Below are 72,089 nucleotides of genomic sequence, written 5' to 3' on the forward strand. Positions count from 1 at the left end.
CCTCACTGTGGTCACACTTCCTGCTCAACACGGACTTTGTTATAGTAGTTTCTTACTGTTGACAGAAATGTCGTTGGCGACCTCAGGCAGCCTGCAGATGGACAGTGAGCCAAAACAAACACACCCCCAGGTTATCCTAGCTCCAGATGATTGTAGTTTTTGCATATGTGCCCTGGCAGCGTCCACTTCTATCAGTGCTATTGTTTCAGTTTATGGTTAAACTTTTTATCTAATAAAGATATATGTTCCATCATAGGACAAGGGTTAGCTGAGTTCACTGAAACAGGAGAAAATGCAGAGAGAGGTGTAAAGCTGCCTGGGGCAGCGTTCTTTACCAACAAGGGGATTCATGACCCCCGAGATCACCTTTCAAGCGTCCTGCAGCCAGAGTTGTTTTTCAGATTATATGGGCCACACGAGCCACTGAGTGTGAAATGTGCCAACATGACCCTGAATGTAATAGTTATTTTTTTTCCACCTGGTTTTAATTTTGGTCACCAACAACTCAAGAAAATTAATAAAAATAAATAGGGCTTCTTTTTTTTCTTTATTCCATTATTTATTATTTCTGTTCCTATTTTTGTTTTGGTACTTCTTTGCATCAGCTATCCATTTGAACCCCCGAGACTGTGGCAAAAAGAGTGCCCAACAGACCATTTTATTTTTTCTGCCTACTGGCAGTCTGCCTACTCAGTTATTTTCTCTTTCTCCTTCTTTGATTGTTTTCCTGACTCTCATAGGCCAGAAGTTTAGCAGATGTGTATGTGCTAGAGACTTCCGTGGAGGCTCATCCACCGGGTCTTACGTCCCACTTTCCACAGCATGGCTTCCTCATCCTTTGCCCATTTCCGGCAGATATTTGTATAACTTTCATTTAACACTTGTCATCTGGCTCAGGTTTTTAAGCTGCTAGCTTCTCTGATCAAAAGGCATTGTCACTTTTTAATCTTTCTCATTTGCATCTTCATTTGAACATTCTTTTGAGCTAAGCAGCTGTGAAGACAAATTTATGAAATTATTTAATTCTATCATATCCTGCTCTGGGTCACTAACAGGGATGATTAGAGAACTTCATAATCTCTAAATTTCCCAAATGCTAAAGAAGTAATCAAACTCATGATATCTAAAAACCTTAATTAAAGTTAATGGAGACATTGTTAAGCAACCAGTTTGTTCCCTATGACCCTTCAGGCTGGTTGCTCCCTTTTCACTCTGTTTTAACCTAAATGACTTAATTTAGATAAGAAGCAACAATTCCTTCCCTGTACCCCTTCTCCCACCTATGACACTGGTCAACACTGTCAGGACATATGTAAGTTGGGTTTTTCCTTCTGAGTTCAGGATGAAGAGCAGCAAATAGATGACCTTTCTTCACTAACTAGGGTCCCAGCTGGAGGAGAGCCTCTGTGGACCATCAAACTGGCCCCTACATATAACTAACTCATCTATGAAGTTGCCAAAAATGCATCCGTAAGAGAAATCTTCCAAAGAACTCAGGATTGTTTATTCCCTACCCCTCCTTGGGATTTCTGTGACATTGTCACAATAACCTGCCTTTTTTTTAAAGTGCCAGTCCATGGGCACTTAAAGAACAAAAGGACTGGGACTTCCCCTGGTGGTCCAGGGATTAAGAATCTGCCTGCCAATGCAGGGGACACGGGTTCAGTCCCTTGCCTAGGAAGATTCCACATGCCACAAGACAACTAAACCCCTGTGCCACAGCTACTGAAGCCTGCATGCCCGAGAGCCTGTGGTCTGCAACGAGAGAAGCCACTGCAATGAGAAGCCCATGCACCACATCTAGAGAGGACCTGCGGGCAGCCACGAAGACCCAGTGCCACTAAGAATAAATAAATAAGTAAATGAACAAAGGGCTTGACTGGCCCTTTTTTTTTTTTTTTAATCTGGAAGAAATACAATCTTGTTAGTTGATAGTACCTAGGGGGGGCCTCAAGTATAAGGAGGGCAAAAATCCATAATGGAAGCCATCATTGGGTTTGACGGTTCTTTGAGGGAGGCTGAAAAATATTGGCAATTACAGCATAGTATTACAAGTGCTAGAGTAAAGTGATATGTGAGATGCTATGCGTGTATGTTTTATTGAGGCTTTTTTGACCTTCCTCAAAGGTCTAGACCTTCGAGAACATTTGAAATCTGTATAGTGTGATTGAAGAACTAAAAATTTTCCTTTTAAATTTTAATAAATATACACAGAAATTTAAATAATCACACACACTATCAGCTTGTGTATTGGACAGTGCAGTTCCAGACTGTCCATTGCATCAAACATTCTCGGTAGCCCATGTTTGCATCTCATTTCCTGCGATATGCAAACCAAATTAAGGACACTAGCATCACCAAGGTCATCAGTGAGAAGCCTTTAGGCATGAAACTTATCTTCCCTTTAGGAAATCTTCCTACAACTGAATGCTTTCATAGAAAGTTTGTTCAGGTTTTTCCTTTTTTTTTTTTTTCAAATTGGATGATAATTACTTTACAATAATGTGGTCCCTGCTGTACATCAATGCAAATTCAATGCGAATAAATCATAATTATATATATGTTGCCTCCCTCCCTCTCCTCTATCCCACCCTTCTAGGTTTTCACAGAGCACCAGGCTGGGCTCCCTAACATCTTACAGAAAACCCAAAGAAACGTTTTGGCCAACCCAATGCTTATCCCCTCTTGGCATTTAAATTACCTATTTGTTTACATATTCCCCACTTAACTGTATACTCTGGGGGAAAAGGAAAGAGGGGTTGATTTCTCTTATGCACCAGTATGTACGGAGTACAGACTGCAATTTCTTATCAAGTACTTGAAAAATGTCTGTTGAAAAACAGTTTTCCATATGGATTATCTTCAGGGTGAAAAAATACCAAAGCCAAAAGGGTTTTTGTTACTGCAGCATCCCCCCGTTGCCTACCCTAAATCATTTTTTTAGCTCTTAACTCTGGCTGGCAAAAGCCAGTGATATCAGGGTGTTCATGCCTTGTCACCATTACTCAGTGAAATGTGGCCCTTTCTTCCCAACTCTATGGGTAAATCCTGATTGATATAAACAAGTCATGCCTGTCTGGTTCAATTCCCTTGGCAATAATCCATTCAAGGGTGAACATGTAACCTAGATCTGACCAGTAATTTGTGCGAGTTTTCTTCCAGGAATTTTCTGAGGAAAGCTTGACTCTTAAAAGGAATATAAGAAACAGTTGGCCTATCTTTTTACTTCAAGTTATTCCTATGTCCCTTGGACTGCAAGGAGATCCAACTAGTCCATCCTAAAGGAAATCAGTCCTGAATATTCTTTGGAAGGACTGATGCTAAAGCTGAAACTCCAATACTTTGGCCACCTGATGCGAAGAACTGACTCATTTGAAAAGACCCTGATGCCGGGAAAGGTTGAAGGCAGGAGGAGAAGGGGATGTCAGAGGATGAGATGTTGGATGGCATCACTGGCTCAATGGACATAAGTTTGAGTAAACTCCAGGAGTTGGCGATGGACAGGGAGGCCTGGCATTCTGCAGCCCATGGGCTCACAGACTCGGACACGACTGAGCGACTGAACTGAACTGATTCCTATGTCTGGATATGAAGTCTAGAGCTTCTATAGCCATTTTGGAAACACTGAGGGTAGAGAGTTGGGACAGATATATAGTCTTTGATGTTGAGCTTCTTAACTGACCGACCCTGAAATCTGCCCCATATCTACATATTTTGGTTATGGGCACTAATACATTTCCTTTTTTTTTTTTTTTTTTGCTGTGCTGGGTCTTCACTGTGCACCTGGGCTTTCTCTAGTTGTGGTGAGCAGAGGCTACTCTTCATTGCGGTGCACGGCTTCTCATTGTGGTGGCTTCTCCTGTTGAGGAGCATGGACTCTAGGCACATGGGCTTAATTGCTCCCTGGCACATGGAATCTTCCCAGACTGGGGGATGAACCTGTATCCCCTTCATTGGCAGGTGGCTTCCTAACTAATGGACCACCAGGGAAGTCCACATTTGCTTAGTTTTAAAGCCAACCAAATTAGGAGTTTCACATGACTTGACTGGGTCCTCTGCAAAGCTATAATCAGGGGGTAAGCTGAGGCTGGGTTCTGAGCTGGAAGCCCCTGAGGAAGGATCCAATTCCATACTCATGATTGTTGGTAGCATTCAGTTCTTTGTAGTCTACCTGGGGTCTTCACTTTTTTGCTATCTGTTGGCCAGAGGCTGTACTCAGCTCCTCACTACATGGCCTTTTCTATGTGTCAGCCCACATCTCAGTTTGCTTCTTCAAAACCATCAAGAAAGAGTCTCTTCAAAGATGGCTGTTATGGTCCTATGTAATGTATCATGTCCTCCTTGTTACCTGTGCTGCGTTCTGTTGGTTAGAAGTAAGTCTCAGATCCTGCCCACACTCTAGGGCAGAGGATCACATGAGAGCTTGATCATGGGGCAACTCCAGAGTCTGTTTGCCAAACCTCCTTATTTTAAGGATGAAGAAACAGGCCCAGAGGGATGACTTGGCTTTCCGAAGATATAGCTGCTTGGTTGAAGAACTAAGAGTAGATGCTCCACCCTTTAATTTCAAGCCAGTACTTGAGCCAGAATCTGGTTCTGTGAAATTATCCATGTTACTCAATTTCTTTGAGCTCAGTTTTCTTAATTTCTAAAACAATATCTATCTTTAAGAGGTTATTTTAGAGAGTTTCATATGGTAACATTTGTATATACCTGTCTGTGTTTCTGCAGATATTAGATGTTAGAAAGCTACTTTATGGTTTTTTCCTTTTGTTACTGTATCATGTAGTCCTGTTCTCTTATCTCCTTAGTGCCGATGACTAGAAGATTTGGCTTTCTATGTTTCCATTTTGAGTTTTAGAATGTAATCTGTAAGGTTGAAGAGAATAGTAAGTGAGGTTTATTGAACCATCTTGGGAGTGAAGGTCTGGGTCCAGAGTCAAATAGGGATCCTTTATTTAAAACATGCTAACATAACTGTGTCTCTGCTTTGGCCACAATCTCTGAACTCCAAGTCAAATCAATTGTATTGCTGAATTGAACTCTGGGGACTTTCTCCCTAGCATTTTGGCTTTAGCTTTTTAAATCAAGGTCAACCAGCTCCAATGGAGGGCAGTTTTTGATGCCAGCTGATCATCATAAATAATACACCAATAACTGCTTTAAAAGGAGGATACAGGCTGAATGGTTAATGAAAATTCTTAAAGTGATGCTGTTATGCTGTGATTCTTGAAATGAAATTCAGAAATTTCCATGGGTTCAAGATAAGTTCACTCCATAAAGTCTGCATGAAAATTCTATGCCTTTTTTCCTGACCCACGCTGAATTGTTTTATAGCAGGTCAATGGGGTTTGCGTTCTTTTTCACTACACTATCAGCCTGCTGTCCTTTGGGGACCAGAGTTTTTATACACTGGTGAACTGTCACGAGTGATGTGAAAGTAATGTCTCATGATAGACTTTGATGGAGTTAAGAGCCAGACTGTTGTCCCCTTATTTATCGTTAGTCTCCTGAGTGAGAAATGTATATTAAAAATGTTTCAACGTTTCAAATGGACATTTCTTTGTACCGTGGTGCCATTTTGGTCTTTACTGGAAATCTGAATTGCTTTAGGTAAAATGATTTTGTAGCCTCTGTCTTGTAATTATAATAAAATCAGCTTATATTTATTGAGATCTAACTATGAACAAGCCAAGCTTTGTTCTAAATGCTTTGCAAGTCTTAAGTCACTTAGTTCTCTCCAATACTTTTACTTTAGGTGCTGCATTTCCATGAAGCATGAATTTTTGTTTTTGTTTTGTTTTTAAACAGATACAGATACAACATAGGCCCCAAATTACATTTGTCTCTTATTTTTTCTTCAAATTGCAAAATATAATTCATGGTATTGTAGGATGGAGGCAAATCTAGTCTTTTTATCTGTATTTGTCCAATGCAACATCTAACAAGTTGATTTACACTGGCTTTTGCCAAAGTAGGAGAGCCAAAGTATTCAGAATCTTGTAGTTTATTTTGGAGACTACTCTAGGTTTTTGAGGATAAGAACTGTCTTGAAAACAAACAAACAAACTGTTAGTCGCTTAGTAGTGTCCAACTCTTTGTGACCCCATGGACTATATAGCCTGCCAGGCTCATCTGTCCATGAAATTCTCCAGGCAAGAATACTGGAGTGGGTTGCCATTCCCTTCTCCAGGGCATCTTCCTGACCCAGGGATCGTACCTGGGTCTCCCACATTGCAGGCAGATTCTTTACCATCTGAGCCACCAGGGAAGCCCAACTTGTTATTTTCTTGCCTAAGCTATTATTCATTAAATATTCTAAAACTGGAGTTGGAGTTGCTATAAATATGCCTTATGGATTATAAGTGATTGTATGCTTGTTTACTCATGTACAAATGTTTCATGTTAAGTAGAAGAAAAGGGCACTTCTTAACTAAGATTTACTTCAATACAGTAATGAAAACAATAGTGTACAATGTTCACTTCCAATGGCCTATGACTATGTGTGTGTGTGCTAAGTCACTTTAGTCATGTCCAACTCTTTTCGACCCTATGGACTATAGCCCACCAGGCTCCTCTGTCCATGGGATTCTCCAGGCAAGAATACAGAAGTGAGTTGCCATGTTCTTTTCCAATGACTGTGTATCAATAATTAATATATGTAGGCATCCTTACTTAGTTTCATGAGCTTTTAAAAAGGGTGAGTAGTTTGTGCTGGCACGAATAGCACTGTGCCTCCTTTTCTCAACTGACTTTTGTCATAGGAGAGATACTTACTCATGTTTCTGTATTATACACAACTGCGCCGTCACCTCTTTTTATTGGATTATCACTAATTAAAGCAGAATTGTAATTCTTCCCCTTGAGGGGTAAAAGAGGATCACATGCCTCTAATTTTGACTCTGGAACAACTACCAAATTTTATAGTCTGAGAAATCGCATTTTAGTGGTGGGCTGTAATGAATTAATCATCTTCAGGATGGAAAAAAAAAATTCTACTTTAATATTCTGTGGCCAGCAGATATTTCGAATAAAGAAGTTGTTCAATGATGAGGGTTTTTTAAGCTAATAGCTATGACTGATACTTCAAAGCTACCCAACATTTTTAAGCTGATGCCAAGACCTTTCTGATGTAATACTCTGCCGAATTACACTTGGTTTAACTTATCTTAGCATCCTCTAGAGGCCATATAGAAACTAAAATCCAGTGTGAGAAATCCTTTCAATGATATACTATGCATGTTATTTTGAGATGTATTAAAAGAAGCTAGACCCAGCAGAGCCTCAGAATTACATATCAGTAACTTGATAAGTTCCTTTATGCTTCTCACTGCCAGAATAACTGGGTAACAAGAACAATGGATTCAGTTGGAAAGTTTTATTTCTCTCATATGCATGAGCATTATAAACACAAAAATGGACACGATTATTTGTGTGGCATCTTCATAGCCAATAGACAGCTGACATTTTAACTGAACAGATAGGTTCATAAGGAGCTTGGGTGCTAACATATGGTGACATTTCCAATTATAGGCCCCTACTGTACTGTAAAACTGCTGATTTTTTAAAAAATTTACTAACACAGAACAAATATCTCTTAATGTCCATTTCTTAAAATGTCTGAAAGAAGTTGCAAAATAGTTGGTGTGCAATGTAACTAAAGGAAAAACATGTACTGCCTGAGATAATCACAAAAATATGTTATGTTTAGAAAAATCAAGGAATATGTGTTGTGGGAGAGGTTTGCTGTCTTTCCAAGCCTTATACCTGGCTTTGCTTAGATCTTAGATGCCTGGATCAAATTAGTATATCCCAGGAGAAATCAGCAGGACTGATTATATTCAAGATTGAAAACCCCTGGCAGAGGCTTTTTGTCATGGAGTCTAGTTTGTCTGGAGTGGGGCAGCTGGTTACCCAACTCTAAGGATTTGCTTAATCAGGAGGAGGGAGGGGGGGTTCAGGATGGGGAACACGTGTATAAATTTTAATTTAGATAAAAAAAGAAAAAAAAGAGAAAATAAAAAGAATCTGGGGAGAATTTAATTCCAAATTTCTAAGCATAGTTTTAATTTTTAATGTGTAGCAGTTCCATATTTGTGTATGTGTGCATATGTATAAGCCTTTTAAGAACCAGATTGAGGAGGAACTCTTAACAGTTTTAACAGTAAGCTACTTACATTTGTATCTATATGGAACATTATGGTCATTAACCCTATTTCAATATTTCTTCCTTCTAAGTCTAATTTAGTTTTCATTTCTTTACGTTATATTTTGCTTTGAGTTAATACCTATGGGTGTAACTATTTGGCATGCTTGTTTTAATTCTATTGATAATAGTTAATTAATAAAGTGAAAAAGATAGGTGTTTATATCAATAAATGAATTAGAATTTTGGCCCCAAAATGATCCATTTCTTTGATTTTAACCAATTTTTGTCTTTTTTATTTCTTGAAGTTTTCCCAGAGAAAATTTCCTACTTAACTAATTAACCTATTGACATTTTAAATTAATTTTTCACCTAAAACATGCTATTATGATTAGAGAAATAAGATTGATTAGAATTAAGCATTAACCTTCACATTCTCTGATAATAAAGCTGTTAGAAATATGGCATCCATTATTTGTTACCCTAATTCTCTGTGTGTACACACTGAGAGAGTCAGTTCAGGGTGTATGTTACCTAAGTTAAGCAGACACAGAAATATATTCACAATCAACTAATCAACATTTGTGTGTGGAAGCTCTGTGTTGGTTTTTATACAATGGAATCAATTTCCACTGGCAATTGCTAAATTTTCAGCATGAAATTGCCAAGGGTATATATTCCCTAACATTACAAATTGCTGATCCCCCCACAACTTATCATTTCTCAAGTTCAGCCTTTTTTTTTTTAATGAAAGCAGATTTACAAACTTTAGACACCATTCCACTTATGGTTTGAAGTTTAGCAGCATTAGAATTGCTGGGAAAATCAGTTTTTATTATGAAATTAAATCTACTTTCTTTCATACAGAAATTAGACTTGCTTCTGATTTGTGGGCTAACATCTAAGTAGTAAAAATGGTCTGAAGCATGGTCTTTAATTTGACAAATATGCAGATCTTTTGAATAAATCCCTACTAGATAACACTCTAAGTAGGATTAACTTCAAGTTTCTCCATGGACATAAGGCAAGGAATTCATTAAAATAAATACTTCAAACTCCTTGCCTGACAAATGAGAGTAGAATTAGATCAGCAGTCAAGGCCTTAAGCTCTAATAGATTCATGAATGTATTTCTTTATAAAGTTCAGAGATTTACAAGAAGGCACAACATAAGAAGGCAATTTCTATCTTTGATGTTGGAAGACAAAGAAAGAAAGGAAGGGAAGAAAGAGATACAGGAAAGAGAAAATGGTGGCTCTTTCTCCTTTCCTGCATAACTCTATTTCCCAAAAAAAATTAATTTCACTTACCATGGCTTGCTGATTTGAGGTTACCTTCAAAAGTCTCATTATTTTCCTACCATGGGCATGGTAGAGTGGGAAATGAGACAAACAATAAAAAATGGTTTCCTGCCTTCCTGGCATTTCAGTAGGTTGGGAGATCAATAGACCTAAAAATAATAATTTTATTTTCCATAGTTCTCATATTTCAAGATAAAACATTTTTTATGAAAAAGAACACAAAGATGGAAAAAAATGGTTTTGGAAAAAAATGGGGAGAAAAGCAAATACTGCATGAAAATGGATCCATGTTTGAATGAGTGAGAGAAGATGAAATTATCTACCCTTCTTGAGGTTATCCCAAAGGAAGCTGGAAGCTCATAGTGTCCAAGACTCACCAAGTCTATTTTAATAGAATGAGATGGGCTACAGGCCTGTAAGGTGACCAGGCCTTTCTCTAGGAACTCTGGGAAGCCTTAGCACTGCGACAAAGAAAAACTTCAGTTTAGCTTTCAAAAGGACTACGGCAAATTTATTTATGGCAAATAAATTCTTTCTGGCAAACTTTTCCATTTCATTACTTAAGCTCACTAAAATGTTACTTTTTTTCTAAGCTTGGTATACACAGGCAACCTTTACACTTACTACAAATTCAAACAAAATTGTCCAGATTCTGAAATATGGTAGTTTGTCGAATTATCTTTAATTTTTCTCTGTATGATTTTTTCACTGCCCAGTGTTTTAAAATAGTACATGTCTGTTCATCTCTTTTAAAGGTTAATCTCTGTCTCTGGCAAGGGCTTGCATATGTGTGTGTATATTACTTTTTCTTAAGGATAAATGAACAGGCATCCTTGATCATATGTTAATAAATATATAGTAGTTTATATCCTATAAATAGTGAAGATCATTTGTATACTCGAGAATCTGAGAATTTCTTCTGATGAGAAAATGAGAGATTTTGTGTATTGGATTAATCTAAGTGATGCTGAGGCACTTATTTATTGGGGAAAAAATTTCATAGAGTTGGATGAATCCAGATGTACTTTGAGATTGTGAAACAGCTCAGGCTATTATGTAAATGTTTGGGTTGTGGTAGAAAGCATAATATATTTTTCCAAAAGCCTTGCTCCTTCCATTCTTTGAGGGAAATTTAGTCCGTGTGTTTGTGATTCATTTACACTTAACTCATCAAAATAATGTTTGCTAAGCGCTATTGGGTATCCAACAGGCTTCTTAATCTATGTGGATTTATTTTTAAAGTTTTTTTTACTCCTTAGAACCAGGAAGATGCTTTTGGTCAAACCACTTGAATTTTTGCTTTTTTAAAATTTTCTAAAACTTGAAAACATAAAAGATACAGTAGATTTAAAGCCGTAAGATACCTGATCTCTCTTATTAAGCAATTACTCTTTTAAGACAGGGATGATAAAAGAAATCAACTTCTAAGAAGTGAACTTTCTAGTGTTAAAACAATTAGGTTACTACAGAATGACTAATACTTGATGTCTTGAGTGGCAGTGATTAAAGAACATAGTAGCGAGACTTGATCATTAAAAGTAATATTTCCTTTGCTTTTAACAAAAATGTTTTAAAAATAGTCTAGTATGATGACATAAAAGAAGTAGTTCAGTATGGTGACTATAGTTAATAATACTATGTTGTATACTTGAAATTTTCCAAGAGTGTAGATTTGAATTGTTCTCATCAAAAACCAAACAAACAAAATATTTTGTGAGGTGGTCCATGTGTTAATTAAACTTACTGTGTTAATCATTCCACAATATATGTATATCATCACCTAATACACTTTAAACTTATATAGTGTTATCTGTTACTTATTTTTAATAAAACTGGACAAGAAAAGAAAAAATAGGGAACAAGAAACAGACTTTTTAAAAAAGGAGGCTTGATAAAGCAACAGAGACATTATTACTCTACTTAGAGTGATAAAAACTCAAGGAATATGTAAAATATAGTGTTGGCCAAGAGCATTCTCTAGGGAAAAACAAGTGCTTTTAAAGTACTTGACTCAGAGAAAAAAGATATCTGTGTAGCTCTTTGGTTCACAAGCAAATTCTCCATTTTTAGGTTTTTTATTTTTATGAGATTGGAAAATTATAGATAGGTGGAAGAATTTTGCCTTTTCTGCAGAGATGGAAACTTTTATGATAGCAAAATTCAGATTTTACTGTTGTTTCTCAAAAGGAGTGGGGGGAACATGTTATTAAGCAAAAGGGAAAGGGAATATCTACCATGAAATCAAGAAGGTAGGCAGGAATCAGTCCATGCTGTCCACTTTAGGCTGTGAGAAGGAGTTTAGATTTGGTTTAGCTATGATGGGAAACTGCTTATGGATTTTAGGCAGAGGAGTGAAGCATTCAATTGATGCTTCCAAGATCACTTGGGTTGCTCTATGGAGAATGGATCACAGAAAAGCAATGGCATAAAAAGTAAGACCAGTTAGGTGGTTCCTGGAGAAGTTTAGAAAGAGATGATGGTGATTTGGCCAATGGTGCTAGGAGCTAAGTTAAGGAAAAGAAAAATGAACAGATTCCTATTGTATTCTGAAGACAGAATCCACTGGACCTGGTGACAGACTTCATGGTGGAGAAACAATACAGCCAGGTGACTCCTTGTCTGCCTTTAGCAACTTGGAATATGGTGGTGTCATATTCTGGAGAAATGGGTGTGCTCACAGGGGTCATTTGTTTTGGTTTTGCTTATTAAAAAGCAGAGACATTACTTTGCCAACAAAGGTCTGTCTAGTCAAGGCTATGGTTTTTCCAGTGGTCATGTATGGATGTGAGATTGGACTGTAAAGGAAGCTGAGTGCTGAAGAATTGATACTTTTGAACTGTGGTGAAGAATCCTGAGAGTCCTTTGGACTGCAAGGAGATCCAACCAGTCCATTCTGAAGGAGACCAGTCCTGGGTGTTCATTGGAAGGACTGATGCTAAAGCTGAAACTCCAATACTTTGGCCACCTCATGTGAAGAGTTGACTCATCGGAAAATATTCTGATGCTGGGAGGGATTGGGGGCAGGAGGAGAAGGGGACGACAGAGGATGAGATGGCTGGATGGCATCACTGACTCGATGGACATGAGTTTGGGTAAACTCCGGGAGTTGGTGATGAACAGGGAGGCCTGGTGTGCTGCAAATCATGGGGTTGCAAAGAGCCGGACACGGCTGAGTGACTGAACTGAACTGAACTAGGTTACTATGTGGCCTATTAAAATGCCAGGCAAAGTGTAGGTAGTGATAATGTATACTAGGTATTCTCACTAAATATGATTGCTGTCAAAAGGTTCTTAGATAAAAGTATTCCTACCTGTACTCTCTACATGGACTTTTCAGATTGTTTTAATGAAAACCAGGATGTCAAAGTGGTCAACATGGGTAATCCTATTTGAATATTTCTTTAAAATACATCTACTTAAGTATTTTCCTAAACCTAGGAGAAGAAGAATTAAAATCATCTACCTGGTGTATATTATTTATGGAGTACTGTTAATTATTTTATACTTAAATTAACCTGGTGACTTCCCTGGTGGCTCAGACAGTAAAGTGTCTGCCTACAATGTGGGAGACCCAGGTTCGAACCCTGGGTCGGGAAGATCCTCTGGAGAAGGAAATGGCAACCCACTTCAGTACTCTTACCTGGAAAATGCCATGGATGGAGGAGCGTGGTAGGCTATAGTCTGTGGGGTTGCAAAGTGTTGGATACCACTGTGCGATTTCACATTCACTTTCTTTCACTTAAATTAACCATTTGCTGTTTGCATTAACTCATTCTAAAATCCCATATTCAGTTAATCCTTTTGTTATAGAAAGTTCTCTGGGTGTTACTGAAGATAAGTCTCTCTTTAACATTACCACACACCAGATGGATTTATTACAATGGTATATGTTCTAAAACCCTTACATGTACATTTATATGTAGAATATAAATTTTATATATAGCATAAATATACATGTATAAACACATTTATGTTTAGATATGTATGTATTATATCATAGCTATTGCTCCTCGCCAAAAAAAAATCTCTAAGGTTTGTTTGTATATTCTCAGCCAGTCAATACTTAACAGGATTTTCTGAGTTAAGTATATTTTGTAGAAAAAAAAGTTTTCCTGCTGTGATCTCTCTTTCTGCCAATGATTTGTGCTCTGGCAGTTTTGATCCATTAATTGGATAAACGCAACAGTGCTGAACCTACAACAAAGAGATTATTAGCACTGTAGTTGCTAATATGCAATTTACTTAGTACCTTGAAATACCTTTAAGAAATGGCCCATTATGCAGAGGGAACAATCAGTAGCCAATAAGGGACTGCTAGAACTTCACTGACATTCCAATGTGCTTCATTCTTATCACTGCAGCATAGAAAAATTTGCCTGGAGTTATACGAACTATATCTGGGAATATCTATGCCTGGACATAGTGTGTTCTTTTAGGGAATATACTATCATGACACCACATAGAGCTGGGCCAGTTAGTGATGCCATTTCCAGAAACATATGCCTCATGCAAAACGAGGTGCTGATTTGTATGTGTATATTCCGAATTGAGTGAATACCAAATCCAAAGTAAGCACACCTGGTAAGCATCTGCCTCATAGAATGAGCCTGAGCATATCTTGTTATATATAAAACCTCTCTCCTGTTAAAGAAGTTAATGCAGGATAATGTATCGAAACAACAGCACTCTTTTTTTTTTTTTCCCATCATGATACACAAATTGAATGGTATTCATTAGGTGACACTTTTTGATGTGAAGTTCCCAGTGTTGTAGCTGAAACTCTCCCACATTTTTCCTGCTCAAAAAAGTTATGCATATAAGAATGCAAGTTTATGATAATAAAAATATACAGATACTCTCATCATTGCACTAATTTGTATTCAAACCTGTAATCATCCACATTCTGATTCAGTTATTAATAATTAATTGTATTGAGCACATCTGAGAGCTAATGGATGTACTGATGAGCGGTTCTGAGATTCTAAGTATGGCAAATCTAAACCCTTTAATGATCTAAATGTGACATCCCTCTTCAGAATTAAACCAACACTAAGCCTGAGCTTTCCACAGTCCAATCTTAGGAAGCAGATTTGTTCGTGTTATAAATTTTGACCACTTTCCTTTTATGTCTTTTGAGTTGTATGCCACACATAGAAATGTTTTCTCTTTTCCAGGATCCTATTTTTAGAAATAATGCATGTTTTCTTCTAGTACTTTCATGGTTTACTTTTTTTAATGTCAGTACTTGGCACCTGTGCCCCAGTTGAGCTGTGGAGAAATCCTATCACAGCTAGCTAATTTGCTGAAAATAGCTTGAGGACTTTTACCATATATTAAATCTGGAAATAAGAATTTGCAGACTACAGAGATAATAATTAGGTTTTAGAGGAAGAATAGGCTGTGAAGATCATCTAGTCAGATGTTTTCCTTTTCAAGGTGGGGAAGGGGACATGAATGTAAAGAATGCCAGCAGAGTAAAATATCTTACTTAGGGGCCTGCAGTGTCAGGTGCCAAAAGGAAGATCTCTTTCCATGCTCATGAGGTGGCTTCTTATTGCATTCATTCCTCCACTTTGCCAGCATTTAATGAGCAAATCATGATCTGAGCATCACATGATTTTAGTTGGCCACATTTATTGATCAGTTTGTTCAGTTTAAGAGGATAAAATGTACTCCAGGTAAGCTTTTTGGAGGAGAGGTTTGGGAACCTAGTACATCTCAAGTGTCAAATTGCACATATTTTACTTCTTGTTCAGATTTAGAATATTGTCACTGGTTATTATGAAGTCTATGTGAAACAAATCTGATTTTATTTGGCACTTGTAATAAGGTTGAGAAGAGGAGAGTGAAGAGTTGCTGCTGCTGCTAAGTTGCTTCAATCATGTCCGACTCTGTGCGACCCCATAGATGGCAGCCCACCAGGCTCCCCCATCCCTGGTATTCTCCAGGCAAGAACGCTGGAGTGGGTTGCCATTTCCTTCTCCAATGCATGAAAGTGAAAAGTCAAAGTGAAGTCGCTCAGTCATGTCCACGCTTAGTGACCCCATGGACTGCAGCCTACCAGGCTCCTCCATCCATGGGATTTTCCAGGCAAGAGTACTGGGGTTGGTTGCCATTGCCTTCTCTGAGTAAAGAGTTGAGAATCCATTAACTGCCTTCAGCAATATCACAGTATCCTAAATCAGCAGAATGTTGTTCGCCTGTGTCATTCTGTAGTCTTACTGGACCACCAAGTTAGCCAAAGGATGCTTTCAGAGGGGACTGAGATTTAGTGAGATGGAGATTGCAGAACTCAGTTTTCTATGACACAGACATTCTCTAGTCTCATCGATTAATATGGTCCATTTTCAAGAAACCCATGAAAAGACTAGATCTGTTTCTTTGGGGAATACACTTGCTTTGTAGAGACTGAGGATTCATGGAGCCATTTCTCTGAAAGATTGTCCTTGGGACCCAGTATTTAAACTCACAAAGCTGCATGCAGATAATTCTTAATAATGGTTACTGTTTTAAAGAAACCATATTGCCCACCAGACACCACAGTGCTCCTTCCCCTCCCCCCCAAAGAAATACCTTTACCTTTCTTACTTCCTAGTAGCATCTCAGACTGTTTTAAAAAATGACAATGGGTGTAAATATTAATCTAATTATAGTTAGAAGAGATTTACAGCTCTAATTACAACTGCTGTTAAACTTCAAAGGGACTGACATAAGCAATCAACACAGCCCATACAAGAATCCATCTTGCTGTTAAAAAAGGTACCTGCCAATTGTTTGTCAGTTGAATGACATGCAACACTGCACACATTATCTCCAGAATTAGTGATACTGACAGTTTTGCCATGTTTGAAGTATGTAGGCAGCATGATGCAAAGGCATGGAACTTAGGAATTACTTACTTAGGGATTACTGTGTTACTAATATGTGCAAGTTCATCAAGTATGTTATCATCAAAGCAATGTTTTAAAATTTAGGTCAACCAACTACATGTTTAGAACTTTTGTATGGTAAAAATGAGCATTCTGAGAAATACATACACATACACTTGCAATCTAATTATTAGATGTCTAGACATACATATATGTATGACAAGTATATTACATATTATATAACAATTATGTATATTATATAACAATTACAAGATATATGATACCTGTCAGCATTGAAATTATATAACAGTATCATTTGAGGCTCAGAATAATCCTTTCATGTTTGTATTGCTATATTTATTCTTTTGGATAATTTCTGTTATGAAATAAATATTTGTAAACCTGCTGGGGTAAGGCAGACATATATGCTTTTACAAAAACTTGCTGATAACTTCCACAGGCTGAGGAAAAATTGATCAAACCATATCTGTTCTGGCTGTGTACACTGACCTCCATATCTGAGGCTTCAGCCTTACCTGGGATTCCTGAACCACCTGGACGAGGCACATTTAATTCATTCTAGACCAGTTGTCTATTGAGACTTCACATTAGTCATGCTCTGCTCTCTGGAATTTGGGGATCCCAATGCAAACCTTCTGGCATCCTGTAATGTTGTCTAACTCAGTGTTTCCTGCTTCCCTGTTAGAGACCTTCTTACCCTGGAGATCTTGATTGGGACGGGGACTGTGCTTATAAATTTCAGCCCAGGGATAAGGTTCTGTCCTGTATTCAGACCCAATGATGATAACTTCTTACTAACATGTTACTCACATACCACTCTCCAGAGAAATGTTACCAAAACATTCTTCTAGCTCCTTAGAACCTGCTGTTTTCTGGTCTGGAACTCCTGGTCTGACTGTAAGACCAGGGTTTGTCTTACGATTGCTATTCAGAGAGTATGAAGCAGTGAGGACATATCAGTTGCTCAAGGAGTGAGATGCTTCCCAGCAGTTGGTAATGAGCTCTAGATGCCAGGACCTCCTCTCACCCCCAAGTGTTCCTCAGTTCCCTCAGCTATTACAGCCTCTCTTGCAGGACTCCCAGACTGGAATATATTATTCAGCAGCTGAAGGGTGGGACCCTGGCATACCAGGAAACATATGGCATACTATTTCTTCTATAACTGGTGTCCATTCTTCTTGGTTAGTGGTCATATTTGTTGTGCTACGTCTGTTAATGTTTTGAAACTTTGACCTTGTCATTTGTCTTTGGTGTAGACAAAATAGACAGACTTCTATTTTAGGATGGGTTTTGTGCCTGATCTTTTCTCCTTCTCACTCCTTTGTTTCTCCTGTCGTCATGAGAAGTCCAACTGCCCTCTTACAACCCCTACCTCACAAATGATGGATTGATATTTTCATTTTTTAATTACTTTCATGTTTTTTTAAATGCAGCTATAAGAAGCAGAGACCTCGCTTTGCTGACAAAGGTTTGTATAGTCAAAGCTATGGTTTTTCCAGTAGTCATGTATGGATGTATGGATATGTTGGACCATAAATAAGACTTGAACACCAAAGAATTGATGCGTTCAAACTGTGTTGCTGGAGAAGACTCTTGAAAGTCCCTTGGGCAGCAAGGAGACTTAAAGCAGTCTTAAAGGAAATCAGTCCTGAATATTCACTGCAAGAATGGATGCTGAAACTGAAGTTCCAATACTTTGGTTACCTTATGTGAAAAGCCAACTCATTGGAAAAGACCCTGATGCTGGGAAAGATTGAGGGCAGGAGGAGAAGGGGGCAGTAGAGGATGAGATGGTTGGATGGTATCACTGAGTCAATAGACATGAGTTTGAGCAAACTCTGGGAAATAATGAAGGACAGGGAAGCCTGGCATGTTGCAGTCCATGGGGTTGCAAAGAGTCAAACACAACTGAGCAACAATAATGGACACCACAGCTTTCAATTGGTATAAAAAGAATAAAGAGGCACTATGCTAGCAAAATGAAGGACTTTTTAAAAACAGGGTTTGGTAGTGGCAAATGCAGTGTAACTAGCTTGTAGGTCAAAGCAGTTGGACACATCTCTGATTCAGTGACATTTGAAAGACATAATCACAGTAAGATGGCTGCATGCATGCCAGCATGAATGGTATTTTTTTTTTTTTTTGAGATAACTGATCCCAGAGTGGGGCAGGAATTATTTTCTTATGTATTCTACTGGCATTTGTTTTGTCAGAACATAACAAATTATACATAAATCCTATTTTATAAATGGTATGCTGTGCTTTAAAAACAGGCCAATATGTCATTCTGTCAGAGATTAGCAAAAGCAAACTGTTTTGTTGATTGATTCATTATTCTCAGTGCCCAATTGATAAAATTATTACTGAATTTATGGTGAAAAATTTCCTTTAAATGAATTATTTACATAGTTTATGCTGAAATAATAACAAAGGCATTTTTTAGGTTTTGCGTGTTAAAATTACCGAGCCACTGACACATCTTCCTCATCACCCTGAGAATTCCCTATAGCATTAATGATTTATTAGATAGCTACATAAATGGTGTTCGGTTACCACTAATATGAAAGTTGTGTGACAGCCTGAGTTACTTTTTAAATACTACCTGGCAGTTTTCAAGAAAGTCTGCAACTCTACATCACCTCAAATTTCTTGTTTGATATTTTATTCCCATTCATTTTTATTTTAAATGTCTAAATGCCATCACTGAATTAAGAACACATAGCTTTGTCAAACCCAGTGGTTGCTAGGTACTTGCTATGTAGAAGGCTTGGATGGCATCACAACTCAAGGGACATGAGTTTGAGCAAGCTCCAGAAGTTGGTGAAGGACAGGGAAGCCCTGCATGCTACAGTCCATGGGGTCACAGAGAGGCAGACATGACTTAGCAACTGAACAATAGCAATTTATGATCCTGTACAAATTTCAGAACAGTTTTGTGTTGATTGGCTCTGCCAGGCCTTGATCCTTATGTCCTCAAAGGAAAAAAAAATGGAAAAGAAAATTCACTGAAAGACTGAAAGGAAACACTCAGCTCAGAAAGACTAACTTTATATAAGCGATATTCAAGGCAGACAATTGTTGGTATTTTTTTTTAATTAAATGAATTTACCCTCCCGAGAAAAGGGCAGTTGGAGGCTTTCTTTTAGTAAAACAGAAATTGAATGTCTAGCCAGAAGATCAAGATGAAAATCTCCTATGTGTCCTCTATATTGAATTAGCTAAAATCTAGTAATAATTAATATGTATATTATTAAAATAAAAACTTTAAAATAACTTGACAGCTCTGTGGCCAATTCTTCTAAGGATGGTCAAGCATGTACAGTTCTTTCCTAAGATGTACATGTTAGGAATGGAAAGATTTTTTCCTATCAGTACTTTTATGGTGCCAGAAAATAGAAAGATATACACACACATAAAAATTTCATTACAACTTCATTTCCTTTGGCTTTTTCCCTTACATACATTTTCCTGTATTGTTTCTTTCCATAATTCTATTTATGAGATTTTTTTCAGTCCACATTAAAAAGTTAATTTTACAGAATATCTTGAACGTTTCTTACTTGAGACTTTATCTGTTCATTATGTTCATTAAATATTGGGGAAATATGTGTTGTTTAATTACAGAATTCTTCTTCAAACTGTGCTTAATTAAATTGAAGGTATGCTTTTAGAAAACGTATCTTAGCATTTCCAAGAGTATTGACCTTAATTTCACTTTTGAAAACGTAGGTTAATTTGAAAATTGTGGCATTGTGGAATTGAAATGTAGACTTAAAATTTGTAAGGACACCATCTATATTTCAATTTATTTATTTGATGTGTTCATTTTTATCAACTTGGACATAGTTTGAGCCATTCTCCGTGCCCTGGCAGCAGTTCGAGATTTCATAAGTTTGAGTGTGATCTTAACATACTGTTCTTATTTCTGACAGTATTTTCAGTTTTAACATCTTTAAGAGCACATCATTTTCCCTACACTATCATATCTAGTCCTGTGAGGAATGGATACACCATGCTCACCACCTGGATTTTGTTCCTTAATGACAGACCCATAAAATCATAGAGCTGGAGGAAGTCTTAGAGTCTGCAATGTGCTGGGAGCTCTCTGAGACTTAACCTTAGTCCTTACCTCACTCTGGTCTGAAAAGAGAAAGGACTCTTTTCAATGTGAATTCCAATGTAACTCTACCCAGCTGAAGAGGGGCTTTCTGTCTGGAAGTCACAGAAAGGTGTTCAGAGGAAACCTGGCTGGATTTCTGTGGTTCACATCTGTTCCCTGGGCTTAAAGGTGCGTTTCTTTCTCCTTCCATAGGAATGAAGCTCCTCTCCGTTCACCATGAAAGGAGGCTCTGCCAGTTATTGGCACCCTTATGCAGGTAAATTATAATACATATTGAGATTCATATGTATCAGAAATTGCACAGGGTTGTAAATGTGATTTTCCAACTTTTGGTCAAGGTTGTATGCATATTCATGCTGCTCTTTTTCTCCAAACTGGTACCAAGAGTAGATAAAATATGAAAGGAGAAAATTAAGCAGTTAGAGTCAAGGCTGAGAAGATGTGATAGTAACTAAAAGGCCCAGAAGTGGAATAGAAATGTAAAGAGAGAGGAGTGAAGAGAAGAGTTTGCTGGAGTCTGAGTTCCAAGGTAGGTAGTAGACTTGAGAAGTTCTGTTCACAAGGGGCCTGAAAGCGCTCAGAAGAAAGAGTTCCACAGGTAGAAGTCAGGACCTACCAGAGACTCTGGTCCTCAAAGAGCACCTTATCCCCTCCCTAAAGATATACAAAAGGCTACCAAGTAAACTGCCACCAAGGGCTTCCCAGATGGCTCAGCAGATAAGAATTCTCCTGCAGTGCAGGAGATGTGGGAGATGCAGGTTCGATCCCCTCATGGAGGAGCACGTGGCAACCCACTCCAGTATTTTTGCTTAGGAAATCCCACGGATAGAAGAGCCTGGCAGGGTATAGTCCATGGGGTCACAAAGAGTCAGACATGACTGAGCAAGCAAGCAAGGAAACTGCTGCTAAATCACTGTCTTTGGTTCTAGATAACATAGCTGATCTAGGTGACCTGGAACTAAAACAGGTCAACAGTTGTTCAACAGTGGGTCCTGAAATGTCCTCAGTGTCACTGCAAAGACTTTAATCCATGGTTCTAAAACCTGCTTCTGGAATGAGGGCAAAGAGATGTGGATGAACAGAGATAATTTAAAAATAGCAACATCAATAAAACCAAGAATTCAGCAAGAAGAGAAATAAAAATAGAATAAGGGTATGAAAGAATGGGACTAAAGAATTGGAAGTCTTAATCTTATAAGCTTGATCTGATAGATATATGATACACACTCACTTCCATTTAAGAATATAAAATAATTTTTTGTTTTTCTGTTTTTATTGAAACAGTCAATTTACAATGTTGTGTTAGCTTCAGGTGTACTGCAAAGTGATATATATATATATATATGCTCTTTTTTTTTTAACATTATCTTCCATTATAATTACAAGATATTGAATATAGTTCCCTGGGTAACACAGTGACTGCTTGCTGGTTATGTGTGGTAGTGTGTATATTTTAATCCCAAACTTCTAAATTTATCCCTCATCCACTTTTCCCCTTTGGTAACCATCTTTATGTTCTATGTCTATGAGTCTATTTCTGTTTTGTAAATAAGTTCACTTCTATCATTTTTTTATATTTCACATATAAGTGATATCATATGATATTTGTCTTTCTCTGTCTGACTTAGTTCACTGAGTATGATTATCTCTGTGTGTATCGATGTTGCTCCAGATGGCATTATTTCATTATTTTTTATGGCTGGGTAATTATTACTAAGTATATACATACATACATATATATATATATATATATATATATATACACCACATATTTTTTATCCATTCATCCGTTGATGGACATTTAGGTTGCTTCCATGTCTTGGTTATACTTTTACAGTACACATGGAACATTTGCAAATATTGATCCCATAATGAATCACAAAGAATATCTTGACAAGTTTCAGTGAACAGGTAACATGCAGTCTAATGCTGTACATTTCACAGTAGAATTTTTTTTTTATCTTTCTATCCTTTACTGAATAAGCTATCTTGTGAGGCTCTTGTTTTTTGTGGAAGAGGGATAATTGAAAGTTATTGTAAGGGATGTAACTAAAGGAGATTAACAGTATGATACTGGATTGACCAATGGTAAGATCTGAAGCAGAAAGACATATTTAGAGAACTATTGAATTAATTCAGTTACAGGTAAAGAGGGATTTATACCTGATGTGATGGGGAAAAGGCAGCTTAGTGTAGCAGTGAAAAGACTATAGACTTTGAATCACACAAACCTATGCTGACTAGGAGCTTCAGTGATAACTTATTATAATTTTGTGAGTCTACTTTGCAGGGTTGTTGGGAGGACTGCAGATAGTATATGGAAATACCTTTGCAGTTCCTGGTACATAATTATTGCTGACCAAATGTTAGACTGGTGGGCATGGGGAGTGAAAGTTAGGGGTATATGATGCTTCTATGTGAAAAATAGAATGAAGATTACTTGATAATTGACTCTACTTTTGAAGTACAGAAGATTGTATTTCAGGAACTGTAGGAGTGAAGAGGAACTAAAAAGCCTCTTGATGAAAGTGAAAGAGGAGAGTGAAAAAGTTGGCTTAAAGCTCAATATTCAGAAAATGAAGATCATGGCATCCGGTCCCATCACTTCATGGGAAATAGATGGGGAAACAGTGGAAACAGTGTCAGACTTTATTTTTCTGGGCTCCAAAATCACTGCAGATGGTGACTGAAGCCATGAAATTGCTTACTGCTTGGAAGAAAAGTTATGACCAACCTAGATAGCATATTCAAAAGCAGAGACATTACTTTGCCGACTAAGGTCCATCTAGTCAAGGCTATGGTATTTCCTGTGGTCATGTATGGATGTGAGAGTTGGACTGTGAAGAAGGCTGAGCACCAAAGAATTGATGGTTTTGAACTGTGGTGTTGGAGAAGACTCTTGAGAGTCCCTTGGACTGCAAGGAGATCCAATCAGTCCATTCTGAAGGAGATCATCCCTGGGATTTCTTTGGAAGGAATGATGCTAAAGCTGAAACTCCAGTACTTTGGCCATCTCATGTGAAGAGCTGACTCATTGGAAAAGACTCTGATGCTAGGAGGGATTGGGGGCAGGAGGAGAAGGGGACAACAGAGGATGAGATGGCTGGATGGCATCACTGATCGATGGATGCGAGTCTGAGTGAACTCCAGGAGTTGGTGATGGACAGGGAGGCCTGGCGTGCTGCGATTCATGGGGTCGCAAAGAGTCAGACATGACTGAGCAACTGAACTGAGGAACCCAATATTTGAATAAAAATTGAATCCAGATATGTTTTTTACATAGTTTCAAAAATCTAGGCATTCATAAATGTCTAGATAATTAACTTACTGTTTTTTTAGTTTTTATTCACACATTTGGAGCCATGTCAATAGCCCACAGCCTACCTAGCAGTTATATAATTCCTGTTTTGACCCCAACTAAGACGTTTTAAGACATAAGAATAAATATGATGCATCTAAAATTTAAAATCTAAGTATTTATTTAGTGTTTCACCATTTTAAAATTGTACTCAGTGCACAAATCAGCCTCAGGTCCCTTTATAATTGGCACATGCACTTTTCCTTGAATTTGGTATGAGTTTAACTAAACTGTAACCCATTTCACTATTGAGAAAATAGAGCTTTATCTGAAGTTCAATCTTTATGCTATTTTCTATGTTTTAAGAATCTGCAATATAAAATTATGAATAGTTTAAATCAGTCACTTTTTAAATATGGAAAAATTAAACATCTTTATATTTAAAATCCTTTTACTGAAATAGCTTCATGACTTATATGATGTGTACATTTGCTAGAACAGAGATGTTTAAAAATTTATTTTTAATTGAAAGCCATGGGAGAAAAATTATGAACCATGAAAAGAAAACATAAAATATATGTTATACTATAAATAAAAAGTATATCTGTGTATTTTAATATTATGTATCACTAGTTGAATGGGGACACCAAAAAAGATGCACAATCAAATAAGCAAGTAAATAAACATGATGGATAAGGAAGTATGGAAGATTTAAAATTTATCTCAAAAATATGAAATAGAGAACTTTTTAACCTTTATAAAAAAGGAAGCCGAGACAACCCTGGATATAGCCTTCTTTAATGTGATGTTAAGCCTCACTGTGCTATACTACACTTTCTTATTTAAATATCTTTTCTTACTTAACGGATGCTACCTACTACCATCCTTTCTAGATGCAGAGGGCATGTGTCCTGCCTCCATTTCAGGAAATTCTAATTGGCTTCTTCTTTCAATCATGTCACTCCTTCTACTTATTAATTATTCCAAAAATGTTTCCTTTTCTTTTTTAAAGCATCTCCAGTGTCTTCTTGAAGTCTATTTTGATATCTATTGATGCCCCCAGTTGCTGCCATCTGTACTATGTTTTGCTTTGTTTACACTATAAAATGCTTCAATGAGCTTAGTATATCTGATGCTTTTATTTTCTTGGTATCTGGTCACTTGTAAATTCAGCTATTCCAATTAAGTGGAATTCTCGATTAACAACAATAATTTAACCACAAAATCTGAAGGTTTTTGTAAAGTTGTTCTTGTTTTATCTTTGCCTTTTAATAATAAAATTGCCTCTCTTCTTCTTAAGATCTCTTCATCTAGGTTTTATAAAAGAACAAAATTCTAGTTCTTCACCTAACCACCTTATCTCTCCTTGCCTCTATTCGAAGGTTATTTCCTCATTCCACCTTGCCTCTCCTTCCAAACACACTTTTCTTGTTTAATGTCTACTTAATCACAGAGATCACATTTACTTTCTCCAATTTTGATCATCACTTTAAATATAATCACTTCTAAAGATCCAAATTTAACCTTGACTTTAATCTACGTATGTTAATACTTAGTTGCTTCAGTCATTTCTGACTCTTTGCAACCTTATGGACTATAGCCTGCTACATACTTGTTATTTTTTAATACCCTTCAGTGCCTAGGAGAGTGCTCTATACCATACTGGGTGATTACTAAGAATATTTTAACTGATTTTACAGATTGGAGCTTGCTCATCCAATTATGCCTTCTTCAGTAAATTTCTTCTCCTAATCTCAATTTTTCACTCTCATCTGAATTAAAAAAAAAAAAAAAAGTTAAGTGTGGTTCTTAGTGACTGGAAAACAAATACAAGCTTCTTAAATTCCTAGGTGAAAAGGTGTCGATTAAATACCACTGAGGCAAAATGGCTGACTTTCCTCCAGCCAGCTACCTGTTTTTGTTTATTTGTTTGTTTGTTTTTTACTAGTTAGAGCCACTTTGTGGGCCAACTGACCTTGCTTAAGATGACACACAACCAGTTTTGCCTGAGACAGTTCCATTTTATGCCTTTTGTCCTGGATTAATGATGAGGAGTTACTCCCTTTCACTCTCAAAAGTGTCCTGGTTTTGATGATAAATTATATGGTTACTTCACCTATACTGCCTCCTGTCGAAATGAATTTTTTAAAATAGAAACTAAAAGGAAACACTCTGTAATATTTCAACCATGTGTTGTTGAAGATTCCCCTACGATAAAAGCCCACAGGCACTTTTATTAACGGGCTGAATTTTGTGATTTGGATGGAAATGTGTTTGCTCTGAGATGGCCTCACAATGTTTGCAGGTCCCACCTTAGATGATGTTCAGTGAAGCGTGAGGATGAGCTGAAGTTGATGAATTTATAATAGGCACCACACTGGGCTAAAGACAGGAAGTTGTACGTGACTAAGGAAAACCAGAGAAACGGATTTCAAAGAAGAGAGCATGGAACCAACTAGCCTGCACTTGACCTGAGCTACTGCTCACTGTGGAAAGGAAGCAGTTGCTAAATTAGACTGAGTTCAAACTGAGGCATAGATGCTACAAACCAAGGATCAGAGATCGAAGATGGATGAAGCTGGGAACCTGTAAGGGGAAGAGAAGCAAGGAGCATAAGTGGTATGCTGGCCCTATCATCAGCCAAAGTTCGGCTATATGGGTTAAAGGAATCAAGAAACTGTTTGTATGTTTCCTCCGAGACATCATAGCTCTTAAAAAAATTTTTGGCGATGTTTCAGTTATCCTACAGAAATATGCTCAATGTAGGCTCTCAGATTTCAGCAAGGGATTTGCTGTTGAGTGTTTCAGTTCTGATTCATGGCAACTTTTCACATCATTTATAGGAAACTTTCAGATTAACTCAGAGAACATACATATACAAGGAGTTGACAAAGCATGTTTTCAAATCTTAAAAGGAAAAAGAATCATTTAAAAATCTCCTCTTTCTCATATATATATACATATATATATGTATGTGTGTATATATATGTAAAATCAGCCCATGTACTATTACATTCCTAAAGAGGTCTTCAGTTCCTCTCATTTGCAGTGTCATTTATATGTAATGGTTTGTTTCACTTGTAAAAAAAAAAAATTATGTAGCCCCACTCAGCAGTGAAGAATCTGCCTGTCAATACAGGAGACACGGGTTCGATCCCTGACTCGGGAATATCCCCCACAGAAGGAAATGGCTACCCACTCCAGTATTCTTGCCCAGGAAATCCCATGAACAGAGGAGCCTAGTGGGCTTCATGTGGTCACAAAAGAGTTGAACACAACTTAGTGACTAAACAACAACAAGTTCTCCATCTGCTTTGTCTAGAAGCATGCTGCACAGGGCTGTGGTGACATCTCAGCTTTCTTTTGTTACTCTTCTTGGTGGATTCCTATAGACAGGCTGCACTTGCAATCAGATTTGTGCCTCCTGAAGTTGTCAGTTCTGGTCTGAAACAGCATGACAGAGGGTTCATTTGTTTTGTTGGAGTTCCAAAGGGCACACAAGTTTTATCCCTGGGTCCCCTCCCCTTCCTTGCTTTTCAAAATGATTCCACAATGCCACTTGGATTTTGGCCCCAACTCCGGGGCATGGACATGTTGGCTAGATGGGGCTCCTTCTGCTCACCTTCCCAATGGAAGATGCTGAGGCTGGGAGGAATGAGAAAATTAAATATGAAGTTATGAACTTTAAAATTCCCAAGCCAGTTGCTGTACCTGTCACTTTAGGGTTCTGAATTTCATTAGTGTTGACAGAGATGAACGACACATCCTAATTGAGGGCCTGCACCTGCAGCTTGACAGTCCTGCTTCTCTACCAGCAGGAGCATGGGGCCTCATTCCCCATGTCCGATGTCCTGAGAGGCAGTCACCATCTCCCAGAATGAGCAGTTGGAGGAGGGCAACGGACCTGCCAGTCAGCATCCGAAGAAAAATCTCTTCTTCTTTCTCTATTCCTGTTTCCCTTCGGCCACTCTCTTGTATCTCCTTACCTCTAATACATTGAAATTCTAAGTCCTACAGAATATAGAGAAGAGCAAAGAGTGAGTGAGGATAGGAGGAAGAAAAATAATGAGAAAAGGAAGAAGTATGATGGGAGAAAGGAAAAGAGAACAAATATTAGAACTCATTTAAATGAAATCTCATGATTTTTATACTATGTTTTCAGAGCATTTTTTCTGCTCATGTACTTCTTCCTTTCAGTTTTATTAGTTTAGAAGCCTTAGAAGCAATAGCTTTGTGTTAACATCATGTCTGTAAGTACAACTGTAGGAATAAAAGACTTACTCATACCAATGAGTCTGAGTTATCTATTATGATTTTCAAATGAGATCAAAAAGGGTCAGCTGACTACGTTTCTTACCTACCATTCCTTGTAAGTACAAACTTACATGTACATAGTGCTGTTACATATAATACACATTTATACAACTAGCCATACTTGGTGTGCCGTGGACATTCAATAACTGCTCATTTGCTCTGTTTAATAAGTGAGGTTATTTCCACAATCCATGAATGAAAATTTGTTTCCTTAGTTTAATATATACGTGAATACTTAGTCTCTTAGTCACGTCTGACTCTTTGCGACTCAAGGACTGCAGCCCGCCAGGCTTCTCTGTCCATGAAATTTTCCAGGCAAAAATACTGAAGTGGGTTGCCATTTCCTACCCGAGGGGATCTTCCTGATCCAGGGATCAAACCCTTGTCTCCTGCGTCTCCTGCACTGCAGGCCTATTCTTTACTGTCTGAGCCATGGTGTTAAAGAATCACATATAAAGTAAGTAACAAAAATACATCTGAAACTCTGATCTGAGTCAAATATTCTTAATTGTCATTCCCTTCATCCCCTTACTGAAGGGGATGCTTCAGTAAGGAAGCATTACCACTGAGGCTCAGATGGTAAAGAATCTGTCTGCCACTGTAGGAGACCTGGGTTCGATCCCTGAGTTGGAAAGATCCCCCAGAGAAGGTAATCGTTACCAACTCTAGTATTCTTGTCTGGAGAATTCCATAAACCAGAGGAACCTGGCAAGATACATTCCATGGGACTGAAAAGAGTTGGACATGACTGAGTGACTAATACTTACTTACTCACTATGTGTGTGTATATGTGTATATATATATATATATATATATATATATATCTCCTAATGTGTCTTACTCGAAAACTTAAAATATTTAAAAACAGAATTATTTTATTAATAAATGCAATTACTTGGCTTTTTCCATAAGTTATTCTGTAGTTATCTGAGGGCAGGGGGATGAAGGGAATGACAATTAAGAACATTTAACTCAGATCAGAATTTCAGATGTAGTTTTGCTACTTACTATATACATGATTTTGATAAAAATTGTTTAAACTACCAATTAGTAAGAAAAAATGGGCAATTCTGTAGAAAAATGAGCAGATAATTTGAATAGGAACGTCCCAAAAGAAGATGTTCAGATGGCCTGTGACCATCAGGGAAAATTAAGGTAGTATCTAATGTAATACCACAATGCAGTCCAGAGAATGGCTAATATTAGAAAGCCTGCCAATAGTGTAGTAACTCTTATCAATTTCTGGTGGAATTTCAAAATGGTGAAACCACTTTAAAAAGCAGTTTTCCATTCTCTAGTGAAGGTATGTATAGGCATGGTCATATAATCCAACAGTTCCGATTTTAAGTATAGGTCCTAAAAAAAGGCATGTATATATGTGACAGAGGATAAGAAAAACAAAGTTTGTAGAAATATCATTCAAAACAATCCCAAGGCAAAAATAATGCTAATATCACCAATGGGAGGATGGGCCATGTATGAATTAACAAAAGTGATTGAACTTCAGTTATAAACAACAGCATCAATGGAATACATAAAGCTGAACAAAAGAAAACATAAAGTTGAACCGAAGAAACCACACATAAATGAACAAGCACTGTATGATTTTGATTATAAAAAGCCTTAACTGCATTGTACAAGGAGAGATATTTAAGTAGTAAAGCAATAAAATGATCGGTATAAAAGTTGAGGTAGGAGTTATCTTTAAGGAGGAGGGAGGAGGTGGGATTAAGAAGAAGATTTAGAGAGTGTCTGGGGACTGGTAATATTATATTTTTTGACCCAGGTAGTTCTGGTGTGTTTCTATTTTGTACACATTTTCTTACATGCATTGTTTTCACAATAAAATTAAATCTTTAAAATGCAATATTATTAGCTCTTTATACTGATTTATACCAAATCTTCCAAGGAAGAATTCACAGTATCACACGCAAACATATTTGACTTTTTAAATCTAATCAGAAATTTTCAATTTTTAACCCCATCTCCTTAATCACATTTATATTCCGTCTCTTCAACCCAGTGTCCGTAGATTAAAATTAGAGGTCTTGAATCAGAATTTTAAAATGATTGTTTTAGCCTAATGTGTTTGCAAAAGAATCATATCAGTTAGGACAAAAAGTTCCTCTTTTTTGATAGTTTGGGCTTGCTTAAGATTTGAGCTCATAATTCTTGTCCTTGATTGGGTTGCTCATATTCTTTGGCATGTCTCCTATATATTTTTCCCCCATATTTACTCCATATCCCCAGAGTGCAAAAAAGAGCCATCTTCCATGGGAACTATGCAGAATTTCTGAGGACCCAACTGACTCTTCAGTACCATACCCTGCGCCTTATGTTGTGTGCTCTAGCAAGACAAGGCATAGGCAGAAAGTACTGGACTAGCCTAGAATAACTTCCTGGACCCCATACTAATCAGTAGGTCACACTCAACCTTAAGAAAGTTTGGGAATTTCTTAAACATGTATTTGGCTGAGGGATCATCTAATCTGCTTGATGAATTGAGAAAGAACCTGAGGTTAGACCCAGGTCTAAGGCAGCTGGGGAAGGGATGAGTCCCAGAGTGGAAATCCCCAGGATGGAAAAACACAGCTAAAAACTCCCATTTCGTTTTATCCCATCAAGCAGTTCTTCCCTCAGTTTCAACGTAAAACCCTCAGGGAAGAACTTATTAGAGAGGAGACACGTGTTCCCCCAACCCCAGTTGTTTAGAAGGGGGCAGAGAGCAGAGTGTTAGATGTTCGTGACTCTTCACCTGTATTTCCTTTTTTTCACCTCCTTGCATTGTCTGGATGTTATTCCCAAGGATACCTTGGCCTGGGCCTTCAGTGAAGTCCTAAGGCAATGGTCCAAGATAAGGGAGGAGCAGAGCTGATGCCCTCTTTCCATCTTTCTCATCTCAGAGTGGCCACCCATTGCCCTGCTTTCCTGGTTGTGATGACAAACAGCCTTCAGTTTCTCCAGAGTTTTCATACTTGTCATGTTGCTGCCACCCTTGTTACTTCCTGCATTGCATGTTTTACTCTGTAATATTTCAAGGACTTGTGTGTGTTTATGTGTGTGTGTGTGTGTGTGTGTGTGTGTGTGTGTGTGTTTGGTGGCAGGTAGATAAATTCAGCTTGGTGAGAGCCTGAGTCAGGGCTTCCTTGGGTGTATGTGGGCTTGATAAGCAAATATCAAAATGAGCCTAGAAAACTATATAATTCATTACACATTAAGTTCATAGTAGGTAATAAATGTGGATCAAGTCAAATTTTGAAGGCACGGCTACTGGGGAGAATCAAAGCCAAGAAATCAGGTGTGAAAAATACAAAAAGTAGAAAGGGCAAGGACAAAATAATCCACACAAGTTGGAGATGGGATATTATCAGCCTCTCATGCAAGTTAAAAATACTGGGGATGTGGACTGATACTCAGCATAGAGTAGCTGTTCACTGAATTCAGTGATACAATTTTTAAAGATAGTTAACAGGTCAAAATTATTCAACTTCCTACCTTTCACATTATTAAACACCCTTTTTGTGACTAGGCTAATGAGAACATGACAGGCAATGGCACTGTCCACAGGGAGCTAATGATAGAAAATGACATATGTGAAAGTATATATAATTATATAGACTCATGTACTTCAATTTCAAGTTGATTGGATTTGGTACACAGGTGAAGGATTTGGTATCCCAAAAAAGCAGGGACTCTTCCATTGTAAAATATGACACAGAATAAAAGGTTTATAATAATAAAATAATAATATCAATAATATATAATATACTTTGTATTATAAGTATATTGTAAATATTATAAATAATATTATTATTAACAATAAATAAAGGATTTATTTATTATTGGGGCTTCCCTTGTGGGTGGGTAAAGAATCCACCTGCAATGCGGGAAACCTGGGTTGGATCCCTGGGTTGGAAAGATGCCCTGGAGAAGGGAAAGACTACCCACTCCAGTACTGTGGCCTGGAGAATTCCAAGGACTATATAGTCCTTGGGGTCACAAAGAGTCAGACACAACTGAGTGACTAAACCACCACCATTTATTACTGATAATAAATAAATCAATAATAAAGGGGGAATTGATTTTTCCTAGGTGAAAAACTGACAATATCACCTACTGTGAGTGAGGAGGTAGCCAAAATTTGAAGATCTATGGAGAGTGCAAAGACCAGAGTAAGAGAGATGAGGATGGAAACACAACTAAGACCAGTTGGGGTTGAAAATCATTACAGTGAACCAATGTGGGTTAATTTTATGGTATTCTTAGCCATTTGCAACCACCCAGATTAGATTCATCCATGATTGAGTTTGTTGAATTAGTCTGAATGAAAGAAAATTCAAGACATGAGGACACTGGAAAAGAGAGTTAATTGGACTGTTGCAAAATTAAATGTTGACACTATATAGAAACCTTTTGTTCAGTACATTTAAACTTTCGAGATTGAAGAACAACCACCCTACTCAACAATAACTGGAGCAACCTTCTACTAGTTGAATGCTATTAATTTTGCTTTGTAAAAACAGCTTCAATTAGAAATCAAAAGAAAATTGTGTGCAAGATAGATGCTTTGAAAGCTTTTGGATACTCTTCTTTTTTATTTGAGTCTACAAAAATATTTAATAGCTACAAAACTGGATAATTTGAGAAGAAGTTGCTAGACAAAAGTTGACCTTTTTAGCAATGAATATGCTAGAAAATAAGAAAGGTTTGATGGGACCATGACTTAAGCTCCACCTCATTAATGCACAGAGAAATACTTGTCAAGATATTTAAAGAAAAGCTAAAACAAAAAGCATTAAACATAATCTGTGGCAAATTGTCTTATCTCAGAATACACACTTGGTGTCCAAAGCAAACACAAAGAGTAAAAACACTAAGTCTGGTTTCTAAGTTTTTAGGCTTCTCTGATGACTTGGACGGTAAAGAGGCTGCCTGCAATACGGGAGAGCTGGGTTTGATCCTTGGGTCGGGAAGATCCCCCGGAAAAGGGAATGGCAATCCCCTCCAGTATTCCTGCCTAGAAAATTCCATGGACAGAGTTGGACATGACCAAGTGACTAACGCTTCCACTTTTCTAAGTTTTTATTAGCATTTGTTTATTATACCTGGAGTAACAGGCAAATTTGGCCTTGGAGTACAGAATGAAGCACAGCAAAGGCTAATAGAGTTTTGCCAAGAAGACGCACTGGTCATAGCAAACACCCTCTTCCAACAACACAAAAGAAGACTCTACACATGGACATCACCAGATGGTCAACACTGAAATCAGATTGATTATATTCTTTGCAGCCAAAGATGCAGAAGCTCTATACAGTCAGCTAAAACAAGACTGGGAGCTGACTGTGGCTCAGATCATGAACTCCTTACTGCCAAATTCAGACTTAGATTGAAGAAAGTAGGGAAAACCACTAGACCATTCAGGTATGACCTAAATCAAATCCCTTATGATTATACAGTGGAAGTGAGAAATAGATTTAAGGGCCTAGATCTGATAGATAGAGTGCCTGATGAACTATTGACAGAGGTTTGTGACATTGTATAGGAAACAGGGATCAAGACCACCCCCATGGGAAAGAAATGCAAAACAGCAAAATGGCTGTCTGGCGAGGCCTGCAAATAGCTGTGGAATGAAGAGAAGCGAAAAGCAAAGGAGAAAAGGAAAGATATACCCATTTTAATGCAGAGTTCCAAAGAATAGCAAGGAGAGATAAGAAAGCCTTCCTCAGTGATCAATGCAAAGAAATAGAGGAAAACAACAGAATGGGAAAGACTAGAGATATCTTCAAGAAAATTAGATATACCAAGGGAACATTTCATGCAAAGATGGGCTCGATAAAGGACAGAAATGGTTTGGACCTAACAGAAGCAGAAGATATTAAGAAGAGGTGGCAAGAATACACAGAACAACTGCACAAAAAAGATTTTCACAACCCAGATAATCACGATGGTGTGATCACTCACCTAGAGCCAGACATCCTGGAATGCGAAGTCAAGTAGGCCTTAGAAGACATCACTATGAATAAAGCTAGTGGAGGTGATGGAATTCCAATTGAGCTGTTTCAAATCCTGAAAGACGATGCTGTGAAAGTGCTGCACATGATATGCTAGTAAATTTGGAAAACTCAGCAGTGGCCACAGAACTGGAAAAGGTCAGTTTTCATTCTAATCCCAAAGAAAGGCAATGCCAAAGAATGCTCAAACTACTGCACAATTGCCCTCATCTCACACGCTAGTAAAGTGATGCTCAAAATTCTCCAAGCCAGGCTTCAGCAATACATGAACTGTGAACTTCCAGATGTTCAAGCTGGTTTTAGAAAAGGCAGAGGAACCAGAGATCAAATTGACAACATCTGCTGGATCATGGAAAAAGTGAAACAGTTCCAGAAAAACATCTATTTCTGCTTTATCGACTATACCAAAGCCTTTGACTGTGTGGATCACAATAAACTGTGGAAAATTCTGAAAGAGATGGGAATACCAGACCACCTGACCTGCCTCTTGAGAAACCTATATGCAGGTCAGGAGGCAACAGTTAGAACTGGACATGGAACAACAGACTGGTACCAAATAGGAAAAGGAGTACGTCAAGGCTGTATATTGTTACCCTGCTTATTTAACTTCTATGCAGAGTATATCATGAGAAGCGCTGGGCTGGAAGAAGCACAAGCTGGATTCAAGATTGCCAGGAGAAATATCAATGACCTCAGATATGCAGATGACACCACCCTTATGGCAGAAAGTGAAGAGGAACTAAAGAGCTTCTTGATGAACGTGAAAGAGGAGAGTGAAAAAGTTGGCTTAAAGCTCAACATTCATAAAACGAAGATCATGGCCACCTGGTCCCATCACTTCATGGGAAATAGATGGAGAAACAGGGGAAACAGTGTCAGACTTTTCTGGGAGGAGCTCCAAATTCACTGCAGATGGCGACTGCAGCCATGAAATTAAAAGACACTTCTTGGAAGGAAAGTTATGACCAACCTAGATAGCATATTCAAAAGCAGAGACATTACTTTGCCAACAAAGGTCCATCTAGTCAAGGCTATGGTTTCTCCAGTATTCATGTATGGATGTGAGAGTTGGACTGTGAAGAAAGCTGAGCACTGAGGAATTGATGCTTTTGAACTGTGGTGTTGGAGAAGACTCTTGCGAGTCCCTTGGACTGCAAGGAGATCCAACCAGTTCATCCTAAAGGAGACCAGTCCTGGGTGTTCATTGGAAGGACTGATGCTGAGGCTGAAACTCCAATACTTTGGCCACCTATGCAAAGAGTTGACTCATTGGAAAAGACCCTGATGCTGGGAGGGATTAGGGGCAGAGGAGAAGGGGATGACAGAGGATGAGATGGCTGAACAGCATCCCCGACTGGATGCACATGAGTTTGGGTGAACTCTGGGAGCTGGTGATGGACAGGGAGGCCTGGCGTGTTGCAGTTCATGGGGTTGCAGAGTCGGACATGACTGAGCGACTGAACTGAACTTTGTTTATTACAAGGAGGTAGAAAACAGGTTCTACTCTGTGTCCTTTCAAATTTTAATTAAGCACAATAGAACAGTCACTTAATATGATTACAGATTTAGTCTAACAAAACATTATAAGTTCTGGTGACCATGAAGGATGTGCTGTTGTTAATAGAGATCTGAAAGGATATCTCAAATGGATAATGCAAACCTTGGCAACACCAGAATAGGAATATCTCTTGATATTTGAGATCACTCTGATTCTGAAAGTTTCTGAACATGGAGATTAGCAGATTTATTTTATTTTGTTATAGCATGATATCTTTCAGCAGGAAGAAATGCCAAGGGATCAAAGCCTGGACATGGGCTTAAAAAAAAAAAAAACAACAGATACAGTGTAACCACCCGCTAGAGCTAGGCAATCTTGAAAAAGGCTTTACTCTCCTAACCTCAATTTCTTCAACTATAAATCAAAGTAATGCTACTCAATACTTTCTGCAAGTCTTTCCAATTCAAATATTACATTGCTTTTAAAGATAGCATTTTCTAGAGCATGCATATTATCTCCACACAGTGGCTGATCCAGTTTTTCAATAAAAAGAAAATAAATTATTTTGATGATATCTTAAGAGGGTGATCTAACAGGTTTGTGGAGTAGGAAAAGTTACCAGAAAACATAAAACTTAGGTTTGTGTCTGGTAATTTCATCAAACATTGTTGACCACATTTTCTGTAACGGCAACACGTGAATTTTCATAAACTCTTCCAGTTGCTGGATCAAGATGCAATAATATGTACAAAAGAACATTGATCAAATAGCATAAAAGGATAACAAAGAACTGTAAAAATATAAGTGTCCTGTGGTCTGTGCGGGTTTGCTCACATGGCATCATTAACCTATAGATACTGAGAGGCTATGCAGTTGCATTGGGCTTAGGGCCACAGCACTTTTAGGTCTACCAGGAAAATACGTAGTAGATTGTGGGGGACTGCCCGTGAAGGGTTAAGTCTTGGGAGCTGCTCGGCATTATGCAGAGCCCTAGGACATGTTCCTAAGCTCCCTGTCCCGCCCCCCTGAAGAATTTATTACCCTTAAGGCTCCAGGACATTTGGTTCTTGCAACATTTCATAGAAGATAGATTAGCTTATTGATAGAAGATAGATTATCTATTTGTGATGTACACAACGGTAAGGGTCTTGTGATTGTATTTGGAGATTAAGAACAATCTTGTGAATGTCAGAAGTCACGTACTTTATCCTATATATACTGCAGCACAATAAAGGAAGGCATCAGCCATTTTGGTCTGATCCTCTCAACCCCATCTTTGTCTTTCTCTTATTTTTCTTAGCGGGGACGCGCCGTTCTCTCCCTGTGCAGGTGCGACTCTTGCTTGTGCTGGCCGCGGCAGGTGGCGCCCAACGTGGGGCTCGATTTCGACAGTTTTCCTCGCCACTACTCTTATTAGCTAAAAAGAGTGAGTATATACGTATACAAGTGAATTTAAATTGAGGAGGAGTAGTAAGGTATATAGTTGAGAGTATAAATATGGGACAGATGCATAGTCGTCAATTGTTTGTACATATGTTATCTGTAATGTTGAAACATCGGGGAATTACTGTTTCCAAACCTAAATTAATCAATTTTCTTTCATTTATTGAGGAAGTTTGCCCTTGGTTCCCCAGAGAAGGTACAGTAAATTTAGAAACATGGAAAAAGGTAGGGGAACAAATTCGGGCTCATTATACTCTACATGGCCCTGAAAAGGTGCCTGTTGAAACTTTATCCTTTTGGACACTAATTCGTGATTGTCTGGACTTTGATAACGATGAATTAAAACGTTTAGAAAATTTATTAAAACAGGAAGAAAATCCTCTACATGTTCCTGATCCGGAACCCAGGTATGCTGTTCCCAAGGGAGTTGAAGGCGACCCTCCGTTTTCTAAATTATCACGTCCTTCAGATAATGATGATTCACTTTCATCCACAGATGAGGCGGAATTAGACGAAGAAGCTGCTAAATACCATCAAGAAGACTGGGGTTTTTTAGCACAAGAAAAGGGGGCGTCAACATCTAAAGATGATTTGATTGAATGTTTAAAAAACCTCACTGTTGCTTTACAGAGTTCAGGAATTAAGCTTCCCATTAGCAACTCTAAATCTCCTTCTGCTCCGCCTCTGCCCCCTGCCTATGCTCCTTCCATTATAGCAGGTCTCGATCCCCCTCCGGGGCCTCCTCCTCCTCCTCCTCCATCTGAGATTGTGTCTCCGCTGCAAAAGGCATTGAAACAAGCACAACGACTTGGTGAGGTCGTCTCCGACTTTTCTTTTGCTTTTCCTGTCTTTGAAAATAACAACCAGCGTTTTTATGAAGTGCTGCCTTTTAAACAATTAAAAGAGTTAAAGATTGCTTGCTCACAATACGGTCCTACCGCTCCATTCACTATTGCTATGATAGAAAATTTGGGTACTCAAAATCTACCCCCAAATGATTGGAAACAAATAGCTAGGGCCTGTCTTTCCGGGGGAGATTATTTACTATGGAAATCTGAATATGCTGAACAGTGTGCTCATATAGCCGATGTCAATCGGCAACAAGGTATACAGACTTCCTACGAAATGTTGGCTGGTGAAGGTGCTTTCCAGGCTACTAATACTCAACTTAACTTCTTACCTGGTGCATATGCACAAATATCAAACGCGGCTCGACAGGCATGGAAAAAACTTCCTAGCTCCAGTATTAAGACAGAAGATCTCTCAAAAGTCCGACAGGGACCTGATGAGCCTTATCAGGACTTCGTGGCATGGCTCTTAGACGCTATAGGTAAGATAATGTCAGATGAAAAGGCTGGGATGGTATTTGCAAAACAATTGGCTTTTGAAAACGCTAATTCTGCCTGTCAAGCTGCTTTACGACCTTATAGAAAAAAGGGAGATCTGTCTGATTTTATTCGCATTTGTGCTGACATTGGACCCTCCTACATGCAAGGTATTGCTATGGCAGCGGCATTACAAGGAAAAAGCATTAAAGAGGTACTTTTTCAGCAACAAGCCAAGAACAAGAAAGGATATCAAAAGTCAGGTAATTCGGGTTGCTTTGTTTGTGGTCAACCTGGCCATCGGGCTGCAGTGTGCCCTCAAAAACAACAAATCCCTGCTAACACTCCTAATTTGTGCCCACGATGTAAAAAAGGAAAGCATTGGGCACGGGATTGTCGTTCCAAAACGGATGTTCAAGGTAATCCTTTACCCCCGGTTTCGGGAAACTGGGTGAGGGGCCAGCCCCTGGCCCCGAAACAATGTTATGGGGCAACACTGCAGGTTCCAAAAGAACCATTGCAGACCTCTGTCGAGCCACAAGAGGCAGCGCAGGATTGGACCTCTGTGCCACCTCCTACACAGTATTAACACCCGAGATGGGGGTTCAAACCCTTGCCACAGGAGTGTTTGGGCCTTTACCTCCAGGAACTGCTGGATTGCTTTTGGGGAGCAGCAGTGCGTCTTTAAAAGGAATGCTTATTCATCCTGGTGTGATTGAGTCTGATTATACAGGAGAGATAAAAATATTAGCCTCCGCTCCTAACAGAATTATTGTAATCAATGCAGGACAACGTATAGCTCAACTCCTTTTAGTTCCATTAGTTATACAAGGAAAAACAATTAACCGAGATCGTCAAGAAAGAGGCTTCGGGTCCTCTGACGCCTATTGGGTGCAAAATGTTACCGAGGCACGACCAGAACTTGAGCTACGCATTGATGGTAAGCTTTTCCGCGGAGTGCTTGATACAGGGGCCGATATTAGCGTTATTTCTGAAAAATACTGGCCTACTACATGGCCTAAACAAATAGCTATTTCCACTCTTCAGGGTATTGGCCAAACTACCAATCCAGAACAAAGTTCGTCCCTTCTTACTTGGAGGGATAAAGATGGCCATACAGGCCAATTTAAACCTTATATTCTGCCCCATCTTCCAGTTAATCTATGGGGGCGTGATATATTAAGCAAAATGGGTGTTTATTTATATAGTCCTTCGCCCACCGTAACAGAATTGATGTTGGATCAGGGCTTACTCCCAAACCAAGGTTTGGGTAAACAACATCAAGGCATCATTTTACCCCTTGATTTAAAATCTAATCAAAGTCGAAAGGGCTTGGGGTGTTTTCCCTAGGGACCTCTGATTCTCCTGTGACACATGCCGATCCTATTGATTGGAAATCTGAGGAACCGGTATGGGTCGATCAGTGGCCCCTAACACAAGAGAAACTTTCTGCTGCACAACAGCTGGTGCAGGAACAGCTGAGACTTGGGCATATTGAACCCTCTACCTCTGCGTGGAATTCCCCAATTTTTGTTATTAAAAAGAAGTCTGGAAAATGGAGATTGCTACAAGACCTTCGTAAGGATGCTGAAGCGCCGCACTGGATCCCGGAGAGGCTGGTACGCGCGACGGAGGAACTCCCTGACATATCAAATGCATCGCATGACACTGAGCGAGCCCACGAGTGAGCTGCCTACCCAAAGGCAGATTGAGGCGTTGATGCGATATGCTCAGAATGAGGCTCATGTACAACCTCCGGTGACGCCTACCAATATACTGATCATGTTATTATTATTGTTACAGCGGATACAAAACGGGGCGGCTGCGGCTTTTTGGGCATACATTCCAGATCCACCTACGATTCAATCATTAGGATGGGATAAAGAAGTAGTACCTGTCTATGTCAATGATACAAGTCTTTTGGGAGGAAAATCAGATATTCATATTTCTCCCCAGCAAGCTAATATCTCTTTTTATGGTCTTACTACACAATATCCTATGTGCTTTTCTTATCAATCACAGCATCCTCACTGTATACAGGTGTCAGCTGATATATCCTATCCTCGAGTGACTATTTCAGGCATTGATGAAAAAACCGGAAAGAGATCGTACCGTGACGGAACCGGACCTCTCGACATTCCGTTTTGTGACAAACATTTAAGCATCGGCATAGGAATAGACACTCCTTGGACTTTATGTCGAGCACGGGTTGCATCAGTGTACAACATCAACAATGCCAATGCCACCCTTTTATGGGACTGGGCACCTGGGGGAAAACATGATTTCCCTGAATATCGAGGACAGCATCCACCCATTTTCTCTGTAAACACTGCTCAAGTATATCAAACAGAACTGTGGAAACTTTTGGCTGCTTTTGGTCATGGCAATAGTCTATATTTACAACCCAATATTAGTGGGAGTAAATATGGTAATGTATGAGTTACAGGGTTTTTATATCCCCGAGCTTGTGTTCCTTACCCATTCATGTTGATACAAGGCCATGTGGAAATAACACTGTCATTGAATATTTATCATTTAAATTGTTCTAATTGCATACTTACCAATTGCATAAGAGGTGTTGCCAAAGGAAAACAAGTTATAATAGTAAAACAACCTGCTTTTGTAATGTTACCTGTTGAAATAACTGAAGCTTGGTATGACGAGACTGCTTTAGAATTACTACAACGCATTAACACGGCTCTTAGCCGCACTGAAAGAAGTGTGAGCCTGATTGTTCTGGGTATAGTATCTTTAATCACCCTTATAGCAAATGCTGTCACCGCTTCTGTATCTTTAGCACAATCCATTCAAGCTGCTCATACTGTAGATTCCTTGTCATATAATGTTACTAAAGTATTGGGAACACAAGAAGATATAGATAGAAAAATGAAAGATAGATTATCAGCTTTATATGATGTGGTTAGAGTTCTAGGAGAACAAGTTCAGAGCATTAGTTTCCGCATGAAAATCCAATGTCATGCTAATTATAAGTGGATTTGTGTTACAAAAAAGGCTTATAATGCATCTGATTTCCCGTGGGATAAGGTGAAAAAACATCTACAAGGAGTATGGTTTAATACTAATGTTTCTCTAGATCTATTGCAATTGCATAATGAAATTCTTAATATTGAAAATTCTCCAAAAGCTACTTTGAATATAGCTAATACTGTTGATAATTTTTTACAAAATTTATTTTCTAACTTCCCTAGCCTTCATTCACTGTGGCGAAGCATAATTGCTGTGGGCGCGGTTCTGACTGTTGTGCTTATATTGATTTGTTTAGCTCCTTGCCTTATTCGTAGCATTGTTAAAGAATTTCTACATATGAGAGTTTTAATACATAAAAATATGTTGCAACACCGACATCTTATGGAGCTTTTAAAAAATAAAGAGAGGGGAGCTGCGGGGGACTGCCCGTGAAGGGTTAAGTCTTGGGAGCTGCTCGGCGTTATGCAGAGCCCTAGGACATGTTCCTAAGCTCCCTGTCCTGCTCCCCTGAAGAATTTATTACCCTTAAGGCTCCAGGACGTTTGGTTCTTGCAACATTTCATAGAAGATAGATTAGCTTATTGATAGAAGATAGATTATCTATTTGTGATGTACACAACGGTAAGGGTCTTGTGATTGTATTTGGAGATTAAGAACAATCTTGTGAATGTCAGAAGTCACGTACTTTATCCTATATATACTGCAGCACAATAAAGGAAGGCATCAGCCATTTTGGTCTGATCCTCTCAACCCCATCTTTTGTCTCTCTCTTATTTTTCTTAGCGGGGACGCTCCGTTCTCTCCCTGTGCAGGTGCGACTCTTGCTTGTGCTGGCCGCGGCAGTAGATTTGTTTGGATTATATGGATTGTGCATAGTAGATCTGTTAGACCAATTGTCCCCACAATTAACCTTTTAATAAAAGCAACCTCAGATAATATCCCTGAAGGTTTATTTGGGTGACCTTATAGGTTGGATACTAAAATTCATTTGGATGAGAGAAAGCACAAGATTATCCAAGGCAATTGTGAAAGTCCAGTGCAGAAGGCAGTGCCAGGGCAGGGGGTAGGGAGAGGTTTGTTCTGTGTGATAACAGAACATTTTAAAGAATGGATGTTAAAACTCTGTCATTGTGGCCTGGGAATGGTCAAGAAACTGTTAGTAGTGGTGTCTCCACCCATCTATTTAATTTGCTAATTTAGAATATTAAAATGGGGAAAACTTGAAATATTCTACAGGATGGTGACAGTTCACTGTCCTTGCCACCCCCCCAAAACTTAGAATCCTGACATTCACAAAATTTGAAATGTAAAAGAACAAAAATATAAAAACCATAGGATCACATGTAGGAGAACGTGCTCGCAAATTTCATCCTCATTTGAGTATATTTTTCATCAAGGTACAAAAGGCAAAAGTCATAAAAAAATTAAGAAATAATGAAGTGCTAAATAGCAACTCTATAAACAAGGTTAAAAGATAACTTGCAGACTAAAATATTTACACCATATATAACAAATGGTTAATATTTACAATGAAGAAAGAGCTGCTTAAAAACATTAGAAATCCAAGGAAGGATAAAAGGAGGAAGGAAAGGAGGGAGGGAGAGAGAAAGGAAGGAAGGAAGGATAGAGCAAAGGATATGGACCATACTCATAGGGGGAAATATAAAAATGTCTATATGTTTATTATATATATATAGTGTACATTTATATGTTATATATACAATTTATGTATATATACAATATATATGCAAAATCTATATATTTACATATATATGTATATACATAGAAAACGTGTATATATTTTATATATATTTACATATATGTAAAATGTATACAATTTATATTCACAATATTATTTTTATATCTGGTGTATATTTATGTATATTACATAAATATTCATATCTGAATATGGCCAGTTGTTGAGGGGGACTGATTTTCAACTATCAGAGTGATTGGACCATTGAGAATGAACAGCCAAAACCAAGACCAGAAGTCAGGAGTTGAAAACTAATAGTGGGTCTTGTATTAGGAAAAGCGTAACTGAGGTTGGAGAGTTTAAAACAAAACACATTTTTGAATATGAGAATCAAGGTCTTTAGAGTCTAGAGCTTCCTGACCTTCTACTGTGATGTTAGTTTCATCTAGGCTTACATCTAGGCTTAGAAAGGATACTTAAAATGAACAGATTCCTCTAAACTAAGTGTGGGGATAGATATGACAGAAAATCTGAAGTTATTGATGGTCATTGATAGCATTCTTAATTTCCTAGGACCAAATTAAACTGCTCTGCACTTTTTAAGGACCTTTGGACGTTAGAGAAACAGGAATGGGTTAGGGATGAGGCAGTTTTACTTGTGTTTCTAGGTTTTCCTATCACCAAAAGATTTTATGAGAGACAGAAAAGTAAAACAAGAGAAATGCTTTAAATTGAGTTTGAATGATTTTAAATTCTCATCACAATTAACCTGGGAATGCAAAGTCAAATTAAACACAATCAAATCAAAATAAAGTTTTCCAGTGATGTGGTTTGGCTTAATCAAGCATTTAACTACACTGTAGCATTCTGTTTAAATTACACGAATTTAAAAAATACAATTCTATGTCAAGATAGACTTGATTTTCATGTACGTTTCTCCTATTCTTATACATTCAAAGCTGTATTTATAGGTATTTATGTGAAAATAGCACCTTTAATTTTACTTTAGCCATGCCCAAGAACAGTTAATAGCTTTTATAGAGTCAGGTCAAGGTCTAAATTTACATGAAAGCTCATGGTGGTCTTGAGAACACAGTTTTGTTTTGCTTTAAATATAGTTAGATTTCATTATGTGCCCAATAAATATTTTATTGCTGTTTCACAATGTCCGTGGCTGTATAGCTCTCTTAACAGCCAAAACATTTGTTGAACTTGGGTTCTCTGAGTTATATCAGTCATGGGAATTTGGTTGTTTGGGAACCGAAAGGACAGTTTCTCTCTGCTTAAGGGAGAGAGAAAGCAGCCTGGGGGTGCCCCTCTCCTCTCTCTGCCTGAGGTTCTCTCCTACAGAAAGGTCTGCCCATCCCCAGGAGGTGATATGCTTTCTCTAGCCCTAAGAGCAGTCCTGAGGCTGGATGTCAGCAGAATGTTCCACCTTACCCCTGTTCTGCTCATCTCACTACTTAACTCTTTCCCCTGTTTCTTTTCCTGTGTGTCCACATTGACTCTGAACAGAGAGCAGTGAGATGCCTTCCACAGGAAATGGTCGTCTAATGCTTAGAATAAATTACAGATGCTGGAACTCAGAATTAAAAACCCTCCGTGATCTCATCAGGAACTGTGTTGCCTGCCTTCCCCATTTCCCTTCGAGTAGCCCTGCCTTCAGGAGTCACATGTTACATTCTTGCCTTGTGCTTTCATCCCTCTAGCTTTATTCTCCTCCCCTTAAATACTCCTTCTCTCTTCCTTCTATCTCTACGTATTCTAAATTCTGCTATTCTTCAGGGCCTTGGTCAACTTCCAGATACTTCTAAAAACTGTCCTCAGCCCTCTATCCTTTTTCATTGTTCATACCTTTGGAAGATCCTTGATAATCTCTCTGACATTCATCACCTTCGATCTCATCTTGTGGTATGTCTCATTTGCCAAGGAAATTCAGAAAAACAAACCAACAAACCAACCTTGTTAAACTATGAAATGAAGATAGCAACAAACTCCAAGCTTTCTCTTTATATTTTATTTGGTTGAGAAGTATACCACTGGCTAAAATGATGGCTTCGAGCTCTCTGGACAATATTCTTCAGTGAAGGTAGATTCTGAGTCAAGAGGCCACTATGACAGTGAGTGTCATATTACGGAAATCTAGTTTGAGCAAGTCCAATCTTTATTGGGGGAAATCTAGTTTGAGCAAGTCCAATCTTTATTGGGGGAAATCTTGAGATTTTATAAAAATGAATTTAAAAAAAGTTTTAATTTATTTTTTAATTGTTGGCTTCACTAGGTCTTCATTGTTGCAAGCAGGCTTCCTCTGGTTGCAGAGCTCAGACTTCTCACTGTGGAGCACAGGCTTTCTAGCACAAAGGCTCAGTAGTTGTGCTGCATTGGCTGGCCCCAACGCAAGCAGAATCCTAGTTCCCTGATCAGGGACTGAACTTGCGTCCCCTGCATTTGAAGGCAATTCTTAACTACTGGGCCACCAGGGAAGACCCAAACCCTGAGCTTTGATCTGAAGCAGCTCATAAACACTGAGGGAAACTAGGTTTCCATAGCACCGCTCTGTGTAGTCGCCTAGGAGATAGCCCTCTTTCCCTTGCATTGAATAACAGAACCAGTTTTTATCTGGGTACCTTGCTGCCAGCTAAAATACTACATATCCCTTCTTCCCTTGAAGTTTTATGTAGGCCTGTGTTTTATTCAAAAGATGTTAAATGAAAGTTTCCTTCATGAACTATTTCTAAAGTGTGCTTCTTTAGCTCCTTTTTTCATCTTGCTCTTTGGCATAAGGAGGCTGGACTGGATAATGGTCCAAACAGCCACCTTGGACCATTCGGAGAGAGCTGTACAGTAATGTAGAGATTAGGGGAGGTGAAAAGTTTAGTTACATTTTTATGTTAGCATTTGGGTCACATGCAGCCAAACTTACTTCTCATATGCTCTGTAAAGCCTGGTTCACTTCTACTAATCCAAGAACTGTGAACTTAGTTCATTCCCAAACCATTAGAAAATGATATGCAGCAGAACCCTGAGTCTAGTGTGTGTGTTCTGAAAGATCATGCACAGATCAGACTCTTTGAGACAAAGACCAGAAGAACACTGACCTAAAACCAGGACCCCAAGCATTACACTCCTCTGACCTTTCCCAGACCTGCTTCCACAGCCATGTCTGATTTTAGGCCACATTATTCCTCTTTTGGATTCCTTGAAAGGCCTCTTGTTCAGTTTCTCCTTCTTCAGTTCTCCCTAATATATACTACTAATGGAGTTATCTTTTCAAGTATTGATTTTTGAATGTCCTGCTGTTTGCTAAAGTGTAAATTTTTTTTTCCATTGCTATTTAATGTTTTTCAAACTACTTATCCAGGGAGGCAACACATGCTCTCGAATCAAGCTTTCTTTGGTTTGTTCCTGTCTATTCTTCCATGTGCCATGTACTTCATCAGAATATATGGTTGTTTCTATGATGAGCCCAGCAATGATTCAGCTCCTGCACATAGTCTTATCCATATTATTCCTGATATTTGCAAAGCTTTCTCACACCATTTGTCAGGGGTTTCATTCTACCCATCCTTAAAGACTCAGCTCTAATACTCTCTCTTATTTGATACTTTCTTTGATAATAGTAATGCCTTTTAAATTATGGGTATAATAGTTTAATAATAATAATGACTAAATTTTAAGGAACTACTGCTTGCGTGCTAAGCCACTTCAGTTGTGTCCAACTTTTTGAGACACAATGAACCATAGCCCACCAGCCTCCTCTGTCCATAGGATTCTCCAGACATGAATACTAGAGTGGCTTGCCATGCCCTACCCCAGGGGATCTTCCCCACCCAGGGATTGAACCAGTGTCTCTTATGTCTCCTGCACTGGGCAAGTGGGTTCTTTACCACTAGTGCCACCTGGGAAGCCTAAGGAACTACTGCTGCTGCTAAGTCGCTTCAGTCGTGTCCAACTCTGTGCGACCCCATAGACGGCAGCCCACCAGCCTCCTCCATCCCTGGGATTCTCCAGGCAAGAACACTGGAGTGGGTTGCCATTTCCTTCTCCAACGCATGAAAGGAAAAGTGAAAGTGAAGTCACTCAGTCATGTCTGACTCCCAGCGACCCCATGGACTGCAGCCTACCAGGCTCCTCCATCCATGGGATTTTCCAGGCAAGAGTACTGGAGTGGGTTGCCATTGCCTTCTCCAAGGAACTACGAGTAAGATGTAAATAGTCTGAAAGTTTAGAGTACTTGCAAGCTAAAAACTTAACCTGACAGTTTATGTCTGTTTATCTGTCTGTCTATCTGTGCATACATAAACACATCCACCAACTATATGTATCTGGGTCAGAGACACAGGCCATTTATTACACACAACAAAGCAGCAGCAAGAGCAATATTTTGCATGGATTCCTTAATGCTCCAGTTCCCACAAGGTGATGTTGTGAGTGCCAGATGCTGCTTGTCCATCAAAGGAAAGGAACTCCAAAATTAGGAAACTCTGATCGTATACAGGGCTGCTGTTAACATGCCCATTCTCTCCTCTAGAAAGGAAGAGAAATCATTGAGCTAAATTGTAAGCAAATGTTCCCAGGAGAAGAGGGTAAAGGCATCTTTAGGATGATTACCCTGGAATGGAAGGGAGGGGAATTTCTTTACCTTTATTGTCCCAGGATGTCTTCAGGGAGGGGATATATTCAGCTTTACTTTCCTGAAATATCTCCTTATATAAACATTGGCTATAAATGCCTTTTCTCAGAGGGCTTGAAATATGGGACAATCATGGAGAATTGTCTTCCTCCAACTACATGTCAGGCACATCATCTACAGTATCTCCAATCCTAGCCGTAACTGTGTAATGTAGATATTACTAGTCCAGTTTTGCAGGCAAAGAGGAAAAGTTAAAATCACATGCCCAAAGCTACAAAGTTACCAGTGTTAGAGTCAGGACTCACTATGGTCATTGGATGTTAAAGTCAAAACTCTTTTCATCACAAAAATCAACATAGTATGTCTTCAAATGAAAGCAGCCTCATGAAGCTTAATGTGAGTTTATTTTATGGTGTATATTTTCCATTTTTCCTACTCTTATGTAAGCATCTTGAGGGCAGAGTCATGCTTATATCCTCTACCATGCCTAATAAAGTGAAAACCATGATACTATTGGATGCTTTATTACAATGGCCTGAATGAAGAAAATCTGTCAAAATATGTATGACGAAAACTTGACATTATACCTCCTAAATAATATATGATTGTGGAAAAGAGGTCACAGCATAAAATTCAAATATAGCAACCTCTTGCTTGAAATATTAATAATGATCTCAACTATTTTTTACTTGGCTGACAATTTAGCTTGAATATTGATGAAAATTTGATGTCTAAAGTTTAGAGACAGTAACTAAGAGTTGATAATAATCAATGAGGAGGAATATACAGAAATATCACATGAGTCAACTCACATGAGAACTGATGTTTCAATATAGGATATGTCAAAAAATGAAAAATTCATCTTATTTTAGAACTAAACCTCTTCCATTCTAATCAAAAATATGCTCAATGCTGAAGAGTAAAAATCAGTGGTTGACTTACAGACTTTTTCCCTTTCAATCTTGTTCTGGGGCAAAAAGTCTTTTTCTTATTACTGTTTATTCTAAAGTACTGATCTTCTATTTATATAGTTCATCTTCTATTTTAATAATTTATATCCCTGGGATATGTGTTTAGGTCTTCTTGTCTGAAACCAGCCTGTTCCACTATTCAGAACTTAATGAGCTTCTTAAACAGAAACATTTAGGGGCTGTCAAACACCTATTGCAAACCTTAGCCCCGACTTTGACATATAAATACTCCACTCAGATTATTCAGTAGAATAAATATATTTGGTTGTAGTTCTCCCTTTGGGCAGTAGTCACTGCTTTCTTTTCCTCCTTATGTCAAGTCATAAGTTTTTGAGGCTGTTGTTGCATTTCTACTAAATACTTGCTTGAATATGTGCCACTTTGTGAGATAAGAAACCTCTATTCCCAACATATATGGAAAGAACAAACTATATTTACATAATATTTTCATAAATATTAAAAGTGATGTGTTAAAATAAAGAAGATATTTTTACCTTTCTTCAAAAAGATATAACAAGAAAATAGAAATGCAAGTACTCATGCGTGGGAGGAAGGTGATGTTTCATTATACTTTAAACTACTTTGGCAGTTGTTTTCCTTATATATATGCAGGATATTAAAGTGTTAGCTGTGTGTGTGTGATTTATTGTGAAGCCTCTTTGCCCAAAAAAGCCCTGCTATTTTAGGGAAGTTCAATATATTTCCTTTGGGGGAGATTAAATAAAATATGTTAACTCAGTTAAATTTGGAGTCTGATGACAAATGACTAAATGTGTTCAAATGAGGCAGGCACAGGAAATCTGTCCAGCAAAGGACTAAACTGGGAAATAATGTTTGAATGTCCACTGGCACAGTTTTTCAGTGTGTTGCTCTAGAGTTCGGTATTACAGTATGCCATTAATTTTAAGTAGTGAATTAAACAAGAGAAATAAGATTCTTTTATTCTGGCACATGCACGCAACTCAGCTCTTCAGCTGTACACTAAAATTCAAATGTACACATAAAGATAAAATTAGGATGGGAAAGTGGAACATATTTTAGATTTTAGTCTATGATATTTAAAAAAGAGAAGGATGTCTCAACCCCAAATTGCATGTCGAAGTACAATCAGGAAGTATTGGTATTATATTCTGATACTGAAACTAAAGTATCCTGGAGGTAGGAATGCTCAGTTCAGTTCAGTTCAGTCGCTCAGTCATGTCTGACTCTTTGCGACCCCATGAATTGAAGCGTGCCAGGCCTCCCTGTCCATCACCAACTCCCGGAGTTCACTCAGACTCACGTCCATTGAGTCAGTGATGCCATCCATCCATCTCATCCTCTGTCGTTCCCTTCTCCTCCTGCCCCTAATCCCTCCCAGCATCAGAGTCTTTGCCAATGAGTCAACTCTTTGCATGAAGTGGCCAAAGTACTGGAGTTTCAGCTTTAGCATCATTCCTTCCAAAGAAATCCCAGGGTTGATCTCCTTCAGAATGGACTGGTTGGATCTCCTTGCAGTCCAAGGGACTCTCAAGAGTCTTCTGCAACACCACAGTTCAAAAGCATCAATTCTTTGGCACTCAGCCTTCTTCACAGTCCAACTCTCATATCCATACATGACCACAGGAAAAACCATAGCCTTGACTAGATGGACCTTAGTTGGCAAAGTAATGTCTCTGCTTTTGAATATACTATCTAGGTTGGTCATTACTTTTCTTCTAAGGAGTAAGCATCTTTTAATTTCATGGCTGCAGTCACCATCTGCAGTGATTTTGGAGCCCCCCAAAAATAAAGTCTGACACTGTTTCTACTGTTTCTCCATCTATTTCCCATGAAGTGATGGGACTGGATGCTGTGAATGTTACATCAATTATTTTCTATAAGGAGCAATTGTAAAGATAGTCTTAGGAATTGACTTGGGTCCAATCAAGTTCATGCCAGTTGACTTGGTAGATAAAGCTAGGACAACAAGGACTGAGGCATAATTGTTAAGTGTTTTGCTTAAGATCAAAACTGGAGTTGATGGCAGTTGGATATCCCAACTATACATGCTTCTGGAAGTAAAATTTCAGAATTAAGAAAATCTTGATAATTTCACAATGACTTATGCTGAGAGGTTTAAAAGACAGCCTATTGCTATTAATGCTAAACTCACAAATGTAGGAGTAATTCTATGGTGTGAATTTCAAACCTTAGAAAAACATATACAGATATCAATAGAGACCTGGCGAATACTACTTATGCCTTAACATTTTCCTTTTAGTTAACTCTTGATGCTCAAACAGAGCTATACTCTTTAGTAAATACCCAGAGCACCCCTTTCATCCTCAGAATAGAAACTGGGTTCCACTGCTATGTCTGTTCATAGAATAACCTCAAGGGCAATTCATATGTCCAGCCCCTCATCTTCATTAAAGACAGACTCAAACTTAATGAGAACAAAAAGCTGTTAATAGTAAAGTAATATAACAAAATGGTTTATCTCAGTTTTTCTTACATTTCCTATGAAGCCTAGTCTGCTTTCCTAATGCCATAAAGCTCAACAGATTATCATCTTATAAGATCAATCTTTTCTTCTATACCATCCAAAATACATCTCTGGTATGATGTTTTCTACTGAAGATAAATTAAAAGAGAAGGTATTCATATCATTAAATCACACTGATCTGCCTTTTTTTTTTTTCAATAAACTTATGTGTATAAACCCATTTCTGGTGTCTAAAGGAATTACAGCCCACCATTGAGGACAGGCCATTGAATTAAGGATGGATAGGATTTCTCTAACAAGTGGAATTTAATCTCACATCATGAACCAAAAGGATTTTAAAAGTTGATATTTTCAATGATGTTGAGTTAGCAATATATTAAAATGATGCTTGTATTACCTTGAAGAAATGACCTCTCTATTTTTGTTTAATATATGATGCTACAGAAAATGTAAAATAAACCTGTACATATGAGACCCTGCATGAGCAGAGATAGGAGCTAAAAAAAGAGGGAAAGTAAAACATAAGACTTCATAACAACAAAACAAAAAAATAGGGCCTGGAAAAATATCTTCCACCAGACAGAAAATAAACTATTTAAACTATCCTTAGAGTGTTATGCAAAATTGGATATGTAATTGTAGTTTAGTTTGAAAGTTTCCCTAGGTCTTTGAAACTGTTCTGATACCATTTTTCTGTCTTGACACCAATGCACTGCAACCAACCACTCGCATGAAGCATTAGTAGCAGAAGATACCATCACCTGTGGTGCTGTGTTGAACCTCTGTCGATTTTGATCAGTTTTAAGTGTAAATGATTGAATAGCTTAAAAATGAGTAGCTTTTAGAGAACTATTAGTAGGTGAGTAGAACTGCACTTAAAAGATCACAAGATGGGAGTAGGTTAATGTGTCTGGCAGTCTAATTGTTATTGGAAAAAATAATCTTGAGCCTAACAGCCATGGAGAATTAGGCAGCAGGACTTTGACAGATAGGCATCAGATCTCTTTGAACTAAGTATTTTTGCTTTTATCTCTGTCTATTCATGATAACTTCTGAGGAAGCTGGATGACTCTGACCCAATTTAGTAGTAAGTTCAAGGTGTACCTTAATGTCAATTAATGTGTTAGTTTGCCACCTTGATTGAAAAAAAGTTTGGATGATTTGGGCTTATTTTTAAAAATTATTTTTTCTATCTTTTTGTATCAAAGAAAATAGCTAGGACCTTTCATATTTCCTTCCTTGATATAACTGTTGATTGATAGTAATTCTTGGTTTAATTTTCCATGGAGGCAATTTGTTTCAGATAATGTCTACATTTTGTTATGTGTGCTAAGTCGCTTTAGTAGTTTCTGACTGACTCTTTGAGACCCTATATACTGTAGTCCGTCAGGCTCCTCTGTCCATGGAATTCTCTGGGCAACAGTACTGGAGTGGGTTACCATTTTCTTCTCCAGGGGATCTTCCTGACCCAGGGATCGAACCTGTGTCTCCTGCATTGGCAGGCAGATTCTTTACCACTAGTGCCACCTGGAAAGACCTTTCAACATAAATAATAGTGGTGAAACTTCTTCTCTTTTTAAATCAAATAATGTCTAGAAAAAATTTTTCTGTAGTAGATAAAATGGAACCATGTCAATCTCTGAAAGCTCTATCAACAAGCTAAGTTTGGTGAGACACCTGGTAGAACCTGAATCTTTTATAACCTATAGCTGGCAAATTCTGTGCTCTACCCATGTCTACCAATATATACACAACATTTTCAGGAACTACAGTATCTTAAAATACTACCCAGAAGATATCTTAGATGTACCACGAAGCAGGTCTAGTCAGTTCCTATGCAGTATCATTCCATTTTCCTCCTCTTCTACTCAATTCTCCTGCACTGTTAGAAAGTCTGTGCTTCTAAGACCCATTGACATGGCTTATTGCTCAATTCTCTGGGGTTGTCCAAGTATAAAGGCAGGTTGTATTCTAAGCAGTGGTTTGGAAAATCAGTTTCAACAACCTAGTGTTTCATATGTCCATAATGGTCATTTTCAAAATAACCCTTAAAAAATGATAGACCCTCCCCTTCAAACATTTCCAAGGCTCCTACTACTCCATTAAGTGGAACTTGGCCTGGGACTTATGGTTTAAGGTGGTGCAGTGGTAAAGAATCCACTTATCAAGGCAGGAGACAAGCATTCAATCCCTGGGTTGGGATGATCCCCTGGAGATGGAAATGGCAACCCACTCCAGTATTCTTGCCTGTAGAATTCCGTGGACATAGGAACCTGACAAGCTACAATCCATGGGGCCACCAAGAGCCGGACACAACTGAGCATACATGCACACACACAACAAATGACCCTAGGAACAGCTCTCCCCACTGCTAATTAGGCTTTCTTACTGGACCTACATTGGTCTGTAGGTTTTCTGTTACCATAGAGTTATCTTCCAGGAAACTGATCAGTCTCTTTAGCTGGTAGCCTTAAGTTAGGCTTAAATGCAGCTGTTTCAAAGCAGTAGCTTGTTAAGGCAGAGACCATTTACATTCAGTTCAGTTCAGTTCATTTCAGTCACTCAGTCATGTCCGACTCTGCAACCCCATGAATTGCAGCACGCCAGGCCTCCCTGTCCATCACCATCTCCTGGAGTTCACTCAGACTCACGTCCATCGAGTCAGTGATGCCATCCAGCCATCTCATTCTCGGTCGTCCCCTTCTTCTCCTGCCCCCAATCCCTCCCAGCATCAAAGTCTTTTCCAATGAGTCAACTCTTCGCACGAGGTGTCCAAAGTACTGGAGTTTCAGCTCCACTTCAGTATTCTTGCCTTGAGAACCCCATGAACAGTATGATAAGGCAAAATGATAGGATACTGAAAGAGGTACTCCCCAGGTCAGTAGGTGCCCAATATGCTACTGGAGGTCAGTGGAGAAATAACTCCAGAAAGAAAGAAGGGATGGAGCCAAAGAAAAAACAATACCCAGCTGTGGATGTGACTGGTGATAGAAACAAAGTCCGATGCTGTAAAGAGCAATATTGCATAGGAACCTGGAATGTCAGGTCCATGAATCAAGGCAAATTGGAAGTGGTCAAACAAGAGATGGCAAGAGTGAACGTTGACATTCTAGGAATCAGCAAACTAAAATGGACTGGAATGGGTGAATTTAACTCAGATGACCATTATATCTACTACTGTGGGCAGGAATCCCTCAGAAGAAATGGAGGAGCCATCATGGTCAACAGAAGAGTCCTAAATGCAGCACTTGGATGCAATCTCAATAATGGCCATTTGCTTATCATCTCCATTACTTTTATAGATGAAAATCCTCTGGAGGATAATAAGAACTATTTTGGTGCAAACTGTTAGTAAGTCTTCCCAGTCATCCTTTGGAGACTGGTAACTGCTGAGGGCAGAATTTGAATCTGGAGGTAGCTTAAGATGGATGCTGTTGCAGGTTTCCCAATGAGCTAGCACATGCATTATTATTTTGGTTGTTGTTGCTGTTATTGACCCTTTTGGGGCAGTCATTCTCTGGAAATGTATTAGTGAAACACAACCACCCCATATGAGTAGCCACATATCAAAATACATGTATATTTTAAGATGCATGGAGATTTTCTCTGAACTAGAGAGATGCTGTGTCTATGGTCTTCTCTCAGAATTCCATGGCTTACGTTCATTTGGTGTCTGTAGAAACATTCTCGAGATCTCATGAGCTTTTCAATACCCCACAGCCTCTTCGGTAATGACAGGGAAGCAGAAAGGGCTACCCTGTAGTTTAGTGAATCTCCCATCAGCCTTGGTGTGTGCAAGCAACAGCTTCATGGTCAGAAGTTCCCATCCAAAGAGCAAATGTATGTCTGATCCAGTCTTCTTCTTGGATGGACCCAGGACACACCTCCCTTCTCTGACTCTATCTGACTCCACAGACAATAATTCTTTTAGCGTCAAGCCAGTGCCAGAACTCTAGTATCAGCTTCCTGATTCTCCATAGTCTGTGATTACTGAAATATCATTGAAATTTGGACACAAAACTGAAGATAGTCAATGTAATATATGTGCTATATTGAGGATGTGTCTCTTTTTGCTTTTGCTAGCAAGTATCACAAGAAGAGTGTGTTGTTCCTAGAGACCTAATAAATCAAGAAGTTAAAACAGTTCACCCAGAAGGTAACTCCATCTCCTAAGGGCACAGCTAGAGAAAGCAAAGAAGAAATCTCCATAAATGGTATTTCCCCTGCACTTCAGCATCTTGCTCTTAAAATGTGTCTCAGATATTTTATACCATTTCAGGCAAGCAAAATACTATACTCTCTTCAAAAGAATAAGATAACCAAATTTCTCAAAGAAAAGGAACACACATTTCAAAATATTTTTTTCTAATTGTGGAAATAATAGATGTTTATTCTGGAAATAAAAAAGTTATATAAAGTAGGAAAATAATGTCCTTTAATCCCATCAGTGAATGTTAACAGATGTTAATGTTTTATTCAATTTATTTGGAGTCTGTCTGTCTATGTATACATACCTATCTATAAACTGCCCATACAATAACAAGAATAATGGCAATAATGAAAGCTAATATTAACTAATTTATTCTTCATGTATTTCTGTGAAAAAAATGATATTAAAAAGTAGTATTATTGTAGTATTGTAAAGAAATAGTATTATCCCTATTTTAAAGAAGAGAAAACTGAGATACAGAAAAGTTAAATAACTTTTTTCAGTGTCACATAACTTGCATTTGGTAAATAAAAGAAAGTCACACACACACACGGAAATTCCCAGACCCACATATACATACTAACACACTTACCTAGACACCACACACACATTTTATGCAGCTTGGTAACAGTTAGCATTTTGCAGTGAAAGATCTAAAAATAATATAAGCCTATTATGAAAACATAGAAAATGCACAAAAATTATAAAGAGAAAAGAATAGTCATCTAATCCCACCATTTAAAATAACCACCATCAACACATGTAAACTATTTTGTTCTATTCAACTGGTGCTAAGTTTTAAAATATTTTAAAGTGGCTTTTTAGGCCACTGTGTGTTTTCACTCAGTACTAAAACAAATACATTTTTTCATAATATGTCATACCCAACATCCTGATTCCCTACTTTTCTATTCTGGATTTCCCTCAAGAACTGCCCATTTTTCTCCTCCTATTATGCAGAAGAGTTTAGCACATGTTCTGACATCTTAGTGTGAGACAGCTCTTAGGCTCCAGGGAGGGAAAAGACAAGAACTCCCAGGCTGCACAAAGCATGGATTAAATAATTTTCCCAAAGGCAGTGTTCTCCCTAAGAGGAATTATGGTGTACATATATCTTCCTGTCTCATTATTCTGAAAATGAAAAAAAATATGTAATGTAACTAATATGCAACTTAACTGAGATTTATAGTGATAAATTAATTTTAAGTAAGAGTCAACGTGTAGTAAGTGGTCAAAAATACATTATGGTGCACAGTTCAAAGTCAATTTCAGTTAAAATAAACAGGAACAACATATATATTCTACTTGCCTTGAGTAGTGTACTGTCTTATTAATGATACAAATACTACTTATAAATTTGTTGTTATTATTTAGTCGCTAGGTCATGTCCACTCTTTTGCGACCCCATAAACTGTAGGATCATCGAAAAAGCAAGAGAGTTCCAGGAAAAGATCTATTTCTGCTTTATTGACTATGCCAAAGCTTTTGACTGTGTGGATCACAATAAACTGTGGAAAATTCTGAAAGAGATGGGAATACCAGACCACTTGACCTGCCTCTTGAGAAACCTATATGCAGGTCAGGAAGCAACAGTTGGAACTGGACATGGAACAACAGACTGATTCCAAATAGGAAAAGGAGTACGTCAAGGCTGTATATTGTTACCCTGCTAATTTAACTTCTATGCAGAGTACATCATGAGAAGCATTGGGCTGGAAGCACAAGCTGGATTCAAGATTGCCAGGAGAAATATCAATAACCTCAGATATTCAGATGACACCACCCTTATGGCAGAAAGTGAAGAGGAACTAAAAAGCCTCTTGATGAAAGTGCAAGAGAGAGTGAAAAAGTTGGCTTAAAGATCAACATTCAGAAAACTAAGGTCATGGCATCTGGTCCCATAATTTCATGGGAAATAGATGGGGAAACAGTGGAAACAGTGTCAGACTTCATTTTTGGGGACTCCAAAATCACTGCAGATGGTGATTGGTGATTGTAGCCATGAAATTAAAAGACGCTTACTCCTTGGAAGGAAAGTTATGACCAACCTAGATAGCATATTCAAAAGCAGAGATATTACTTTGCTAACAAAAGTCTGTCAGGTCAAGGCTATGGTTTTTCCAGTGGTCATGTATGGATGTGAGAGTTGGACTGTGAAGAAAGCTGATCACCAAAGAATTGATGCTTTTGAACTGTGGTGTTGGAGAAGACTCTTGAGAGTCCCTTGGACTGCAAGGAGATCTAACCAGTCCATCTTAAAGGAGACCAGTCCTGGGTATTCATTGGAAGGACTGATGCTGAAGCTGAAACTCCAAAACTTTGGCCACCTCATGTGAAGAGTTGACTCATTGGAAAAGACTCTGATGCTGGGAGGGATTGGGGACAGGAGGAGAAGGGGATGACAGAGGATGAGATGGATGGATGGCATCACTGACTCGATGGACGTGAGTTTGAGTGAACTATGGGAGTTGGTGATGGACAGGGAGGCCTGACGTGCTACAATTCATGGAGTCGCAAAGAGTTGGACACGACTGAACGACTAAATTGAACTGAACTGAGACTGTAGCCCACCAGGCTCCTCTGTCCATGCAATTTTCCAAACAAGAATACTGGAGTGGGTAGGCATTTCCTTCTCCAGGGAATCTTCACAACTCAGGGATTGAACCTGTATCTCCTGGATTGGCATGCGGATTCTTTACCTCTAAACCACCAGGAAGCCCTACTTATAAATTAGCATGTACTAAAATTAATGTAAAGAGAAATGTCTCCAAATGGCAAACCATTTCAAAATTGTTATTCACAATGACCATCCTTTCCTCCCTTTGCAAAATGTCAGAATAGTTCTTTAGAGATAACACGTTAGGCTTTGGAGTAAGATTTTTTTTTTTGTGATAAGAAGGAGTGTTGGTAGCAGATGTATAGGTGCCATGTGAAATAGTTACAAGAAACTTTCTGAAGACGGTATGATTTTCTTTTACCTGAAAATAACTGAATTTCGATAGTGACCTAAAAACACTGCAACATTTTGATGAGCTGGATATGAATTTAACCAAATCATCATGGTGCTCACATTTGAGACATACTCCTAAGAAAATCCCTTCACTTAAAGTTTCTGCCTCAGATCTTGGGAAGCAGCTGCAAGTCTGCACGGTTTCAATGGATCCCTCAGCTACTGTCTGGGAATCCAAACATCCTCAAAGGCACCTTCTGACCCTGGTGATAGGCGTCTTAGTCATATCTACCATATAGATTTAAACAGCAAATTAATTTCATATGTTTGGCTTGTAGCTTATTTTATAGTTCCTTTATTATAGCAGGTCTGTACTGTCAAGGCTCCAATGATAAATATGTTTTGTGCCCAGCACAATAATCTCTCTATCACCAACAAAGACAATAATTTATTTCACACTTCATTACAGCTATCATTTAGTGAATTATTTTCAATGCTCATCTTAATGTATTAATAGATATTTATAAACATACACAGGGTGTAAGAGTACCATATTTTTTTTTTCTCGGCAGACTATCTGATGTTTCTTAGCTAATGAGAGATTAAATGAGAAATCTGATCACTGCATGGATCATCTCTGCCTGTGAAGTATTGTTGATATTCTCAATTCCAACATCATCTCAAAATGACACCAAAGCCCTAGGGGGTGCATAGCATAAATTTACGAACTGTCAGTATCACACTTTTTCTCTCACATACACAGTTTTAGTTATCTGCAAGTTTTCTAAAACTCTTTTTTGGTTATGCTGCTCCTGTCTTTAAATTTTGCAATGGTTGCCGTTATTTGAATTGAGATGGTGACTGTCACTTTCTTTGGACTAGAATTAAAATTTCTGAACCAAGTGCTAGCCATTTAGTAAATACTGAAACTAGCATCATAATTGCATTGTTTACACACACACACACACACACACACACACACACACATGGGCTTTCTAGGTGGTGCAGTGGTAAAGAATCCCTCTGCCAAACAGGACACGGGAGTTCAATCCCTGGGTTAGGAAGATCTCCTGGAGGAGGGCATGGCAACCCACTCCAATATTGTACCACCTAGGAAGTCCTGCCAAGACCATGCCATTCCAGAAATGCAGCCCAGATCCAGGAACATGATAAACTCTACAGAGCCCATCAGGCAGGCTCACTCAATCCAAACCAACTACTCATATGAAAGGCAAGCTATTGGAAGTCCTCATTTTAGACACCATAATATTGGGTTCTCAGTGTCATGCAGTCTCATATTGACTTATTAACATCATCTAAATGAGGTTTATTATGCACTTGCTGTGTGTCTGACATTGTATTCAACACTAAGGACATACTGATGAATAAGACAGATTCCATCTTTTCTAAAAGTCTTTCTAAATGTTGGCAACACACTGCTGGATAGTAAATACACATTTGGATAATAAGTCCTCTGCTGGCAGTTTGATGCTTTCCTGGAAAACACATTAGAATATTTTGTATCACAGTATACCTTTCACAAATGTGAAATGTAAATTAATTATGATTTTCACAGACATATTTTTATGTTACATTTTTAAGGTTTAACATAAGCTGTAAAGAATAATGTGGTCAATTTATCTTGACTAACATACTGTTAGGGTAGAGTTTGTCCTAACTAATTTTTATAAATAAAATGCTATTCTTTTTATGTGCTAAATTTATTTGATTATTACTATTATATTGAATTTTATCAAAATGTCATAAAAATAATGTTTTATAATATATTCACTAAAATGTAAAAGGAATCAATATTCCTTTTATTCTTATTATATAAAATTATTTTGTATTTATTACATATATCCTTTTATTTTCAAATTTCAAATAACTGAAAATAAGATTTTAATGGAGACTCAATCCATTTTACTTTAATTCTTCAGAGTGTTATTTATTATGAAGCTATGTCAATGAATCACATAAATTCATTCATAAATGAGTGATGAGATTTCTTGTCATTTTCAAAGTACAGTGACCTTTCTTCTATTGTAAGGAGCATTTCCAGAACAGGGCAAAATACTCCTTTCAGTGTGAAAAGGTGTCATTCAACAGTACACAACTAGATGCAAGTCAGGGTATTGCTAAGTTGTACAACCTGCACACTTCATACTAATTTTTTCAGAGAGACAGCAGAATAATCAATTGGCAATATTCTCTAATCTGAAGGCACACTTGGAGATTGTCTCAGTGGCATACAAAGTGGAGGTTTAATTACTATCTATGTACTAGCAGATATTTTTATATTGTAGTTGGATAAAACAATTGGCTTTTCATTTAAATAATGATTATTCTAAAAAACAATATAAACTTGAAATAGCATTTGGTTCCTAACTGGCATAGTTCCAGCTATCTGATCAACAAGGACAGGCATTGTCACATGAACAAAAGAAGCTGCACAAAGATGACAATCCACTTACCACATTAATTAGAGGAAACAGTTGGGAAGTTGATAATATGTCTTTGAATTTTGATTCAGTGGTGAAGAAAAGAATTAAAATTGAAAATACAATCAAATTTTGCCTCTAAAGATACGTTTTTCCAGCATCATATACACATCTATGCTACAGAATGCTGATTGTCAAGGAAAGGTACTCATGTAAATATCCAATGGGGGCAAGAGAAAAGTTATTTAAAAATTTTTTTCTTTAGGTGGTTGATAATGCCAAACAAAAAGTCAAGATTCTGTCAACATAACCTAATACTTCAGAATCAAACAATCATGGTTCCAAGTGCAAGACTATCAGGATTTCTAAAAACTGTACTGTCATCAAAATGATTTCATTGTCAAGAAATTGACTTTTTACTACCCTCACTGGAAGACAGTCAATCATGTATTACTCAACATGTTTTGGAATAGCATCAAATTTCCTCAACAGAACATCAATGTTTCCCAGCACTGAAAGCCTGATTAAAAAGGAGTTACTATTATCAGTCCTATTTGTGCTCAGTTGCTCAGTCATATCTGGGTCTTTGTGATCCCATGGACAGTAGCCTGCCAGACTCCTCTGTTCATGGGAGTTTTCAGGCATAGATACTGGAGTAGAGTGCCATTTCCTCCTCCAGGAGATCTTCCTGACCCAGGGATTGAACCCATGTCTCCTGTGTCTCCTGCATTGGCAGGCAGATTCATTACCACTCAGCCATTTGGGAAGCTGATGTCATATGGAGTACATTTTCAGAAATGAGAACTTAGGTAGTAGAAATCTCTGATGACCCTCTGTAGGTGGCATACTTTAGAACTGTGGGTCTGTAGTTATTGAAGTACACAGATGCAGAACGGATGGGCTGTGTGCAGAAATACGTAAATAAGTAACGCTTAATTTCCTTTTCAGAGTCCAAAAACTTACTTGAAGTTAACCACAAATGAGAGAACTGCTTCATAACCTATAAAAAGCCTTTTAGAAATCCTAATTATGCACACTGTTTAAGAAGTGCCAAATGGTGATGATTTGGAAAGAGCTAGAAAGGAACCAAACCTAGAAAAAGGGCATGTCCTTCCCTAAGTCCAAATTGACTGCACATGCACTTATTTAGCTTTCATTACAAAATAGTCTCATTTCCTTATTCATAAAATATGGAGCATTCGGATGTTGGGTTTTTTTTTTTCCTTCTTCTTTCCACACTGAGAATAAAACATTAACTTTGTCTTAAGAAAGTCACAGATATATACCAACCTTAACTCTGCTGCTAATTAATGCTATCAAAAGACCTAGCAGGAGTTTCTGCAGCCTTTTAATCTCTGCATGATGAGTGTCTTCAAATAGCTCCCATCTCCCCTTACCAGTTGGATGTCATCTAAAAACTGAATAATAGCGGCAACTGTTCTTAGGAAAAATACTGCAGCCACTTCCTCTAGAATATAAAGTAAAAGAAAATGGGCAGCACGTACTTATCTAATGACCAGGTTTTTTCCAAGGTAGTTGTAAGGTCAAGATTAGCTGGGAAAGTAACACCAGAATATTTTTCTGCTTTGACAGTAAGCAAAAAACAAAAAACATCTTTACTTGAAACTCTTTCATGTAATTATTTCCATACTCTTTTTTTCTATACACACACCACCCACACTCACACATAATTCTTGCTCATCATTTTAATTTTAGAAAGAAATGTTCTTTGCTTTCCTTAGTTGTGTATATTAGCAATGTCTGAAATGCTTCAAGGTGAATTAGTTTTAGGATTATATTGCACTATACTACAGGAAAACATGATATAGGATTTTTTGTAAAACATCTCCAGGATCTTTGCAATAAAATTCCTTTAAGAGGATAAGCCAAAGCTTACATGTTACTGTCACATTCTATATGATACTTCATGTAGAATATCATTAGAGGATACACTTGACTTTGTGCAGATACATAAATGACTCTTATCTTTTCCAACTGTACTTAAAAAATCATGTCTTCTAAATGCAATCACATCATTTCCAAAGTCTTTTATTTTTCTATTTTGCTATTAAGAATCAATTTATCCTATAAATGACTTGATTTCTAGTTTTTGTAAGTTGACAAGGTAAATCTTCTTACTCTAAGAATTATAGAATAGTCTGCATGGTTTTGTGAGCTAAAATTTTTAGGAACGAAGTTGGAAATATACAAAATAATTCCACATGCTCTACAATATTCCAAATAACTACAGTGAAAAACTTCTGACCAACTCTAGCAATTAAACAATATTTAATCCACTATAATTTTCAATAGGATCTAGGGGGAAAAGTTACTGGTATATGATTTCATTATCATCACAAATCAAAAAACATAGTACCATGGTTTGAAATAGCAGGGTTTTTTTTAAAATAGAAAGTTATAATAGCTATTGAATAAATAATCAGTATTTGGAAAAATATTTTAACTAATCTTTTCCCTTCCTTTCTCAGAAGCTAAATTGTTTGCTATTTCTGAGACTAATACCATTGTACTTGTTGGATAATTTACAGTAAACACACATCCTCTTAATCACATCACAGAAACTTAAATAGATTTGTAAAACCATTAAAAAATCAATACTTAGCTTTTAGGTGATGAATTAATTAATGGAGTGTGAATGCTTAAAGTCTGTATTACCCAGCATGCACTGTGGCTTTTCATAATATCACTGTCAATGGGAACAGTATGCAAAGTAATGTAATGTAACTAGTGGGGAAGTGCTGATAAAAATATATCAATCTCTGCTACTCAATGAGAATATTCCAGTAAAAACTTCCTTTTGGTAAGAAATGCAATTCAATATTTTTCTGTTATGTATAATGATGGAAGAAAGAAGCATTGTTGACAAATGAAATCCAGAGAAAAAATAATCAGAAATGTCCCAACTGTTTTTAATTAATCAAGCAATAGATGTAATGGCAAGATATAAAATTATGGAGGTCTGTATAAATTGGGGAATGAGACTTTACTTGTTTCCTCCATTAAAGTTTTTAAAAAGCCTTTTTCTGAAAAATTGATCACATTTTCCTATTTTCATTTGTGTTTATTCTATGCTAACTGTCTTCCAGTGCTTCTTTCCACTTCTTTTAAAACTTCTTGCTCAAAGATACCAACTAAGGGACTTCCCTGGAGGTCTAGTGGTTGACTCTAAGCTTCCAGTGCCTTCACTGCAGGGGGCGCTGGTTTAATCCTTGGTCAGGGAACTAAGATCCCATATGCTGTGCACTGGACAGCCAAAAAAAAAAAAAAGATACCAATTAAGATTTCTACAGAAAAGTGTAGTCATATATTGGATATTGGTTGCTGCCTTCAATAACTTACATTCTAGTTGCATAACATTATAAAGTAGACTAATATTAACAACATAGGAGTAATGGAAATGGAGGAAGTTGCATGTTTAAGGTGGCAAAACACATAATTTTGGTGACAATTTTTAAGAACAAGTTACAAACATAAAATTAAATATGAGGGTTTTTCACTTTTGCTATAATTTCAGCCAGACCTAGGTTGTCACTGAGAACAACCATTAAAGCTGAGAAAGTTTTCTTTAAAAGGGATCTGTTAAAAGAAACTAGGAAACTGTTGTGGCAAACAAGACTTTAGGGCAAACAATCTGACGATAGGAAACCACATAGAGAGGAAAGAATTCAACTTTAACTTCATAACTTTTGTCGATTCTGGATACAGGGGAAAAGATTTAGGATCCAAAGTGTTGGACAGAAAACTCCTACTAAGAGGCAGAATAATAAGTAGAGATTTTGGCAATCTTGCAGGAACAGAGACCAAAATTACAGCCTCACAGACCCTAATTAAGTAAAAAATCAGTAACGAAAATAACAAAAAGTACTCAACTTTTGGAAAACTAAGCTTTACATTTCTAAATAATATATTGGTCAAATAAGATATCAAAGGGAAATTTAAAAGAAATATTTTTGTGTGATAATGAAAATTAGATATCAGATCATTAGGATGCAGCTTACTCCTTGGAAGAAAAGTTATGACCAACCTAGATAGCATATTCAAAAGCAGAGACATTACTTTGCTGACTAAGGTCCATCTAGTCAAGGCTATGGTTTTTCCAGTGGTCATGTATGGATGTGAGAGTTGGACTGTGAAGAAGGCTGAGCACCAAAGAATTGATGCTTTTGAACTGTGGTGTTGGAGAAGATTCTTGAGAGTCCCTTGGACGGCAAGGAGATCCAACCAGTCCATTCTGAAGGAGATCAGCCTTGGGATTTCTTTGGAAGGAATGATGCTAAAGCTGAAACTCCAGTACTTTGGCCACCTCATGCGAAGAGTTGACTCATTGGAAAAGACTCTGATGCTGGGAGGGATTGGTGGCAGGAGGAGAAGGGGACGACCGAGGATGAGATGGCTGGATGGCATCACTGATCGATGGATGCTAGTCTGAGTGAACTCCGGGAGATGGTGATGGACAGGGAGGCCTGGTGTGCTGTGATTCATGGGGTCGCGAAGAGTCGGACACGACTGAGCGACTGAACTGAACTGAACTGCAAGCTGAGTTTAAAAGAAAATGTAGTCTTCTATTCATATATTAGAAAATTTGAAAGGCTGGAAATTGGTGATCTTACTATTTTAAGAAATTAGAAAAAACAGTAAGTGAATATCAAAGAAATAAAAGGAAGAATATATAATAGCAGAAATGAATTAAATAGAAAAATCAACTGCCTCTTTCTTATTTGTAAGCTATGTTATTCCAAGTATTCAGAAATCCAATATTGTTTTTATTATCCATACAAAGTAGTGGTTATTACTGTTTTATACAACTGATGTTTGTTTACATTTACCCAGACATTTAACATTTTCTTTCTTCACCGCTTCTTCTGACATACTTTTTTCTTTTTACATGGGCCTTCAGAAGGAATATTTGTGAGGGATCGTTTTTGGCATAAAATCCTCCAAATGTCTTTACTTTGCCATAACATTTGAAAGGTAGTTTAACTGGGTGTATAACTCTAGATTGTGAGTTCTCTCTCCCAGGACCTACAGATATTGTTTCATTGACTTCTGACTTTTACTGCTGATATTTTAGTCGTTTATGCCCTATGGTTTTTCTTTTTTTTTTTCCCTTCTCACTGTGTTATTTCTGAGAAAGTTGTCCTTCATAATTCAAAGTTTTGTGGAAAATTGGAGGAAAGAAAGATGAGACGGACAGGGCTTTCTCTGCTCAGATATCTACTTTGATTGGGTACCATGTTTTGTTTTGTTTTATTTCCTAATTATGCTTCTGTCCCCAGTACAGTTCAGGACCTAGCAGCTCTCAAGGAAAGCACTATTTCTAGAGTTTGCTTACCTCTCCTGCTTCACCTTTTCACATTTTCCCCTCAAACTTTGAAGATTTCCTTTGCTTTTCTGCCAGTTAAGCACAGCTTTTGAAGATAAGTTAACACAAAATAGTTTTGGATCAATTGAAGTGTGTTTTGTTAGGATAGTTTCTGGAACTCTAGTCTCCCTTTTTACCAGAAAAGGCAGTGTGACAAGGATTTGTGTATTCTGTCTTTGTATGTGTTTGTTTACCCTCCCAGACTGCAAACTTTATCTCATCTGAGACTCTATTTTAGTGATTTTTGATTCCCTTGACCCAGCATATCATCTGATATGAAAAATACATATCAAGGGGTCTTGAGGTTTTAAGGAGTGTGGCCAAAGGAAAATACAGTTAGTGCGACTTTTTAAAAGGAGTGAGGTGTTCAGAGGCACTGGAATGTACGACCCAGGGCCAGGAGCGGCCACTGGGCACAGACAGTAGGAGGTAAACTGGAAAGAACAGTTTGCAGGTGGTAGAGGGAAACAGAGTAGAGGGATGAGCAGAGGAGTCGGAGTTAAATGGTGAAGTGGCTTCTCCAAGTAGAGTGTGAAGATGATGGGAAAAAAAGGTGGACGGGGGAGACTGATGGGAAGGGAAGATTAAGAAAATAACATTCCTTTTGAGAAAATAACATTTTTTCTATGAAAGATCTTTAATCAGAACTTAAGAGTGGGAAGATCTGATAAAGATTGAAGAATTAAAGAAAGAGGGAATTCTCTAACAGTCCACTGGTTAGGACTTTGAGCTTTCATCACCGAGGGTGCAGGCTCAGTGCCTGACTGGAGAACTAAGATCCTGCAAGCTGTGCAGCATGGCCAAAAATAAAAAAAGAAAGGGTGAATAATTGATGGAACAAGTTCACTGAGAAGGATTAAAAGTATGTGATCAGGAATAAGAATGGTGAACTTCAAAACAGAATAGAGAAAAAAGAATAGATGGTAATAAAGTTCAGTTAAGGGACAAGAAAAGGAAGGGGAGTTTTTACCTGATGAAAATGGTTTTCTCATTTATTTATAATGTATTTCCCACCTATTACATAAAAAAGGATTAGAAGCATGTGGAATGCTGGTAAAAGGTCAAGAAAATGCATCCTGAATAATTTATTTTGGACAGCTGCAAGAGAATTTATAGATAGCTAACACTGAATTCCACATGAAAAGGTGACAGAGAAAAAGGATTTGGGAAACAGGCCCATAAAAAAATATCTATACTCTCATTTATTTTCATTTAGCACTGTCATCTGAGAGGTGCAGGACACAAAACTTTGATTGTGTAATAGTTGTCACACTTACCAGACTGGCAGAGGTTTCTTTAGACCTAAGATTTGAGATTCCAAGGGAAACATTGTGAGTCTTTCCTGAGACCAGAGTGGAAACATCCCTATCCTTATAATTAGGTGAAGACAAGAGTTGGGCCCAAGTCTGGACTGATTTTCCTTTCATTTTCAGCTCAGCTTTGAAGACCAGGGGACTCAGTGTCGAGTTTCAGTCTATGCAGAAAATTCAAAACATGGTATCATATTTGCTATCAAGATGCTGAATCATGTCATGCAAAATATCACGTGAATTTCTATATGAAGCAGACCTAGAGAACATTTTATAATTAGAATTTGCTACAGTCTTCATTAGCATTCCTGGTATAATTGTGTTAGAAAAAATTTTTTCCCAAGACTTAAAATACTGTAGAATATTCAAGTTAAATAATATCCAAGGCAGGTAGGCCTTCTTTGAATCATTGGCCAGAAAGCATGTATTTTGGAAGTCCCTCTTCTCGCCTTATATTTTCACAGCTGATTGCCTTAGGTAGAAAAATCCACAGCGCTGAATACCAACTAACTGACTCACTCAAAGGCAATGGCCCAATACAAATATCATAATAAAAGATGAAACTAAGAAGGAGCAAATAAGAGGCAAAGATCAAATGGAAAATGCTGTTTCCAAAATGAAACACTGAGTCCAGGAAACCCTCAAGTGTTAATCTTGAACCTGAGAAGAGCTTGGGTCTGAAATCTTGGCCTCCAGTATATGAGTGTATCTGTTACTCTCTGTGTGGCTCCATGTGACATATACTCCTCAAGTGTGGAAAAAGAAAACAAATTCCAACCTGGAGTGGAAGGCTGTCTAAAGATAGCATCTCATTCATCAACCACCCCTGGCACCCCCTCACAGGGTGCTGTTATCTAATTTCCTCTTTCCAATCCCAGGACCAGTGATCATGCTGTTCTCCTTGGGCCATGAAGGAGCCTCTCTCTGCTTCACGCACACCTTGTTCCCCATTTGCTCAAAGTATCACCAACTATAATAGTAACTAGGACTCTTGTTAGTAAAGGCCAGTGAAACTAATTCATCTTATGTAACACATACGTTATTACAAGAGTCTTTTAAGGGAAAAGCTTTTATCCAAAAGAGTGGCTATGATGGAGGTCATGTCAGGAGCTGGGAATAACAGTGGGAAAGCATGGGTTGAAATCCATCTTGTGTCTCTTCTCGCCTAAGACTTTCAAGGTGAAGAAGAATTTCTAATGTTTAAGGATCTCAAGCATATCCTTTGTGCCAAACACTGTGTCTATTGCTTTCACACCCAGTGCTTCTGTTACACTTTCCAATAACAAGTGAAGAAACATGCCATAGGGGTTCACAACTTTCCTGCAGAGGATTTAAACTCAGGTGGGTTTAAAACTTAAGTCATGATAATTCCCTATTCATGGCACCCTGATGGTTTCTCACTATACTTAAACTCCCAAGTCCACCATGTTCTACAAGGTCTTAGCTCTCTGGCCTCTGTCTACACCTCTGCCTTTATATCCTACAGTTACCCACTCTGTATCAGGTTACCCCCTCCCTATCGGTAGTCACTTTCTTGCTTTCTTTCTAACACAGCTAGTTTGCTCACATGCAGGGTCTTTGCATATCCTGATCCCACTGCTGGGAAAACTCTTCCCTCGGGTATCTGTATAGTCTCCTCTATTCAAACATTTCCTCCTCAGAGAAACCTTGCCTGCTACCTTATAGAAAGGAACACTGACCATCCTAAATCATTCTGCATTCCTTTATCCTACTTCATTTTCCTTTGTGGCCTTTTTCACTCTATGTCATGTTGGCAATATTCCATTATGTCTTGTCATATCATATTTTTGTTGTGTTTCCCACTAAAATGTAAGTAAACTCTGTGGGTGGAGGTATTGTATAACGAGTGTTTGGAACAATGTCAGGCACTTAGGAGGTGCTCAATAAATGTCAAATATCTGAATAAATTATATGATAGTTTTAGCTCTGCAGTCCTGCACACCATTTTGATGCAACAGTAATGCTGGCATTTTATAGTTGTTGCTGATGTTTACTGGGTACTCACTGCATTTGAAGCATGAACTAAATGCCTTACAGAATTTATTACATTTAATTTTTACACACTCACATAAAGGCATATGAGTGAGATTTTTTATTATATTTTTACTACCATAATTTCTCCCTCATTTACATGATGACATGCTATGCTGCAAAAATTAAATAATAATCGCAAAACCAAATAAGTGGAACAGCTGAGATTTGACTCTTGAGTCCATGTCACAACCACTATTGACAGACATGCTCATATTGTCTCATCAGTGATTTTGTTATATCCATCTCCTACTAGAATCAGTGATTTAGTCCTGCCCCTTTTTTGTACAGATGAGAAAACTTGAGGCCAAGAGTAATTTTTAAAAAATATTTATTTATTAAACTGATCCAGGTCTTAGCTTAAGCATGTGGGATCTAGCTCCCTGGCCAGGGATAGAACCCAGGCCCCCTACATTGAAAGGGGACCACCAGGGAAGTGACCCAAGAGTAATTTAGAGCAGCAACCTTTTTGGCACCAGTGACCGGTATTGTGGAAGACAATTTTTCCAAAGACCAAAAATGGGGAATAGTTTCAGGATGATTCAAGCATATTACATTTATTGTGTACTTTATTTCTATTATTCATACATGATCTCCACCTGGGATCATCAGGTATTAGACCTCACAGGTTGGGGACACCTGATTTAGAGAGTAGGAAAGATGGCAAGATCTAGAACCCATACTTCTTTACACTTTCCTGAATGTACTAAAGCAGCCTGGGACTAATAAAGAATTTGTTGAATACCAATCAAGAAGGAAAAATGTTTAGGTACTTCCTGACAACACTAATCAAAATAATACATTCAGTGGCAAATTCAGAAGAGAAGTATGTGAAATTGACATTTGGAAGTGTGAATAATATTTGGAAGAAATAAGAATTCTTTGGATATAAACTTGAAATTAGCCCACAGTATGTAAGAGATTTTAGCACATCCATGTGTGACAAAGGCAGCCTTTCAATTCCAAATAGACTTCTGATCCAGTTTGTAACCATATTGAAGATATTTAAATGAGTATAACCTGGATGACCAAGAAACTCACTCCAGCACTTATTTCTTCACATTTGAAGACGATTGTTCTCGGATGCTGGAGCAGATTTCATTGTGTTTTACTCACAGAGATTAAAAATTGCATTAACACTCTATTACATGGGAGGGAAAAATCATCAAAAAACATGATGACTGAACTGTTTAAAAAGACAGAATATGGATGAATGGATGGATACCTAGACAGAGATTAGTACAGGTGTTTATCACTAGAGAAATTAGTAAGTGAAACACTGTGGAAATAGTGCTGCATATTAACATGTATCTGTTGGAATCACAACCTATATGTGTGTATGTGTGTGAGTGTTTAGTAGTTCAGCTGTGTCTGACTCTTTGAGACCCTTTGGACTGCAGCCCTCCAGGCTCTTCTGTTCATGGGATTTTTCAGGCAAGAAATACTGGAGTGGATTGCTATTTCCTACTCCACGGTATCTTCTAGACCCAGGGATCAAACCTGCATCTCTTCCATCTCCTGCATTGGCAGGTGGATTCTTTACAGCTGAGCCTCCAGGGAGCCCCTCTGCTTCTTGACCTTCAGCTTTTACACCAGCTCTCTAGAGAAAGGTTTATTGGGTGGATTGGGGTGAGTTCAGTCAGAACTCTGTCTCTTTGTGGATGCTTGTGATAATAAACAGCCACATTTAGAATGAGGGGACTCAGCCAATGACCATTCAAGAAACAATTATTTTTCATGCATTTTAAAGAATTTTTGTTTTGGACTTACAAAGACCCTAAACTTTATATAATTATGGGATGCCTCTCATTGTTTAGGATGATCAAATCACTGCATAGAATTTATCTCTATGAAACATATATTCAATAACATATTGAGAATTATAACAAAGGTTAAGAAATATAGTGTGTGTATACACGTATATATTGTAGAAGGAAATGGCAAGCCACTCCAATATCATTGCTTGGAAAATTCCATGGACAGACGAGCCTGGTGGGCTATAGTCTATGAGGTCGCAAAGAGTTGGTTGTGACTGAGCATGCAAGCATGCATAGGGGTATATATATTTACATTTATATTTATACATACATGTTATATATATATATATATATCATGGACTTGACCCAGAGAACATTCGCTTTTATAAACAGTTTTATTGCTTAATTGGTAATTAGGTCCTGGCTTGCTGGTGTGTGGTATTAACATAAATTGATAGAGAGCCTCACCAGGTGCATTCAATTTAAAAAGTTTTAAAGTAAGGTATCATGTTTTACCACTTGGTTACATTTTGAAAATATATTTAATAGGTTTATTCCAATGTCAGGGTTGCAATAAATGGAAGTCAAGCTGACTTAAAACAGACCAGTCTGTGGGTTAATCTTCCTGTCTCCTGATTTCCATCACCTACTTTGAACCTATTTAGTCATCTATTTGCAGACCTTGCCATAGCCCGTGGCTGAAGCCTGCAGTTGCTCATTTCCATACACTAGAAGAGCTACATAGTGTTTTTTTGCCTGGAATGTTATTCGTCTGAGTCAGACTAACCATCAGAACTAACAAGGCACAGGGCCAAATATATCCATTATTTCTGTAAAATGGCTGGGTGAACTTCGGTGCAGCATGAATAAGGCTTAAACAGAGGCA

Source organism: Capra hircus, chromosome 23 (assembly GCF_001704415.2).
Source record: "Capra hircus breed San Clemente chromosome 23, ASM170441v1, whole genome shotgun sequence".
NCBI lineage: Eukaryota > Metazoa > Chordata > Mammalia > Artiodactyla > Bovidae > Capra > Capra hircus.